The sequence below is a fragment of the Chenopodium album genome, chromosome 8 (assembly GCF_948465745.1).
Source record: "Chenopodium album chromosome 8, dcCheAlbu1.1, whole genome shotgun sequence".
Lineage (NCBI taxonomy): Eukaryota > Viridiplantae > Streptophyta > Magnoliopsida > Caryophyllales > Amaranthaceae > Chenopodium > Chenopodium album.
This window is the reverse complement of record NC_137841.1, coordinates 18,490,613-18,562,701: the sequence shown is the minus strand read 5'-3', so window position 1 is coordinate 18,562,701 and position 72,089 is coordinate 18,490,613. Positions and strand designations below refer to the sequence as shown.

At 35.3% G+C, this 72,089-nt stretch overlaps 2 protein-coding genes across 3 annotated transcripts in view; both read left to right on the top strand.

Annotated features, from left to right (window-relative positions):
• The window catches only part of LOC145642780 (uncharacterized), a 15,129-nt gene extending 3,034 nt beyond the window's left edge, over window positions 1–12,095 (top strand). The window contains exons 2-6 of the mRNA XM_081693954.1: window positions 65–192; window positions 10,080–10,672; window positions 10,988–11,259; window positions 11,311–11,618; window positions 11,776–12,095. Coding sequence (XP_081550080.1) covers window positions 65–192; window positions 10,080–10,672; window positions 10,988–11,259; window positions 11,311–11,618; window positions 11,776–12,095 — 1,621 coding nt within the window. The remainder of the gene's footprint in view (window positions 1–64; window positions 193–10,079; window positions 10,673–10,987; window positions 11,260–11,310; window positions 11,619–11,775) is intronic.
• A 21,483-nt stretch (window positions 12,096–33,578) lies between these two features.
• LOC145641742 (uncharacterized) lies at window positions 33,579–59,608 on the top strand. 2 transcript variants are annotated; one of them, XM_081692677.1, is made up of 8 exons: window positions 33,579–33,874; window positions 40,441–40,833; window positions 50,014–50,087; window positions 50,190–50,579; window positions 52,928–54,248; window positions 56,607–56,701; window positions 56,898–57,039; window positions 58,408–59,608. In XM_081692677.1, the coding sequence occupies exons 1-8, from the start codon at window positions 33,634–33,636 to the stop codon at window positions 59,055–59,057; spliced, it is 3,306 nt and encodes a 1,101-aa protein (XP_081548803.1). In that variant the 5' UTR covers window positions 33,579–33,633; the 3' UTR covers window positions 59,058–59,608. The 2 variants fall into 2 exon arrangements, with proteins under 2 accessions (XP_081548803.1, XP_081548804.1); XM_081692678.1 differs by lacking the exon at window positions 33,579–33,874 and having other exon boundaries at window positions 40,639–40,833; window positions 50,006–50,087.
• Window positions 59,609–72,089: the final 12,481 nt, after the last annotated feature.

Below are 72,089 nucleotides of genomic sequence, written 5' to 3'. Positions count from 1 at the left end.
AAAATGGGATAAATGAGCTTCTACTTTCCTATAAACTAATAACGTTTTATGTTTGTTATGATAGGTGTTTATATCTTATGGGGGACAATTATGACCTTTATTGTGTAGAGGATATGAAGGATGATGATGATAATGGCTATGAGGATGAGGACGAGGACGAGCCATATGATGTGAAGAAGGAGGTTGATTTGGGTGAGCTAGAGGATCAGGCTCAAGATGAGTTTGAGTGTAGGCTTGAAGAATTTGAAATTTCAGCTGAACGTGCGTCTCCTATTGAAAATACAGTTTGTGAGATTGTAGGTGAGAACCCGACTTTTGAAACTCAAAGCCAAGGATAGGGTCAAAAGAACACAGGTGGTGGAGGGGGGTAAAGGCACCAACTAAGAGAAAGAGTAGGGGTCCGACGTCAAGTTTTAAGAAACCTACCGGTCCCATGGTCTTGGAGTATGACAATAGAGGCCAACCTACGGGCAAATGGTGTCGACAATATGTTAACCAAGTTGGCATGTGTGCACGCAAAATCCCCATTACACTTAAATGGCGGCAAGTACCTCCAGGCTTGATTCAAACCTTTTGGGATGATACAAGAGTAAGTGTTTTGTTGGCACATTTACACAATTATAAATACATTCATCTTACGGTTGCTTGTAAATAGAAACTAATAATCGCTTTTATTTGTGCTTGCAGAAGCTGTTTAATATTCCTAATGATGCCTACAAGAGAAGGGTGTTTGAATCATTTGTAGCGGAAAGATTCAAAGGCTTCAAGACCACCTTAACTAATTGATGGATCTATAAGAAGAAGAAACCAAAGTAGAAGAAATCTTGCAAGGGAAAGGATAATGAAGGTGGAAATGACGAAGTCATTGAGGATGACCTTCTCTCGTTGAAAAAATTGCAGAGTGTGTCAAAATATTAATGGGAATCTTTCGTTATTCAAAAAAAGTCAAGCGAAAGTAATTGTAAGTTTGGGTAAATCTGATGCCAATTGAATAATATATTGACTCTTTTTAAAGTAATGATACTAACATTTGTATTTATGTAGGAACTCTGAGAGCAAAATATAAAAAATGCATTGCAGAGGCAGTACACCCATCGTATGGGGGCTAAGACATTTGGTGAATGGAGAGGAACAAGGATCGAAGAGGGTGTATACCCCACTTTGCTTCTAGGGTCATCGAAAGAACCCTCTAGTTCCACGATCACTACTTTGGTGAGTCGTACTGGCGATTTCATTTGTTCTCTCCATACGGTTGATAAGGAAACCGAAAATGGGTCATTAAGGGTCCGAAAACCAAAAATATGGCAGATAAACTTGTAAGTTACCTATGAACTGTTGAACTTTAAGAAGCTTTTGCAAAATTATCACTATACAAAACATTAACTATATTATTGACATCCTTTTTCCTTTTGCTACAACTTGAGTACACTGAAGAACTTGTAAAGGGCAAGTTGGTCCCAAGTGTAGAGAAAGACTCTTTCACCTTGGCTTTGGGAAATCCCTACCATCCAGGACGAGTAGTAGGTTCGGGAGGGTCATTTCTAGGATGGGAAAAGGTGATTAGTCAAGAATACACAAAATTAGGTCGATCTCAAGCAAGTGTTAACTCACCGGATGACTTGGATGCCAAGGTGGCATCAATTAAGGAACAAGTACGCAACGAGATAGTAGGTGAATTCAATGCTTGGGCGAAGCAGATGAACTTACCAAGCTTGTCGTTCCCCTTGACTACACCGGTCGACTCATGTAGTCATCCACAAGGACAAGGAGAAGATGAGAGACGTGAAGGAGATGAGATACATTGAGAATTTGTGTTATATGAGGTAGTTTCAAATCTATTACAAGTTTTAAAATATTAAGTTACGTGAGATCTAAGGTGGCATTATTTATGAACTATTACAGGTTGCTAATCCTACACATGCGGACTCGAGGGAGCTTGATAATCCAACACCGCATGAATTTCCACATTTACAGGTGATTTGTTAGGTTCTAACGTAATGAATTTCGTTATATTATCAATTGTTTAGGAAAAGAACTTTTTCTAACTTCTTTTTTTACAAGTGTAGGAAGACAACTGGTGTGCACTTCCAGGTTTGGGGCTATCAAATAGAGCAGAATTGCATTTGGTGGCATATGGTAGTGCACAAGAGACGACCTGTGATACGGTCAGGCCACAACATTACTCGGTTGGGATCAATTCGGTGATTACGGGGTTCGAAGACATCCCAATGCCGGTTCCCATAGAGGAGGTTAGGATAACTAAGCTTTGGCAAGCTCAAGGTAGCTTTGTGGATTGGCCACGTGCGTGGGTAAGGTTAATCAACGAGGTTTTTTTTTTTTGCCAAATAACCAATCTGCACTCTCTAACTTGTTCTCTTAAAAATAAACCCAAAAATAACACTCAATCACGACTCCCGAGCCCCCATCTCCAATGCTGAGGCTGCAACAGCCTCAGCAGCAGCTACCCTAGGCTGCGGCAGCCTCGGGAGCAGCAGCCCTAGGCTGCTGCGGCCTCGGCACGCAGCAGCTAACTAGGCTGCCACGGCCTCGGCAGCACCTGCCTGGGCTACTGTGACCTTGTAAGCTGCCCCTGATTTCAATCCTTAGACACTTATGAATAGATAATATTGACATGTTATGAGAAAGAAGTAGTTCATTTGATAAGAAATGTAGAAAATGGGCTAAATAGAAGTTATGTAGGCCATATTTGGGCTATTTTTAGTCAAATGCTCTTTTGATGTGATTTCAAGCCTTAGACGCCTAAAACTAGCTAATATTGACATGTTATGAGAAGGAAATAGATCATTTGATAAGAAATGTAAAAAAAAAAAATGGGCTAAATAGAAGTCATATAGGCCATATTTGGGTTTTTTTAATAAAAATGCATCTTAAAACTTAGTAAAATGCTCTTTTGATGTGATTTCAAGCCTTAGACACCTAAAACTAGGTAACATTGACATGTTATGAGAAAAAATTCATTTGATAAGAAATATAGAAAATGAGCTAAATAGAAGTCATGTAGGCCATATTTGGGCCATTTTTGATAAAATGCATCTTCAAATTTAGTAAAATGCTATTTTAATGTGATTTCAATCCTTAGACACTTAAAACTAGGTAATATTGACATGTTATGAGAAAGAAATAGTTAGTTTGATCATAAATGTAGAAAATGGGCTAAATAGAAGTCATATAGGCCATATTTGGGCCATTTTTGATAAAATGCGTCTTAAAACTTAGTAAAATGCTCTTTTGATATTATTTAAAGCCTTAGAAACCTAAACCTAGCTAATATTTAAATTTTATGAGAAAGAAATTGATCATTTGATAAGAAATGTAGAAAATGGGCTAAATAGAAGTCATATAGGCCATATTTGGGCCATTTTTTATAAAATGCATCTTTAAACTTAGTAAAATGCTTTTTTGATGTGATTTAAAGCCTGAGACACCTATTTACATGTTATGAGAAAGAAATAGTTCATTTGATAAGAAAGGTAGAAAACGGGCTAAATAGAAGTCATATAGGCCATATTTGGGCCATTTTTTGTTAAAATGCGTAGTAAAACTTAGTAAAAAGATCTTTTGATATGATTTCAAGCCTAAGACACCTAAAAATAGGTGATATTAACATGTTATGAGAAAGAAATAGATCATTTGTTAAGAAATGTAGAAAATGGGCTAAATAGAAGTCATATAGGCTATATTTGGGCCATTTTTGTGAAAATGCATCTTAAAACTTAGTAAAATGCTCTTTTGATGTTATTTCAAGCCTTTGAAACCTAAAACTAGCTAATATTTACATGTTATGAGAAAGAAATAGATCATTTGATAAGAAATGTGGAAAATAGGCTAAATAGAAGTCATATAGGCCATATTTGGGCCATTTTTGATAAAATGCATCTTTAAACTTAGTAAAATGCTCTTTTGATGTGATTTCAAGCCTTAGACACCTAAAACTAGGTAATATTAACATGTTATGAGAAATAAATAGTTCAATTCATTTGATAAGAAAGGTAGAAAATGGGCTAAATAGAAGTCATATAGGCCATATTTGGGCCATTTTTTGTTAAAATGCGTCTTAAAACTTAGTAAATGCTATTTTGTTGTGATTTCAAGCCTTAGACACCTAAACTAGCTAATATTGACATGTTATGAGAAAGAAATAGAAAATACATAATGTTTAACCTAATTAATTAATTCTAACATAATTTTTTTATGTATTTCAAGTTTTGCGAGGTACAAAAGGATAGTCCGTTGACAGGCAAGGAACTTAATGAAGTTCAAGACATGTTGACGTCCTTTATCACCTTTAACTTGTAAATGTCACTTATATTTGAATTTATGTTTTGTTAACTTTTTAACTACATTATTCATTAATTAATTAGTATTGTTTGTATATATATTTGACACTTTTTATTTTATTGTAATGCATTTGGGAATATTTTTATCTATATATGTATTGTTGTTTGTATTTCAATTTAGAAATTATTCATATTCTTATTCTTATTAATATAATATTATTATTGATAATTATTAATGATAATTATAGTAACTATTATAATTATAATTATAATAATAATTATAATTATAGTAATAATTATAATTATAATTATAGTAATAATTATAATTATAATTATAATTATTTTTGTTAAAATCAATTATAATGGCAAGAAAAATAGGTTATTATTGCAGGAAAAGCAGGTTTTTTTTAATATTATTGCAGGAAAACAAGGAAAAAAAATTTACATGAAATGGCACCGGTTAACCGGTGCCAATAATTAATAATACCAAAAAAAACACCGGGAATATTTTTGGCACCGGTTAACCGGTGCATAAATAATTAATGACACTGGTTAACCGGTGCCAAAAACAATTTTTTTTTCCACCGATTTTGAACCGGTGGCATTTGTTGGATGAATTGGCATCCCTCAAATACTCAACGGTTCAAAATCGGTGCGTTAGGGGGGTTTTGAAACGGTGAATTTTCGCTTTTTTCTACTAGTGTTGGTGTCTACAGTATCCAACATTAAACTTATTCTATAAAACACTGGAAGGAGAAGACAGAGATAGAACGAGGGAGAAACAGAATATTATAAGAAGAAGTAAGATAGATAAATGCAAGATAAAAGGCATTAGAATAGTAAGAGGCTTAAATAGCCGAGGTGAACCTTTCCCCAAGAAAAATAATTCTTACATTGATTAAAATTCCAAAAAATAAATAAAATTACTAGTATATCAAATCTTCTCAATATACCACATAGAAGGTTTAAGACCAAATTTTGAGTAAGCATTATTTTGAAAAACAAAAGACCCATTAAAATAAGGAAAAATTACTTCAAATAATCAAACCTTTGTCTAATTCTCCCAAAATATATAAACCAACCTTGGATTATTCAAGAATAATCCAACTTTTATACCCCTTCTTCCCAAAACGAACATGTGGGCGTCGTTCAAAATGCGCCTACATAAGCATGTTGTGCATATGCTTGGCACTCTTAGAAATTAGGATACATATAAAATTAGGGATAAGGCGAAGTAGGGAGTCGCCAACAAGTTTTAGGAGCTTCTAAACCGTTCACGGATCAATTTAAGGCAACCACGATTAAGGGACAATGATAAGCAACAACGATTAACCCGTGAAGGTTACACCCCATTCTTAATCCATGAGATTACTAACTCCATATGGTTTAAAACCACGAAAGGATCAGAAGATTGGAAATGATGATACGAACTGAGTCAGGGAGTCACATTGGCCCATATTGGCCTCTACTCGATTCTCATAGAGAAAAGTATTTCCTGCGATCTCAAAGGCATGCAAACAAATATTCAATTTGCTCCAAACTAATATTAGGCTAAATTGGTTGAATATTAATGCGACAAATAATTCTAAAATATTGTGATCACTTCGATTAAATAACAAGATTAAAAAGGATCGATCCTAAACCGGTTGTCCAAATCATCTTATTAGTCGTGATTTCAATTACATATTCCCTTTAACATGCAATATGGTGATCATAAATATAATAAAATAAACATCAACATTGGAATAACCATAATAACGTTAGTTAAAACAAATCATAATAATAACCCTGAGTTGCTTCTAAACTCGATTCTTATTGTGAAAAATATTTCCTGCGATCTCAAAGGCATAGAAACAAAGATTCAATTTGCTCCAAACTAGAATAGTCTAAATTAGATGAATATTAATGCAACATATAATTCTAAATATCATGATGATCACTTGATTAAGCAAAAAGATTAAAAAGGAATCTAAGCCGATTTTTCAAATTATCTTATTAGTCGTGATTTTCAAATACATATACATTCTCTTTAAACATGCAATATGGTGATCAATATATACAATAATAAAATCATCATTAACATTGGAAGCAACTTAACCATAATTGTAACACCCCCAAATCTTCCTCTACGGAAATACTAGTATAATAAGTATAATTATACCGTAGAGATAGACTTAGGAGTGTTATCGTCGCAAGATTACGCAAGGCTACTCAAATACTTAACTCAATAACATAACTTGCTGCGGAAAACTCAACTTTCTTTTATTAATACTTATAAAAATAGTAACATTGATATGAGTATTCAAAATAAAGATGAGACCAACATTCCTAAACTAGGTGAAGCAAATCCCGAGACTCCCATATGCTCATTCATGACTCCACCTGAATATATTCAACACTGCTTACCATTACGGTAAACAGGGCAAACCAAAACAAAAAGGAAATACGGATTAGCAAAATATGCTAAGTACGATTAGTGCAAGATAATGTAAACTCAATTTTATTTGCAAACATGTTATTAAAACCAATTCCAATAATGAATCCAAAATTCATGATTTGAAACCAATACCAATAATCCAATATTTCAATAGAATAATTAATAAAATCAACTACTCTTTTAAAACCAATTACTCATTTAAAACCAATTCCTCGCCCAAGTGTGCACACCCCCAAGTATATGTCCTTATATAGAAGGTTATCCTTGAGAAAAGACAAGATCATACAAAGTCCATAGTCTTATCAACCAAATTTGCATAGTGGGATTAATATAATCATGCTTGTAAAGCTTTAATAAATAATTCAATGATTCTCATGAAATTCTTTGAATAAAATCAAACTTTATAATAGAATAACTCAAAACTCCTTTATATTCAATTAAACATTCTTTTAAAATCAACCCTTTTAATATATAAATACATGAGAATTAAATCTCATATAAATAACTTTTTAAAATCAATAACTCTACCTTTGAAAAATCTTTTATTTAATTCAACAAACTTTTCAATTCAACTCTTTTATTTAAACATGATAAGTAATTCAAACCATTTGAAACATGATATGAAAGTCAATCCTTCAAAAATACATTTATTAAAAAAATATATTAAAAGCAATACCGCCAAACATAATTTATTTCATAAATCATAATTCAAATCAATTTAATTCAATCACCAATAAAATCTTAAAATGCATTTTATTCAAACCAATCACTTTCAAAGGTATCTAGCCACCTAAAGGTACCTTTATTCCGACTATCAATCAACACTTCGCACTTTCAAAGTTCAATCACGAATACACCTTGTAAATATCATAACCATAAGGTTATCACAGCATAAACTCAAATCTAATGTGCATGGACTATAAAACTCTTTTAAAAATTAATACTTTAATATAAAATTATAGCTTTGAAATAGGTATTTGCATTTTAGAAAACTAACCATGAAGAAGATGAAAGAAGAGGATTAAAGAGAATTGAATTTTCGTTGGGAAGAATAGGCAAAACTTGTAGAGGCCATAACTTTTTCGATATAACTCTGAATTAGGTGATTCATGATCTTGAGCCTAACCTCAAGGATGTTTCGTGAGGAACCATCTTTTGTGAAACATTAAAATCCCAAAAACCAACCAGAAGTGCCCAAAAATTGGCTTCTAATGTGTACAGGCTGATTATGTATGAAAAGAGTAGAAAGAAAAGTATGAAAAGGTTTAGGGAAAACAAGAATAAGAGAGAAGAAGAAAATTGGGTTTTAGTATGAAGAATATGAGAAGGTATTTATAGGCTCATGAATGAAAGAATTATGGAAGGAGAATTTAGGAAGAATTATGGTAAAAAAAAAATTAAGGAATTTCTTGAAGAAGAGAATAAAGAAATATGGAAAGTTTTAATATTAAAGTGATTAAGAATAAGAGGAAAGTGTGTTGTCATGAAAAATATATGGCAAAAGAGATTACTTGGGGAATAATCAAGGAAGATATAAGGTAGGAAAATAAGATGATCAAATATATAGGGGATGGAGAAATAAAAGTAAGGAAAATAATTGATTTAAGGGATATAATTAAAATGCAAAATTACCAAAATAATTTTGCTCAAAATATAATATGGTGGCCGAAAATTTGAGCTTTCCTAAGCTCATATTTTTGGACCTCCATTTAGATATTTAGAAAAATATTTTGCAAGTTTTTAAGGAATAAAAATGATTGTGTAAATAATATATTTTTTAGAAAATAATTAATTAAGCAAGAAAAATCAGATTTTCTACATTTAGAAAATTCGAAATTACTAGCTAATTAAATAGGATGTTCGGCCCTTTTTAAAAAGGAAAATATAATTTTTCTTAATTAAAATATCTGAAATATATATATAAATAATCAAGTTTTTAAAATAAAATAAATGGATAATAAATCTTATCCAAAATCCAATAATAATTGATTTTTAAAATACTTTTGACGCTACAATTCAACTATCATTTTAGATCCAAATTCAAATAGTAAAATAAATTACTAAAATACATTATTTAGAAAATACTAATTAATTAATTAATTAGAAAATACATTTCAAAAATACGGGGCGTTACAATAATATTGTTAGTCAAATCAAAGCGTAATAACACTAATTATGATACTAGTAATTAAAATAAAAATTAGAGTAATTAAGTGAATAAATTACTCACGTTCTGCGCTTCTGTAAATCACTACATCATGAATATAACTTCAATAAATAAATAGTAATGCTATAAATTGCTACGTCATGGAGTCACATTCGCCGTATTGGCCTCTACTCGATTCTTATTGTGAAAAGTATTTCCTGAGATCTCAAAGGCTTACAAACAAAGATTATTCAATTTGCTCCAAACTAGATTAGTCTAAATTGGTTGAATATTAATGCAACATATAATTCTAAATATTGTGATGATCACTTGATTAAGCAACAAGATTAAAAAGGAATCTAAACCAATTGTCCAAATTATCTTATTAGTCGTGATCTGATATCGATTACATATTCTCTTTAAACATGCAATATAGTGATCAATATATACAATAATAAAATCATCATTAACATTGGAAGCAACTTAACCATAATATTGTTAGTCAAAATCAAAGCTTAATAACCCTAATAATGATACTAGCAATAAAAATAGAAATTAAAGTAATAAATTGAATAAAAAAAAAACCTCACATTCCGCGCTTCTTTAAATCACTACATCATGAATAAATTGTTGGTAACTTCAATAAATAAATTGTTAGTAACTTCAATAAATATATGAATCAAATTGAAGTACAATTAACAAAAAGTATAGCTAATTTAGTCCAAACCTCAGTCAGTTTTACCTTTCACGCCTTAGTTTAAGTATAGAATTTCGGGTGGTGTATGGACTCTGGGGAGTGCTTAGGGAATATATGATGAAAGAATAAGGTAGGCAAGTATTTAAGCTAGAACATAAGAGGGAAAGAGAGAATGATTTGGGTCCTTGAAACTGAGAAATTTGCCTCGTATTTATAGTGGAAATGAGAGGGGAGAGGTCTAGAACCTTAGAAATGAAACGTCGCGGGGAAATTAAACCTAGAAATTGTCGTGTCATGGCAAAATTGCCATGATGTGGCAAAAATTGTCGTGGCACGGTAAAAAAGAAGGCATTTTCAGGTAAGAATATTATTTAGGTAATTGCATTTGGAATAATAAAGAACACGAAATAAACAGGAATACATTTATTATAAGCAAAATTGCGAGAAACAATCTTTTTAATACAAGTCTTTGCGATAAACTCCTTATGTATAATTCTACAGGTGATAAAAAGTATATATGCCAAGTTATTCTTTGGAAAACAAACCCTTTATTGGAAGGAAATTGCCTTTTATTACAAATATGCAATGAGTGTGGATTTAAAGTCCGTTCTAGTACTACTAAAGTACAAAAGAATAAGGATGATTCTAACAATAAAGGAGTTACCGTAATTAAATATTTATTATGTAGCAAAGTAAGGTATGTGACAAATAACAAGAAAGCTGGTAAACAAGTTGAATGTGCATGTTTAAGGAAAAAGACTGTGAATAGAGTTGGATGTCCTGCTAAGATTAAATTTAGGTTTGTAAATGGTGGCCAGTATATTATTTACTCTTTTTATGAGCCTCATTCTCACCCTTTTTCTACACCTATTGCTAGGCAGGTTACCAAATATGAAGTTGGTTTAAATTTTGCTCGTAAGAAGTTTATTTTTGACAATTCAAAGTTAAATATAGGGGTTGTTATGTCTAATAGGATCATGAAAGAACTTTGTGGTGGGTTTGAAAATGTTAGGGGCATTAAAAATGATTTCAAAAATTTTTCTAGGGACATAAAAGTGTATATCTCTAATGCTGATGGTGCAATAATGCTGATGGTGCAATGTTTGTTCAAAACCTTGAACAAAAAGCAAAAACTAGTAAAGGGGGTTATTATTTTGATTACTGTGTTGATAAAAGCAGGCACTTGACTTGTGTTTTTTAGGCTGATGCTATTAGTACGTAGAAGAGATTATCAATTGTTTGGGGACTATCTATCTTTTGATTTTACCTATGATACAAATAAATATTCATTGGTTTTCTGTCCTTTTACTGGAGTTGATAATCATAAGAGATGTGTTACATTTTGTGTTGCTTTATTATCTAAAGAAGATATAGAATATTTTGTGTAGCTATTTCAAACTTTTTTGAAGTGTATGGGAAGAGAACCCTCTTGTATGATCACCGATCAAGACCCTGCAATGGGTATTGCCATACAAAATGTTTTTACCAAGACTAAACACAGGTTATGTATGTGGCACATAATGAGGAAAGTACCTGAAAAGGCCGGAACTCAGTTTTGTAATGAAACTGACTTCTTGAAAAAGCTAAGTGCGGTAGTTTGGGATAGAGAAATTGATCCCCGTGTATTTGTTGATGGCTTGAACAATGTTATGGAGGAATTTGACCTTGTCAATCATGATTGGTTTGCATACATGTTCAAGATTAAACATCCTTAGATTCCTGCATATTTTAGGGACTTATTTATGTGTGGGTTACTGCGTTCTACTTCTATCTCTAAAGGCGAAAACAGTTTCTTTTGTAATTTTACAAACCCCCATGTGACCTGTGTTGAATTCTTTGTTCGTTATGAAACTGCTCTTGATGCTCAAAGGCCTGGACAAGATGAGTTGAACAGGCTAAATAAATCTGAGCCTCAATTGCTTACTCATTTACACTTGGAAAATCATGTTGTTGTTGTTTATACTCGTTCCATCTTTTATGATTTTCAAAAAGAATGCCAGCAGCCTGTTTCTCATGTGGTGTTGAAAGTTGTAGTTCTCTGTATGGAGATGGTGTGGAGTTTTCTATAATTGTTGATCATGAGAAAAGGAAAATTTTGATGTAAATTTTGACTTGGCTACATATGAGTCAAGTTGTACCTGTAAAATGTTTGAGAGTCAAGGCATCTTATGTAGACATATTCTTTTTGTTATGAAAGGCAAGTATATACGTGAAATTCCTGATTTCTATATCTTGAATCGTTGGAGAAAAGACGTTCTGAAGAAAACTTCAACCATAAATGTTGTTTTGGATGATGCTTCTAAGTATGATAAGAAGAAGCAATTGATGAGTGATGTGTGGTCCAAGATTTTCAGTTGTGTTAGTTTATCTGACCAATCCGAGGATGATTTATCTGAGCTTATTAGGACATTGTCGTCATTTGAGGAGCAGATGCTGACAAAGAATAATCTTGAAAATGCAACTAACTCAAAAGAGGTGAAAGATGTTGATATTCAGGTTTTAGGTCAAATGAAGTAGATGTAAACATCTTGCCTCCAAATCAGTGTCTTAATAAAGATTCTGCCAAAAGTTCAAAGTGTTTAAAGAGTGCAAAAGAAATAGCTTTTGAAGAAAAATCCAAAAAGGAGCTTGTGGGTAATCTGGTGTTTCACAGGATAGTAGAAATTGTCCAAACAAGTAGTTTTTTTAGGTATTTTACTTTTAAATATATTATATTTACTTTAATATGTTATTTATTTATTTTAACATTTAACTTGATTTACTTTTTATTTTTGGGTAGGTATTATTATACTTGGTACTTTTTTTTGTTATTTTACCTTTGTACTTTTGTCATTTACTTTAACTTGTAATTTATTTACTTTAATTTGTCACTAATTTTCTAATGTTTATTTTTGTGCAGTTTTTATAATACATGGAAATTTTAAGATGTTTTGGAAGATCAAGATCAAGATATACTGAACAAAATTTTTTTTATTTTTTTTTTTATCATTGAAATATTTTTACATTTACTCTAAGTATTTGTACTACTGAATTAAAATTCAGTTTATTTACTTTTACCTATTAGACATTTACTTTATGAAATCTTTCATTTACTGATAATATTTTATATCATATGAATTGTTTGATTTATGTAATGTCCTTATTTACAAAATTGTAGATAATATCGTGTATTACTCCCTTTGTCCCAAAATACTTGGCACAATTTCTATTCTTGTTCCAAAATACTTGACATATTTCTAAAAATAGTATGGAACCACATTTACCATGAGACTCCATGGTTCCATAGTATTAAAACTAACACTATCATAGAGTTATTCATATTATCAGGAGAATAATCAGCAGCAAGCTTTTTGGTAGGATTAACTTCTTCCTTGGTCCGGTACTCCTAGCATTTTCACAGTGAGGTCTTTCGTTTGCCAGAAATTCATTAGCATCAAACTTTTTGGTAGGATTAACTTGTTCCCTTGGTCCGGTACTCCCAACATTTTCACAGTGAGGGCTGCCATTTGCCAGAAATTCATCAGCACCCAAACCAGTCATCTTACCCACAAATCCACTAAGGGCTTTCCCAATTAAACCCTCAACAATGGGTTCCAGCCTTGTACTCAAATGACCTAATACCTGTACATAGCTAAAATCGAGCGTTAACTAAAAAATAAAAGGGCCAAAAAAATAACCAACCTTCACTTAAACAATAAATAAAATAAATATTTGGTTTACTTCTTAATTCTTATGCCTCATCATCATCCCATCATAATTCTTATGCCTCATCTTCATCCCATCTTCATAGGTTTACTTCAACTTGAACCATGATTAGAAACCCACTACGCTTTCACTTGTCCCACTAGGTGTTAGCCTTACGCATGTAAACTAACATCTTGGTCAATTTTCAAACAACTTATGTAAGGAATAACTAAACAAAAGTCAAGCTGATTTCATGTCGTAGATGATTTCATGTCTTAGATCGTTACATGTAGATGTTGAGAAAAATTAAAATCAAAATAAATTCATTATAACGTACAGTTACATTTATCTCAGAAGGTATTCTGTTTTGGTCACACAATATAGTAAAGATAATGAAACAATAAAAGTCAAACTAGATAAAAACATACTATGTATAAATCAGTAGATTACAGCAAAACTTCAAATTAGATTTAGACTAGGTTAGCTTCCGTGCAATGCACGGTAATCTACAGTTATATATAATTATAGATTATTGATTGATAAGTATTTTATTATAAATTAGTCGAGAAATAATAAAAGTATATATGTAATATGTCGTTTTTTTAATTGTAGCTTCTAATACACAACTAAAATAAAAGTAGGCAAAAAATCAAAGCTATATATTTTCTTGCTATAAAGTAAGTCACAAATTACTGCGAGTATGATTTTTGGTTTATATTTTAGAAAGATTTGTGAAATATTTTTATTGTAAATATTATGATTACTACTTATTAATATGGAATATGTATATAAAATAATGTTATTTTTGTAAATAATTTGATTTCCTTAATCAATAAATATTTTTTTTTAAAAAATAAAAAAAATAACTAAAGACACACCAGGAGATGACACGTGTCATTGCTGGTGTGTCTTTTAGAATATAGTTATTGATTGATTAAAATACCTTGGATAAGATGAAAGGAACAAAACCTAGTTCTAATTAAAATAATACCAAATAAGATTGGAATTTAAAAATTCATATCATACCACATTAAACTAGACAAAATTATACAGAGTAATTCCTAAAGATAAAAATTCATTTAGACTAAACCAAATGTCCAAACCTTAAATAATTTAGACCCTAACACCTTAAAGATGATGAAGAGCACATAACATTAGGGTAAACTACTTTGTATGTAGTTGGTTTACAATATAGAAAGTTGAAAGTTTAATTTTGCCTAAGATCGATTGAAAAGTTAGTGGAATAGTGTGTTATGAAAAAGCTTAAGTAGGTTCTACCATTAGTTTAGTATAGTTTAGAGTACATTAATTAATAAATAATGAAGATAATCGAGATGGGGGAATTTTAGATCAGTTTTTAGAGATTCTATACCATTTCCTTTGTCATTAGTTTCCTCAACCAGATTTATAAACATAATTTTTGGAGCTCAAGTGGTGTGTGTTGTCACACTACTTAACTTCTTTCCAAAGTCAACTCTTTTTCCAGTAACAATGTAATCATGTCTCTAATAACTTAATTAAACAATACATTAATTCTTCATCTTTGGATCTTCTTTGACTATAGCAGAAGCTGAAGGAGTTATGTCTTCGTCGTGTGCAATTACTAGATATATAAATGGATCAAATTATGGAGATAATTAAGTTCGTACATTTGGGTCGTCGTTTTGCCATAGCTAGAGGTACTAACGATCTTTGGACTAGTAAAATAGCCCAAAGCCTAATTGGACGGATCCTATAAGGTCACACAAAGGGGCTAGATCGAGCATTAGAGGACGAAGCCCAACATGGGCTTCATCACTCTAGGTGGCCGGCCATGTAGGGGAATTAAGAGGTTTTTGGGCTTCGTGCCCTAGTCTAATTATAATGAGATTATAAATAGACTAGGTGCCTAGGTTTGCAAGAAAGTAAGCAATTAACTGATCAGTGTGATCAAACCCTAATTAGCAAACACGAAACCCAACCCCTCTCATAGTCCTCTCTCTCACGGCTCTCTCTCCTCCTCCTAGGCACCGGTGGTGTGTCGCGGTGGTGGTGGTTCGTGCGGTGGTCGGTTGTCCGTAAAGGTGGTGATCGCGGTTCTCCTCAATCACTCGACCAATCTAGTATTGGTGGACGGCCCATTCGAATCTCGTGGACTAAGTAGAGGAGCAACGCTTGGGGCTCTATTCTCTCTCTGATTTGCCTGTCGAATAGCTACGTGGAATTCACGCGTCAAAGGTATGATTATGTGTCTTGTGTGTTATGCATGTGATTCTTGGGATTGGTACTGGTTTGAATATGATTCATATTTTTTCCGCTGCGTAGTACCTATAAACTCATACAGTGGTATCAGTTAGCCTCTTGCGTGAACGCGCTAGATCATAATAATACGATTATTTGATGTCCACGTTAATTTTATAATCAATTAAGAGGGAAAAATTAATTTAATTATGGTTCAATTATTATATTTAATGTGATTAAACTTTTGGAATCAATTAAATATGATTTAATTATGCTCAAAATAGCCATGAAGAGACCGAATTTTAGCCCTAATTGTTCGAAAATTTCGAATACCCTAACCCCAAAATTTGAATATTTCGAAAATCCTAGCCCTAAAACATGATTTTTGTGCTTGATTTTGATTTAATTCGATTTATTTTATGATTCATAATTTTAATCGGATTGATTTATGCATAAAAGTGTTTTGTGTATGATCATCAATTTAATTTTAAAAGTTAGAATTAAATTGGGATTAATTTTATGAAGAACCCTAATTTTAAAGTTAAATGTGATTTAATTTTATTCTTATGGACTGATTTAATTTAATTATGACAAATGTTATTTTAATTAAATTAAAACACAAAAAAAAAATTATTTTAGGTGGCCGACAACCGCGGCTGGGTGGCGCAGCCACGGCGGCTGCCGACCAGATGGTGGTCCAAGAGGGAGGGGAAAGGGAGGGCGGCGGTCTTGGTGCTGAGGCAGCAGCTGTGCAAGCGTTGCACGCTGCTGCCGTGGCTGCCTCTGCTGCTGCCTTGCGGCAGTGGCTGGTGCAAAGCAGCCAGCCATCGTGGCTAGCTCCGGCTAGCTAACCACGGTGGCCAGCAACCGTGCAGTCACGATTTTTCAAAAAAAAAAAAAATTATCCTATTTTAAAATTATTTCAAGATAATTATGAATTATTTTGGGATAAAATCAGTTTTATTTTGGATAAGTTAAAATATTTTGAAAATATGATCTTTTATTTTAAAAAGATAAAATTGGTTTTATTTGGATAAAATATTTTATTTTAGGATAAAATCAAATATTCAAAAGTTGTTATATTTGATATTATCCATATTTAAAGTTGTTAAATTGGTAATTATCCTAATTAAAGTAGTTAATTTTGGATAAGATTGACTAGGATATTCTGAGCATATTCCAAAAGGATAATAATTGATTTAAATAATGTGATTATCCCATAATTAGATTAGGATTTAATTGATTTTAAAATTATTTGATTGGCTAGTAATTAGGATAGAATCTCCTAAATTTGTTAGGATAATCATGAAAGATTAAATATGATTTATCTTTCTAGATTAAAATATGATTTGATTTTATCTCATGACTAAATTAAATATATGATATTTAATAAACGGTCATGAATAATATATGATATTATCTAATTATGATTAAAATATGAGATATTTTAGGAAATGTGTTGACTTTATTATGAACATTCGATGTTGTAGTTTAGACAAGCATGTTGAGTGATTTATTATATGGCACTTTTATAATATATGATATTATGTTGCTATATATAGACTAGTATGACCCATAGATTCTTAAATACGATCTGCGCATCGTGATGTATTTTTGTAATCTAAATACGGTCTACGTACCGTTAAGTATTTTTGTAACTTTTATTTAAAGTAAATAGAATAGTTATTTAAATAGTGTTAGTCCAAAGAAGCTCATGAAGTGAAGGCCCAAAGGAGCAAGGTGGATGAAGATCCATGACGATTCAAGTGGGAGCTTTTTCATTTCTAGTTTTCTTAGGACTAAGGGGCCATACTATGTCATGATTTATTGCATTAGTAGATTATGCATGTTAGATTTTATTTATGTTGATTGATGATGCGCTAGAGTTCACTAAATAATCACAACATAATAAATCTAGGTTCTAGTAATATTGAGATTGCTTTTCCAATTAAAAACCCAATGAAACCTTTGATATTTATGATGGGTCATGCCAAAGCTGGGTGTCATATTATATCTTAGGGGAGTGGGGGTAAAACAAATTTTACACTTTTAATTGGTTATGCTCAACAAGGTTACCTAAAGAGTTTAGAACCTTGAAGCAAAGGGAAATAATTAAACATGTGATGATTAGTTATTCAACCAAGAGTTACAAGAGTTGTAATCAGTAAAGAGTTTACTCACCTTGAAAATGTAATGGTTGATGGTAGGGCCAAAGTCCAGTCAATTATTGCACAAATAAAGGATCTTGGAATCACTTAAATTCAATTGGGATCAATTAATTATTGAATAAAGTGTTTTAAAGTTACCAAATGAATGCGTTTATGGTACTTTAATTTTAAATTAAACATAATTATTAAACTTTGCCTTATTTTGACATAGATGGGTAGCCGTAATCACAATGACAACAACGTTTACAACCTTCGACCATTCCTTGAGAAGGATAGGTTGACAGGAGATAACTTTTCCACTTGGGAAAGAATGCTAAGACTTGTTCTGAAATCTGAGGGTAAAGAGGATATCATTGACACCCCATTGCCAGGACCTTTGCCAGAAAATCCAACTGCGGCAAAGATCAAGAAGCACATGGAAGCTCATGATAGAGTTATACCTATCACTTGCTCAATGATTGCCACCATGGAACCTAGTCTTCAAAAGTGTTTTGAGGACCAGGATGCCTACTCAATCATGCAAGAACTCAAAACTTTGTTTAAGAAACAGGCTAGAGTTGAAAGGTATGAGCTCCATCGTGAGATTCTGGATTGTAGGATGGAGAAGGGAGCCACAGTTCATAATCATGTTTTCAAAATGATCGACCTAATTCAAAGTATGGAAAAACTGGGGCACCCATACAATGATGATTTGGCAACAGACATCATTCTCCATTCACTACCAAAAAGTTTCAACTAGTTTATCATGAATTTTAACATGACTGCCACTGCAAAGACTATGAATCAATTGCATGCAATGCTGGTTAGTGCTGAGAAACAAATCCCTAAGGAACGTAAGAAGGAAGTTCTTATGATTCAAAAGGGAAAGGGGTTCAAGAAGAAAGGGCAAAAGGCTAGTGCCAAGAGCAAGGGCAAGCAAGTTGCCAAGGCTCCTGAAAAGCCTAAGACAACTCCAAAGCCCAAGGCTGCAAGTGAAAGTGAATGCTTTTACTGCAAGAAGAAGGGGCATTGGAAGCGAAATTGCCAGAAATACCATGACTTCCTCAAGAAGAATGGAGCATCAACCTCAGGTATAATGTTATAAACATTTTAACATTCACTTAAATATGTGATACCAAGTTGCAGTGCTTAACGTAGTGATGTTGCGCAGGAACTGCAAACAAGTGAAGCTAGCATGGAAATGGAGCTTGAAGGTGCACTAGAAGTATTTGAGTGGCCAGAGATAGCTTCATAGTTTTAAATTTTGATTATTTTATCATGATTTTAGAACAATTTCCAGTTTTGATGAGACAATATTTCGGTTTTCTTGTTTTGAATACTGAATTTGGTTTACTTGGCTTGGACAAGTGTTGATCCATGACCAAGGTAATAAATTGTTTTCATTTTGCTAGATATGAGTTAATTTTGTTTTATGACATTGATATAAGTAGATCACAAAAAAAAAAATAAGATTTAGATGATTCAAAATACACTTACTTATAACAAGTAAGGTTAGGTCACACTAACCATTTGCACATCCTAAGTAATGGATGGACTCTTATTCTTATATGATTATGAATCACTTGAGAATTAGACGTCATGCTTGATAAAAGTTAAAATGACCAAGTTGCCTTTTAGTAAAAAGGGTAAAAGAAGCTAAAATGACCTTTTGGTACTCATACATATGATGTATGTGAACCAATAAGTTCAAAATTAGCAAAGAGATTTAACTATTTCATTGCTTTTACTAACGATTTAAGTAAATATATCAATAATTACTTAATGAAGTAAAGCTTGGAACAATTGAAAAGTTCAAAATTCCAAAAATGAAATGTAAAATCAGTTTGAGATAAACAATTTAACACCACAATATGATTGTTGTGATAAATATTTAACTCAAAAAGGAATGATCATCTAAAGGGAATTGTTGAATTAATTCACAATCCAGAAACATTACAATTAAATTGTATGTTTATGAAGAAGGAATCAAACTTTGCTTGCCATTGTTCGATCCAAGATTAATGATTTACAAATATCGCTTTGAGGATATACATTACAACAACAATTGCGAATATACTAAACAGGAAACTTAACCAAAGCAGTAGAAAAGATGTCATAAGAGTTATGATTTGGAAATGTTCCAAAAGTTATCTTTTCTAAACAGGATTAAGGGTTATGAAATCAATGTAAAATGTTTACAAAGATAACATAATACACCCTAAATCAGAAAAGTAGTTCTTCATGGGTTTTCTCATGGAAACTAAGAGGTATTATTCCTACAATCGCGTAGAAACAAAATGTTTGTTGATCGCGATAGTGTCTTTATAGAAAGAATATCTTCCTACAAAGCCAAGTGGGAGTAAAGTTAGATCTTGATGAAATTCAAGACGAGCAACAAATGGATGTGGATAACACTACATCAGAGACGAAGGCATATGAAATCAGCTAATTTGATAAACCATGTGTCGAAGCAAGCTAATTCCACTAGTGAGGCTTCTATCGTCCCACTATAATGAAAGGCTTTAAAGAGTTGAAGAGAATAATTCTATTGTTGCTCATACCTATCGTAGGTGACTTGGGATCAAAACAAACAGTTTGTTGAAATTCTGAGAAAAGATGGATTCTAAAATTTTCTTATTAGAACGGTTAGAATCCATGACCTACAATCAAGCTTTGGATAAGTGCCAACTCAGGAAATGGCTTAAAGCCATGAAATCCAGTATGGACTCCATGTTTGTAAAGATGTGTTAGTCCATAATAGTCTTACAAATAGGGTCAAACCTATTAGTTGGGTAAGCCTATTCGGATTATTCTAGTTATGGAGATCAAAAATCACCTTCATGAAATGTTCTTGATAGTGAGTATGTATATGATACATCCTAAGAGTTTTGAAATCCATAAATTCCTAGAAAGTTTTGCAAACTTCAGAAATTCATTTATGGATTGAAGTTAAGCATTAGGGAGTTGGAACATTCGTTTTGATTAGGCAATCAAACAGTTTGATTTCCTTAGTAGAACAAAAGAATTCTTGAAGAGACAAGAAGTTTAGTGGGAGCAATTGGTCTTTTAGTCTAGTATGTAGTTGACATACAGTTCATATGAAATGATATATCAATGCTTGAATAAGTCAAGCAGTGGTTAGAAAGATTGTTTCAATATGATAGACTTAGGAGATGTTGAGTACATATTGGGAATTAAGATCCATGAAGTGAATCTTGAAGAATGATTGGAATGAATCGAGAGACTTATGTTGATAAGGATCTTGACAAGTTCATGAAGAAAGACTCTAAGATAGGATATCTTCCCATGTTTCATGGTAATACACTCAGTAAGACTCAGTGCCTTCAAAAGCTAATAGAGTTAAGTTGTATGGATAATGTAACTTATGCTTCTGCAAAAGGATCCATTACATGTGACATGAAATGTACAATGCAAGATGTTGCATATGACTTGTGCATGTGTAGCAGAATTCAAGTAAATTCAGAATAAGCATACGGAGAATTACCAAGAACAGATCCTTGAGTACTTGAGAAGCACTAAAAGGAATTCTTCTAGCTATTGTGTTAAATGGTAATTTAAGCAAGTTGTCAAAAGGTTACATGAATGCAAGTTTTCCAAACAGGCAAGATGATTCTAGATGGTGATCTGAATGCATATTTGTGTCTGGATGGAAAAGGACAGTGAGCTTGAAGAGTTCAAAGCAGAGCACTGTTGCATGCTCAATGTCAGAATATGTGTATTAAACTATAGTCAGATAGTTAGTGTAACACCCCAATAATTCTCTCTTTAAACCTGTGAGGACCCTGAACAATATTCAAGAGAATTACTGGAGTGCTACCGCCACGTGTTCAAACGTTAAGGCTTTATCAGAAAATAGCAGCGTAAAAACTAACTCAGTTATAAATAAGTTTCAAAACCAACGAATGAAACCAAATTGAGTCATACAACTTGGAACCATTAAGGCCCTTATTCAAAACCCAATAAAAGTAGTAAGTGATTAAATTTAGTGTTCAAATAAATTCAAACCCAAAAGAAATAGTGTCGAATAAAATCGAATTAAAATAAATTCAAACTTGCAAAAGAAATAAAATGCAAACAACCAACTCTCTACTCAAGATCCCACAACCCTGATGAATGCTGCATGTGTAAGAACCTGTGGTAATTCTGCTCCCCAATATTACAAGTGTAAAAATTGGATCGTCACAGGGTCATTGAAAGGCGAAGGTCATGACCAAAGAAAGACACATAAAGCACGCAATCAGCAAAGCTGAGTACATACAAGCTGCAAAATAAATCAAGAACTCCATAACATGCTACTAATAATCAATCATCATGCATCATTAAATTATAGACTCAACACACGACTCAACTATTTATATTACTAAGACTCCATTAATTAATAATAGGTAAATCATTATTTTTATCCATTGGATTACGCAATAGATAAGGTTGTCCAACCCATGCTCCATTTGGAACATCAATAAAAGAAAAACCCCATGTCTCCTTTCGGAAACATCAATAAACATCCAACGACCACGGGCGCGACTCCGTGACCGTAGTTAGTATGAGATCTCACCTAACTCCTAGTTTTGAAAAATATTTGAAATAAGAGACTCGTAGATCAGACGGCCTCGAGAAAAGTACACGGCTAATACCCCATGTACCCCAACCCCTGATTGTCATTACTCCAGAAGTGCACCAATCCAGAGTTTTATTGCTCATCCATCTTGCACTTTACGTGATTTACAGGTTTAGACTTGGTGATGACTCATATGCATAACAATACAATCAATCCAATATCAATTCAATCAAGTAAAACAACTTTTCAATTTCAATTCTTGATTTATTAGTGGCAAGCAACATTTATTATTTATTCCTTTACTACCTCGGTGTATAAACACCTTGAGTGCATAAGGCACCCCAAAACCTTAATCTCGTCTTAGAAGACTTAAATTCTTCCTTTACTCATCCTGCTTGCATAATCATGAATGAGTAATAAATTAATCATTACACCAATCATATACCTTTGCCTCTAAGCGCACCTTGCATAATTAGAGCACAAATAATACTTGCAATATAAAATAGTGCACGTCATAGGAAATTCACAATGTATAACCAAACAATTTAACTCAGTCATCCCTATACATGATACTAAGTTCTCGATCCGTCGTCCTTAAACATGCACCTAAAAGAAAGGTTTCGTAACTTGTACGTACCTTGAGCAAACGAATTGGTATGCCACTTTACTAACTAGAAATCACCTTCAATAAATTCCTCTCCTAAGCCAAATAATAACATCTCAATCAATACCCAATCAATCAAATTTACAGCAATACTAACTTACTTTAAAACCTTCAAAATCCAAATCAAACAACACTTTAAAACCTTCCCTTTAGTTAAAATTAAAGGCTTATATATAGTTCTTTAAATTTTCTTCATAAAAACCTTAAAATACACTCTTATACATGAAATTACAACAAGTTCAAAGTCTAATAAAAATCTGAAAATTATATAAAAACTCCTAAAAATCTCCCTTTTTAATGGGTGATTAAACCCTCTTTATAAAACATCAAAAGTAGTACTTAAAAACTATTTCCAACACTTAAAACTTCAATAAAAACATATATTTATGCTTAATTAACTTTAAACATAATTAGTTTTATTAATCAAACTCAAGGGATAATATTTTAAGTATAAAAAAAACTTCGTTAAAATCAAAAACTGCCCGAAAATCATATTTAGAGGCTGAATTTGGCCACAAGAGGGTGGTACTCTCTACCTTTACCTAAGGTAGTGAGTCTTTTTTAAAACGTTGTTTCCACATGGAAAACACTACTTTTCATCAAAATCGGATGAGTTCAGAATCTGATCGGGATTAAAACGGGATTAATATTAACGAACGGAAATCTAAAAATTAAAACACGAATCTACGTGTTCAAAATAATCTGGAATTAAGTTAAACTAATCAGTATTATAATCACCAAAATTTCAAAACATCATTACTATAAAAGCCCTGAATCAATTGTTCATAAAAACCCTAAAATCATGCATGATTTTCAATAAATTGAAACCCTAGGTTTAAAATTCATAAAATATGAAATTTATAACATAAATATAATCTGAAATTTATAATCTTTATACCATTAAAATATAATTTGATACTAAAAATATAATCTTTATACTAAAATCAAAACCCAAAACAATTAAATTAACATTAAGCAAAATAATAAAACAAAGGAGGATGAAAATAAGACTAACCTTTTTGTGTGAGAAATTTTTGGAGATTCATGGGGTATTTATAGGAGAGAACTATTGTAGGGTAAAAAGAAAGATTGGACCTCATAAAAATAATGGGTCGATTAAGTAAACAAATGGGTTAGGCTTGTGTGATTGGACATAAATTGTAGAATAAAGGTGCATAAAATAATTTGTTCAAATAATTTTCGACCCAGATTAATAATTTGAAACTTTTGAAATTAAATTATGAAAAATAACACATAAATATTATAAATAAAATAAATTTACATTTATAAAATATTTAAAAATACGAGGGATTACAGTTAGAGAGAAAGTTCGGATTAAAATGTCATGTGACTAACAGGTCAACTTTGCCCAAAAACAAAGGAGCCAGAGTCACATCACAAATCCAAACAAAAGAATATGAGATATCACCTCAATTATGAGATCATTGACCAGCGGAAGGTCGTGTTCTGCAAAGTTTTATTATGAGTGAGAAATCACTAAACTCCTTCCATGGACTAAGATATTAGAGTCATATTAAAGTCTTAGGATTGAAGCAAGTTATGTAATTTAAGTTGTATATGTTTTGAGAAAACATATTACATGAGAAATGCATCAATTTGCAGAATTATGTTTAAAATAGAAATTATTATTTCTCTTATTTTATTATGGTTTTGGAAATTAAATAAAATGTCCAAAATAATTATGAATTGATGGGCTCATCAGGTTCATGACCTGGTGAATTGAAACCCCACAGGTGAACAAAATTCATATATTATTTAAAGTTCCTAGTTCGAGATCATTAAAGTGGACATAAATGATTTCAATAAATGAACTAGCATGTAAGATTGATTGGATAGCGCAGTTTCATGGGCTATAGGGGCATAGTGATGCTCGGTCAATCACTTGGATATGCATGAATGATGCATGATCGAACTATTGACCTACTTTGAAGTTCAAATATAGAGCTTCCGTATATATTAGTGGATTCCTTTAACATGAGTGGAACATTGATTTCATTCAATGGATGTTGTGACTGTGGTACACTCAAACGTCTAGCCGTAACTGGAGATTATAAAGGGTGTTTCCCGGTTATTTCAGAAGTTGAGTGGGAGTCATGTTACCACAAGATTGGATAGAGTCTACCTATTAAATTAGGAAATGTGTCATGGCCGCTTGAAGAGGGAGAATTCAGAAAATACGTGGCCGCGTTCAAATGCATTACACAGTAATCATTTGGTTTTGTAATTCTAACTCAGATTTCAAGAAACGATTTGTAGATTAATATGAGCTCGACATGTGATGCAATCATATTATCAAATCGACACATATATTGACTTAAGGAATTTGAATATTGCACCCTTGTCTCAGACAAGTGGGATATTGAAGGAGTTATGTCTTCATCGTGTGCAATTACTAGATATATAAATGGATCAAATTATGGAGATAATTAAGTTCGTACATTTGGGTCGTCGTTTTTCCATAGCTAGAGGTACTAACGATCTTTGGACTAGTAAAATAGCCCAAAGCCCAATTGGACGGATCCTATAAGGTCACACAAAGGGGCTAGATCGAGCATTAGAGGACGAGGCCCAACATGGGCCTCATCACTCTAGGTGGCCGGCCATGTAGGGGAATTAAGAGGTTTTTGGGCTTCGTGCCCTAGTCTAATTATAATGAGATTATAAATAGACTAGGTGCCTAGGTTTGCAAGAAAGTAAGCAATTAACTGATCAATGTGATCAAACCCTAATTAGCAAACACGAAACCCAACCCCTCTCATAGTCCTCTCTCTCACGTCTCTCTCCTCCTCCTAGGCACCGGTGGTGTGTCGCGGTGGTGGTGGTTCGTGCGGTGATCGGTTGTCCGTAAAGGTGGTGATCGCGGTTCTCCTCAATCACTCGACCAATCTAGTATTGGTGGACGGCTCGTTCGAATCTCGTGGACTAAGTAGAGGAGCAACGCTTGGGGCTCTATTCTCTCCCTGATTTGCCTGTCGAATAGCTACGTGGAATTCACGCGTCAAAGGTATGATTATGTGTCTTGTGTGTTATGCATGTGATTCTTGGGATTGGTACTTGTTTGAATATGATTCATATTATTTCCGCTGCGTAGTACCTATAAACTCCTACAGAAGCATCCATAAGACCTTCATTATATAGGATTATATAAAAGGCTAAAATTTTGATAATGAATAAAAATAGTTCAAGATTTAATAATTCACAAACCAGCCTACTACACCAAAAAATAGGATTGCATATCCAAAAACCAAACCACAAATAGTTCAAGATTCGAGTTTGAACACTCAGTCGCTCGACAACATCATCTACGGAAGCCTGATCCATATCCCCTGAAATTGAGGTTTGTTCTTAATAACACCATCACTCTTCTTAATAACACCATCACTCTCCCTTGGTACAAGGGGATCTTCCCTCTCCCTTAGTACAAGAGGATGTTCCTCCCCATAAGAAACAGCGACGACCTATCAATTGGGAAAAATATGTGACATACACAGTTATCGACCCACAAAACACATAAAAATAATGTTGATGTCTTACCAAAAGCTGGCCATACTCATTGGTCGACACCTTATCTTCAAGAAGAGCTACCTTCACCTCACCATAGTTCCAGACCTTCACCCTCGGGTAAACTCCCCACTTGACAAGAACTCGATGCAAGTGATCTAGATAATAAATTTACTAGAAAGAAAACCACAAAGTACCGGATCACAATTACAAAAGAGTGAAGCTATTTTAAAATATGTAACAGGTATTGAACACTATTTAAAAATATGTAAAGTGAATAATTCAAGATCATATAATACTTTAATGAACACAAAAATACATCCTATTACTGACAAAAAAATATAAATAGTTTGATTGAAGCTCACCATAATGAAAAGAAAACTGCCCCCACAGCCAGACCTAAAACCATATTTCTATAACTTCCTTAGCCACTCGAACTTTAACGAACACCAGTCATAGTTAATAGCCTTGGTAGCCACTGACAATGCTGGTATGAGTGACTTCGGAAAGTTTAAATTATTAGTGGTTGTACAAACCACTTTACCTAAGGCGACAAGTAAAAAGGCTACCATGAAATCCTGCTCATCAACTTCATCTGCAAGGGAAATTGCTTCACCCGATGCATCCAATGGACATAATACTTTTGAAGCATATTTCAACGAAATGGTTTCTTTTTTCGTACCGACACCATACAGATAAAAAATACTTCTCATCTTCTCCACCTTCTCCTCATCATTTTCACCAACATCAAAAGGGACTTTTTCAGCACCCATGGGAAACCCAAGAGACCTTAAAACCTAATTTGTGTCACTAATGTGCACCATCTTGGATCAAAATGTTTCACAACTTGGCTGAAAGATTCAACTCTACATATAATGTTGGGGTACTGCTATGCAGACAACAAGAGCGATTTTGCATAAGTAGGCAACAAACAAACTCATGTACAACAAAAATACTCATTTAAATGCACCAAATAAAAATTAGTAGCTAAAACATCATACCTTTCCGACGTTCTCATGATGGGTCTTCAACACTGCCATTTCGCTCAAAACTTTTTGCCCTTCAGTTATTTCACCCTGCACATATACAAATCATAAACCAAAGGTTATGTCCAATTCTTAGAATACTAATCTTGGTATAAATATATGTGTCTTGGTAATTACATATTCACTATAACTTTTCCCTTTTCCTCTTCCGACTGTTACTCTTACTCTTCATGAATCGCATCATCATCGTCATCAACTCAGAAGGAGAGCACGACTCCTCTTCACTATCTTCATCAGACTGCTCATTACCAGAACCATTATCTTCATCACTATCTTCAACAACCACATTTACAGACTTCATCGGTAGCTTTGCCTTCTTGTTAGTTTAATTCTTCCCCTTCACTTCAGACCCCCCTTTACTAGGGGCCTTAGAAGTTGATGGATCCTAGATGAAAGAATGACAGACAAAATGTCAGACTTCACCAACCACACTTAACTAACATATTAATATAAACATAGAACACTAGCTCACCAACAAGTGTTTCCAATTCTTTGATCGCACAATTGTCTTCGATCTCATAATTTTGCGGGGAATAATACGTACCTGACCTGCAAAATATTACAGTTGCACTTAGCATCATAAATAAAGGTTCTACCTCAACCAAGACAACCTAAATAAACTACCCAATACAAAGCTAAAACAAATCTTTGCACCAAAACACATAACACAATATATCTTAACACATACTAAAAAAAAAAAAAAACAAAACAAAAAAACTTAATCAATACAAAGGAAGAAACTGCCATATCAAGTAGGAAATGCAGAATTAAAGAGACCTAAAAATAGGAGGCCTAATAAAAGATAGTCATATAACATACCAATCCTAACCCACTATCCTACCCAATTGTCAAACTATAGAGGACTGTTAATTGGATATTACAAGTCCATCCCTAACAAAACTACTTTAAATACTTAATGTGATAGTTACAGATGCTGTTTGGAGGCAGTACTTGGGTAGCCCCTGGGTAGGGCAACCATATAGTCATATACCCTAGTGCAAAAAAATCAAAACACAAAAATCAAATATAAGAGAACACATACTCATAAAGGGAACACACTAGTTCATGTCACATACTCAAAACATAAAAATAATAAAAAATTCACAAAACACAAAAAGAAACCAAAGAAATTGGCCACAACTTATAAAAATAATCCCACATACTCATAAAGGGAACACACTAGTTCATGTCAAGTATCTTACTACCAATACATTACCCCTATGCTTCCAAAGTGTCCACAATTTCACTTTTTTTTTTTTTTTTTTTTGTGTGTTTGTATGTGTGGGGGGAGGGGGGAAGGGTGTTATTGTTGGGGGTGGTGGTGGGGTTGAATTGGTCTCAAAAGCAGCCTAATAATTAAGATGACAGAGATTTATCTACTTTCCAATTGACCCTATATCCAATATGAAAATCAAAGAATCCATGTAAACATTGACAACAATATTTCCTTATAACATGACCATCAAACTTAAGCATCCTACTTAGTAAAGTGACCAGAACAGAACACAGACACCAAACCATGATTTATCTTCTTGTCATTCATAAACTCATCGTTATCATCAAACAAAACTGACACTGTGCGCTCAACAATACTGCAAAACAGGTACAACAACAATGCTAAAAATAACTTATATCTTATTTTTATCAAAGGAGCATCAATTTCATCACCAAAACTTAACACTAATATAATAATAGTTAAAAAATAGATATTCTTGATTTGAGTCAAGGAGGAATAGACAGAAACATTTTTCTAGAGGAGGAAAAAAAAAAGAATGCAGCTAGATGTTGGTAATATACCTTCCTCAGGAGATCTATCTGCTCCTGAACTGAGCTAAAGTTGAGTTCTAACCTACAATCAGGAGGAGGTAAACTTGTAATTACTTGTAGCAGAAATGATCCATCATCATACCACTGAACACATTTGTATAGCATTAAACTCATTTGGATGATAGCAAGAGGCTGCAGATTAAAAGGGTCGTATTCAAGCAGAAAAAACAATTCTACATAGTGGAAAATGGTTATTCTAGTTAAAATGTATATACGCTACATGACACATATATGAATAACTAGCACCATGCAAACTAATTTGAGTAAAATTTGTTTCCAATTAGCCTATAAAGAACAGAAAACCAGCAAGATCCAAAAAGAACACGCAAGTATCCAAGTTGCGCTAGAAAACAAATACGACCTTTACTCCAGACCAGGCATATATAGCTTAAAACTAACAAATTGAATAAAAAACAAAGCTAAGCTTAGACACTAGTTCATGTCACATACTCAAAACCTCAATATAACCAAAATAAGAAGGATTTTTTAAACTGCTTCATCTCACACAGATTCAAATGATCAAATTACTTCATCTCACATACTCAACAACTCAATCAAATAAAAAAAAACGAAATGCACTACTTCTTGTCATATATACAAAAACTCAATTACATCTAAATAAGAGTAACCTAAACCACCTTCTCAAATAATTAACAGTTGCAGGGGACTTTAATAAAACGCCACAAACCCCGTAACTCTTTGCCAATTTCTAAACCCACAAATTGGGGAAAATTATAAATTGAACTAATGAATAAATTATACATAATTCCTACTTGTTTAACATAATAATACAACCCCTACACCATTTATACAAACCCTAACAACTAAAAATTTTGAAGGACAATTGTAATTGTGGTGTTAGGATCAACAAAATTTATGTAATTCTTAAACCCTATTAATGATTTCGAATATCAACAACACCACCCCCCCCCCCCCCCCCCGTTAAACCCTGAACATCCGCATTTTAAATACCCAAACTTTATGGTTAAACGATTACAATGAAATTAACTTTGACAAAGAACTAAAATTGTTTCAACAAACATTGTAAATTTAGGAAAAACTAATGAATTTATAACTAACTCGCTTACTTGGGTCAAATTGATCTCAAATCTGGCGTTAAATCCTTGAATTCTCCACGCGACAAGCCCAAAAAAATTCTTCAACTAACCCACCACCGAAAACCCGCAAACCACGATGGAGATGGAGGAAAAGGGGAATACGGAATACAAAGAGCTACAATGAAAAGACAAAGGGTTTGAATTTCGAATTTCTCTTTCTTACTGGAAGAGAAACTAAGGGTTTGAATTCCAGAGGGGAGAGAGAATGAGAAGACAAAAGGATAGGTAAAGGGAAGAGAGAGAAAAAATAATCTAATTGTAAATGCATGTGACCAAATACAAAATACAAAGTACAAATACAAGGTGTACAATTCTTCCCAAATACACTCAAGAAATACGAGATACCTATGCAAACGGGCTGACAAAAAGCATAACGAAAAGTGAGGTGGATTTCCACTCAAGCATGCAAATTTACCAGCTTGCCCTTGAATATGCATTTGCAAATGCATCTCAAAACTCCCTTTAGACAAGCCCGGAAAGTTAATTAGGGAGGAAAAAGAAGGTAAGTGAGAAAAGTGAAAATTAGGTTCAATAACGTCTTAATTGGACGGAAAAAGTTAATGGGTAGTGCTACCTTAACGTTTTGTAACTTCAGGTAGTTCTAAATTAAAAAAATAAAAATAAAAATGGATAGTTGCTCACAAATGCCCTACGTTATCTTTTAACGTAGATTTAGACAAAATTTCCCTTTATTAAAATATATGGAAAATTTGCAAATTACCACCCAAAAATAGTTCCATTTTCTAAATAACCACCCATTAAAATTTTTATTTTAAATTACCACCTACTAAAATAATTCATTACGCAGATTACCACCTTTTTTAAATTTCCGGTTGATTTCAGGCGTGTGGGGCCCACAGTCGTTATTTCCCTCCTAAATTATTTTATTTTTTTGTCGATTTCACTATTGTAAGCTACTCAAATACTTAAATCTGAGAATCACCTTATTCTCTTCCAATTCTGCCACAATAATTCCAACAACAAATAAACATAAAAGCTTAAAACATGATTCAACCAATACTAACAGTACTTAATTAAGTGCACAAATTGCAAACACAACTTACCCAGTACAAACAGCAATTCAATGACAAAAAACCTAAATTTGGAAAAGAACATGAACTCTAAATAACTAAACACTCAGTTTCCCCCAATTAAATAGGAAAAGAATCCTAATTTGCGAAGAAAGTAAACCCTAATCAACTAATCAGCAAGTTTTCCCCAATTTAAGCACAATAAGAACCCTAAATTTAAAGAATGTCATAGGTTACATGATGCGAATTCACCTCTGAGGTTTCTTCAAGATGCTACAGCAATTACAAGGGAGTGAAATTTGAGGAATTTGGGGAATTTTTGAAGTACAAATCGCAAATTAGGGTAGGAGAAATGTTATATAGGGGAAAATCGGGGGGAAATTCATTTGGGAAGGAGAAACTAGCCGTTAAGAGGGCCCCCACTCATCTGAATTCCACCGGATTTTGAAAAAAGGTGGTAATCTGCATAAAAAATCATTTTAGTGGGTGGTAATTTAAAATAAAACTAGAGTGTACCCGTGCAAAATGCACGGGATTTATATTTTATAGAAAGACATTACAAAAATCCAATAACAAAAATATATTTTAAATACGTGAAGTTGTTTGTGCTATAGCAACTGACTCTTTTATGTGTCTGGATACTCCGTGTAGCTAGATATTATAGAAGTTACTTTATCAATGTAATAGGGGTTACTCTTGTTATCCCGCCAATGTTATAAGGGTTATGTGTTTTGTATTATAGAGGGCTACTCCATCAATATTATAGGGGTAACTCCAGTCTGTTTGTCGCCAAAAAAAAAAAAAAAAAAAAAAAATTTTGTTGTCACATAAAAATAATTATGTATGTAAAAAAAAAAGGAAAAAAAAAAGGGGATTGAATGAGAATTGAGGGATTGGGTTTTGGAGTGATGTGGTGAGAAGTTGTTAAAATGACTCTTAAATTATATATTAGATTTTAAATGGGTGGTTATTTAGAAATTGATACTTTTTTTGGGATATTATCAATGGTACACCCGTGGTATTGACTTTTATCAATGATACACCTGTGTTTTTATTATTTATCAACTGTACACCTGTCGTTTGGACTTTTCTCACTAATACACCTATTCCGTTTGAAAAGTTAAAAAACCGTTAAAAATTTTAATTTTTTTTAAAATCTAAATTATTCTAAAATCTTTTAAAAAAAAAATAACCCAGCCTCCCTCCCCACCCCATTGCCACCCCCTCCTCCCCGTCACCATCGGTCCCCCTCCCCCCCAGCCAGCGGCCGACGCCTAGAGGGTCGCCCGGCGCCGGCCACCCCACCTACGCCCCCCTTTCCCCCATTAAGGCAGCCTACCACCCTCCATTTCCCCCTTTTCGTTTCCCGACCCCAATCCCAAAACCACCCCTAACCACCGTTCTCCCGTCGAAAACGCCCCCTTCCTTTCCCCCCTCCCCCGGAAACCTCCCCTCACCTTTCCCCCTCCCTTAATTGACCCCTATGGGTCCTAACCCTAAACCACCACCTTATTGAAACCCTAAAACCGCCGGCGAATTAAGGGAGGGTTAGGGCGTTAGAGTCCTTAAGGGGTCGATTAAGGGGGGGTTTCCGGGGGAGGGGCGGTTTCCGGGGGGAGGTGAAGAGGAGGGGGGCGGTTTTGAGGGGAGGACGGCGTTTAGGGGTGGTTTTGGGATGGGGTTCGGGAAACAAAAAGGGGGAAAAAGAGGGTGGTGGGTTGCCTTGGTGGGGGAAAGGGGGGTGTGGGTGGGGTCGTCGGCTCTGGGCGCTGGCCGCCGGCTGGGTGGGGGAGGAGGGACTGGTGGCGACGGGGAGCAGGGGTGGGGGACGGGTGGCAGTAGGGTGGGGAGAGGGTGGCTGGGTTTTTTTTTTTTTTTTTTAAAGTTTTTATAATAATTTTTTATTAATCTTAAATTATTATAAAAGCTTTTCCCTTAAAAAAAAATTTAACACTTTTTTAACGGAATTATCGGAAGAGGTGTATGAGTGAGACAAAGTCGAAACCACAGGCGCATCTCTGATAATTATTAAAAACACGAGTGTATCATTGATAAAAGTCAAAACTACGGGTGTACTATTGATAATTTCCATACTTTTTTTGAGTGGTAATTTGCAAATTTTCTTTAAAATATAGGCGCATAAAAACGGAGGGATCAGAGTACAAATTTTAGTGCGATAGTAATTTGGCAATCGCCAATCGGGACAAAAGAGTATAAATGCTGAGAAAACTCGAAGACTCCCATGTCGATTGTCGCAGACATCCATGTAAATTAGCAGCCTCAACAATGGCGGTGCTTAAATTATTCACTTTGCTTGCGTTAATTTCTTTGTTGTCTTCAACAATCAACGCCAAATCCAACAACACTGCTAATTTCCAATGGCAGATACTCTCTTCCAAGAATTTTTCCTCTCAGATTCGTCTTCATCCTCATATTCTCCTCTTCATCACTGTCCCTTGTATGTTATCTTTTTATCTCTTTAATCTCTTGAATTTGTCAATAGTTCGATTAATTGCAGCTGTTTTTGAACTGATTGAATTGTTGCTTGAATTCTATTCAATAAATTGGGCGAAATTTGAATGTTAAATGGTTGATTTAATTGGTTTATAGTGTGAATGGACAGTTAGGAAATTATTGTAGGTCAAAATAGAAGGAGAAAAGTTTATATTGTGAATTTTGAAACTAATTCGGAGTAATATTATAGGAGATTCATTTAATGCTTATAGTTAGCTTGTAGTGCCGTATATATCGAATGCGACAGTAGAATGATGAAAGCTATTGTCCAAATGAAAGCGAATGTGGAATCTGATAAGCTGGTACAGTAGTTTAGGACTTGTGATATTAAGTAAAACTATAACCAAATTGTTAAATTCTCTATTTTCGGACAATGCTTCTAACAATTAAAGCATCGCTTGATTATTTGTTTAGCCCTATCGTTTTGTATTCCTAAATTTCATCTTTCCTTTTAGTATCCCATAGATTGTCTCTAAGAAGTCAGAGAGGCTTTTAAAATCCTTTTTTCAGTTAATCATGGGAAAGTGAAGAGGGACAATCTAGTGGTTTCAATTCTAGTTTGTCGACTAGTAGTCCAAAATATGAACGAAAGTAGCTACTTGCCGACCTCTTTGGATTTTAATGTCTCGAAAAACTCCTTTCTGGTAAAGTGGTAGTGTTATGATAATTTCCTCTCAAATCTGAATCCTTATTTTGGAGTGTGGACTCTTATTTGTGGGAGGCACTTGCTTCGGATCAGGGCTTATACACCATTCCATATTTCCATGTACTATCCCACCATGGTAATTAAGTTATTATTCCCTCATCTCTACCACTTTTAAACATCAAATGATGCAAAAACTATAGAATTTCTAGTTAGAAATTGATGCTCTCATATATTCTCCTTCGAAGAAGTCAGGGCTCAAGAGTAGGAAATAGGTGACTAGGTGGGGATAGACAATACTTTCTCCGTTCTTTTTTACTCGACCAGTTTCATTTATCATGCTTGCCAATGTAGAACTTTAACCTTTAGTTCTCCTTAGGTAAAATTATTAAAGTTATGCTTCCTCCGAACCTATATACTTGACCCATAGCTTTGGGCACAATATTTAAGGAGAGGAGAGATAAATTGTAGTATTGTGGCCCTTTTTGCACATGACCTACCTTCTTACTCCAAAAGTTGCCCTTATGTGCACTTTTTGAGGGTAACTTAGAGAATTTACCCACCAAAAGTTTACCACATATAGTATGAGTCAAGTAATATGACATTTCCATTTTAAGAATGTTAGTCAAGTAAATATAAATAGAGGAAGTATATTATATACTTTTTGAGGCGAATCTAACAAGATCCTATATGAATATGTTTTTCTTTACATATACTACCTATTTTGTTTTGCCGAGTCTTACTCACTTTAGCTACGCAAACTAAGGATAATAAAAAATGGGAACCATACATATAGATGTAGGTACTTTTGATTAAAGAGTTGAGAGATCGAGAGTAAGAGATTTATTGAATAAAAGTTGGCTCTACAAAGTGAGGTTGTGTATAATTAAAAGTGAACAACAAATTATCATAAAATAATAAAGTAAAAGTGAGTAGAACTTAGAAAAGCGGATGAAAACGAAAAGTGAGTAAGTCTTAGGATAGCGGAGGTAATAATTCACAAAAGATAATCAAAGGAGGGGTGGGGAATAGTGTAGAAGTTAAGCAGATCAAGTAAAAAACAACGTAGGAAGTAACTTTGTTCTCTTTATTTTTTAAAATTCTTTTTATGGACTTTGGAAGCCTAATGTTATCCCTTTTGGCACTTTGAGGTTTATAGACATTCATATCTAGTTTGTCAATTCAATTGCCTAGGGTGGTTATTTTTGTATGATTTGAGTAGAAGGAAGAGTCTATGGAGATTTTCATAATTTGCTATGGTTTTATTTTTGTAGCTAAGAAAAACTACATAATTTTCTCCAATATGATTATTTCAATTAGGCTTTGTGAGATACAAATCTTATGGTATGGTCACACTCACTTTCACATGGAGAATTGGTGTTAGAGAAGAACTATATTTTTCTCGAATATAATTACTTCAAGGCTTTGTGAGATATAAATCTTATGGTATGTTCACATTCACTTTCACTTGGAGGATTGCTTTCACCATTACATCTTCGGATCTGATGTAGACGACACTATGAGTTACTATAGCCATTTAATAAATCTTTTAAAAAGTAATCAATAGTATTCAAGTGAAAGATTTGTAACCTATAGTATCCACCAAATGCTACTAGAATTTATAACATAAATCATACCCAAAATCTAATCTGTTGCCTAGGCTTTGTGAGATAAAATGTCAGTAACAATATATAGAATGATTAAAATTTCATTTCCTTGTACTTTTTTTTTTTCTTTCTTCTGGGAAATTGTTTTTACTTTGATGCTGGCTAATTATTGTAAAAATGAATCGCATGGAAAAATGGATCATGTCCTTTTTTATTGTCTAAGTGAAGCGAATTTGATGAAGCTCGACTAGACTCACTAAGGGAACCCAAAGTCGCCCAACTTTATTTATAAACCAAAGTTTTTACTTTGTATTGAGTATGTTTGATCGCGGGTAAAAGTAGGTCGTTGGGACTACTAACCCTAACCAAATTAAAAATTTATAATACCTAAACTTACACTAAACTAGTTAGTGGCAAGTAAAGGGTCGAACCCTAAAGGACTAAGTGTATCAATTTGTGCTAACTAGACTAGTAGGAAAGCTTGTGAGATAGAGAGAGGTTCAACTAAACATAACTAAGAACAAATAACTAAAACTAGGGAAAGTGGAATCCAATTACATCAATACATTCAATAACATCATACAATTAGATGAAAATGACCTTGATTAGGAACAATCAACACATTTAACTCACTCTCGCACAATTAAGCATGTTAATTATCCTACTAAACTAATTCACTCTCGTGCAACTAGCCTAGCAAAGGTATGGAAGAAATTAGGGCTCTCAACCAACTCACTCTCGCACAATCGATTGAAAGCACAATTAAGAACATAAAATCAATTAGCTAGAAAGATTCTAATCCATAAAAGCATCATCCATACACAATAATCGAGAAACAATTCCATACTAATCACAATCAATCATTCAATTTATTAACATAACCTTCATCCATTTCCCTAGAACAAAATCTAAGCTAACATAATGAAGAAAGACATGGAAAACAAGGTAAAATAAGAATAAAAACAAGATTAAACAAATAAACTAATTAATCTACTCAAATCAATAAACAAAAAGCATAAAACTAAGAATTAAGCAAGAAATAAAGATGAGAGAAAGTTAGAAAATGCTCATTGGATAGATGAGAAGAAGTTCCACAAAGTTGCTTCTTCAACCTCTCAAAAACTCCATGGAATTCCAAGCTTTCTCTCTCTACACTACTCCTAAACTAACCCTAAGAGAGAGAAAATAAAGGCTAAACTAATCTAAACTATCTAAAATAAAATGTTGATTGAAAAGTTAAGTGAGAAAATAACCCCAAAGGGGTATTTATAATACAAGTTAAATAAAAAATAAAATAAAAGAAAGAAACTAAAAAGAAATAAAACTAAATAAAACAAATAAATTAACTAAACTAAAAACCAATAAAAACAAAACTACAATCAAATAAAATAAAAGAAAATGAAAAGAAAAAAGAAAACAAACCCCAAAATCCCCAAAATTCCCACCCAAACCACAAAACATCAGACTCCCCTAATTCCCCTTCTCCCTTTCGAATTTTGGCTGCTTCCATTCACCATATCAACAGCAAACAATCATCCTCACCGTTCATCAACACTATCATCATCTAGCATCAAATCGTGGCCGTCCGATTTTCATTAAAATCACGTGAAAAGCTCGTGATTGACCCACAATTGCGCGCCCGCACAGAAGACGCGCACAGGTCGCGCAAAGCTTCTGCCTCGACTCTGATTTTGGACCCCAATTTGTGCGCTTTCTGACAGGGCTGCGCGAATTGGTTGCTCTGTGAGTTTGGGTGTTAGGCGAATTGCGTGGCTTAATTGGTGAGTAATTGGGTTGGAGTTTGGTGGTCGAATGTGGGTGAAGGGCTGGTGGTTGTTACGGGGGGTGATTGGTGGTTCAGGTGGTTTTGTGAGTGGAGATTGCTGCGGTTTTGCGTGGCTGATTGGAGGTGGTGCGAGTAGGGTGAGGTGGCGAATTGGTTGCGGTGGTTTGCGCGTGAGTGGTGTGACGGTGGAACATGGGGTGTGAAATGGTGGTTAATTGGTTGTTGATTTGATGTTGCGGGTCAGTGAGAAGAGGAGAGGGAAATCAGGGGAGTTGCGTGGTTCAGGTGGTGGTTCGCAAGTGGTTGCGTGAGGTGGTTGTTGTGGGCGTTGTTGTGGCTGTGATAGGTGGTGAGTGAAGGTGAGATTGGTGGTGGTTTGGTGAGTGTGTGACGGTGCTGTGTTGTGCTGAGATTGGTGGGAGTGCGTGGCAGGTGGTTGGAGGTGCGGAGATTAGTGGCGGCTGGTAGAAACAGGGGAGTTGCGTGGTGGTTGGAGGTGTTGGGGTTTGCGTGAGGAAGCAGGGGAAGGTGATTGGAGGTGGTGTGTTTGTTGCTGTTGCAGTTGGTGAATTGGGGGAAAGCAGTGGTGGTGCTGGTGGTTTGGTGGCTGAAGGTGGTGGTGTGCGGCTGGGTGTGGATTGGTGGTGGGTTTGGGTGGCTGCTGTGGCAGTTGGTGTTGGTGTTGTTGGGGGAAAGCAGTGGTGGAGCTTGGTTCAATTTTGTGCCTCGAACCTTGGACCCCGAACACGATTTGAACTTGAAACCCGGAACACCTACAACCAAAAACACGAGGGTATTACCACGAAATAAAATAAAATAAAGATAAAATAAAATAAAATAAAAATAACATAAAAAAAATAAAATCAAAAGAAATTAAATAAAATAAAGAGAACAAACATGAATATAAAATAAAATAAGAAAATGAGAGAAACTAGGAACTTATTAGAAAACAAGAACTAAAAACTTAAAATATAAACATAGAATATAAGATAAATTAAATAAATTAAGAAAATAAGCTAAAAACTATTAAAAACTACTAAAATACTCAAAATAAAGATAAAAGACGAGAATAAGCAAATAATAGAAGTAAAGGACAAAATGGGCTAAATTATTGGAAAATAAGCCGGAAAATGACTCAATAAACACCCTAAAAGTGACATAAAAGTCACTTATCAATGTCTTGTGATAGAAACTAACACCCAAAATGCTGTGAAAAAGAGGTTAAATTGAGGTGGTTTTGCATAGGACATGATGTAAAAAGATGAATCAGGTAATTAGGATGGATCACCCAAGTATTAAGGAGTAATGTATTCAATTTGGGTGTTTTACGATTTGGAGAAGCAATAAGCAAGTTTAGACACTTTTGAAAACAATATTCTGGTGGCCATTTCCTGCTCTCTCTTTCATCGAATGTCTAGCATTTTTCTTTAGGTGCAAACAAGATCATAGATGAAATGCTGCTGCCCATGTGAAATTTTGGATGCCTTTCTTTTGAAAACTAAGCTATCTTCACGTGCTTTTGTGGTTGATAGAATAATTGTATTGATGTGGAAAGGTTGGACTCCATAGGTTTTTCTCTTATCGCTTTTGCTTCTTTCAACTTTTCAAGTCCTTCCCATTATGTGTCATTGAAGGTAAGGTACTTTGAGTCCCAAGGTGCCTTAACGGTGAACCTCAATTTTGACTTAACTTTCACAACTCATTCATGGCAAAGTTAAAACTTGCGATTAGATCGTGCCGAAGCTTGGTGTGTAAGCAATCTAGCATTGTATCTTTGTGGGAATTGGTGTAAACTTTTTCCATTTTTATTTACTACTTCTTTCCCTAAATAAAAGTTCCCTTTCAACCAAAAATCTAGTCCCTAAATAAAAGACCAATAACATCTAAATCTATTTACTTATTTACTTTTCATCAGCCAAACCACACTATCTTCCTTTTTTTAGTCGTTTTTTAACAACCAAACTCCACTGTCTTGTTTTTTTATATTCACCTTTGATCAACCAAATCTATGTCTTGTTATTATTCACCTTCCTAAACTTGTGCAATAGATAAGTGTAAGCTTTATTTTGGGGCAGAAGGAGTAAAAGAAAAGAAAGGTTTTAGAAAAAATAGAGCAAAAATTTTTTAGCTGTGACTATAAAGGATGCTAGAAAGATATGAAATCGATGTGTTTGAACAATTGTCCATTTTTATTTTTGTGAAGAAAACAAGCCCATGTTTCATCCTAGGGCTTGATGGTAGGCTGTTAGCTGTAATAGAATATAGATTATCTAGTCAATGCATCATCATTCTTTAGGTCTGATAGTCACCCTTCTGATGTCTGTGTAAATAATGTGTGCATTTGGTTCTATGTTATTTTTGCATTTCTGTTATTTTTTGGGCTTGGAGATTATTTATTCTTTTACTTTCTGAAATCTTATGTAATTGAATAGATTTCTGTATACACTGTCAAATTATTCGTTTTTTTCATATAGGGTGTGGAGAGTCTCGTTCTTTGATGAATGAGGTATCTCAGAAATTGTCTAAAGAACAAGAGATGTATAGCTCCTTGAAGCTGATGCTTGTATACCGCAATCTTGAAAAAACACTGGCTGATTCTTTTGGTGCTGCAGAGGGAATTACAGTTCTCTGTTATCATCATGGCATGTCTTTTAAGTATCAGGGAATCAACAGAGAACGAGATATATTATCCTCTGTCTATTATATAATGTCACTTGCCACTGAAGACCTTCCTCTTAAGAGAATTGGCAATTCCAAGGACATGGAGATGTTTCTTGCATCAACCGATAAGGCTATTGTCCTCTTAGAATCTTGCGGATGGACCTCAAAGTTGCTTGTGGATCAGACTGGCTATCGAACTGCGCAAGGTATGTCAAACAATCATGATTTTTTGCTCCTTTTCTGTTTCTGTGCTTCTGTGCTTCTGTGCTCCATCATATATCATAGGCTAGTTGGTGGATTTTCCAAATAAAAGAGAGGCTGCGAGAATTTGTGTGAGCTTGATGCAAGTGTTTTTTCCTATTCTTTGCTGGTTAGATTTTTTTGCATTTGTGTTTTTATTTGCATGTATCAATGTCTTAAGTTGTGAGGCTTTGAGATCAAGCAATTCTAGTTGCCTCATACTATAAATGATCCTATATTTGTTATATTGTTGTAAGTTAAGTATTTTTGTAGAATCAATCAATTTGAATAGGTTTTTGATAAAAATAAGACTTAGGAAGGAGTATTACGCAACTTAGTTGGTGTTATTTCCTCACTGCAGAACTGATTAATCCTTTGTTGATGAAATCTAATTCTGGCACTGATAAAGTACATTATTCCTAGTTTTTTTTTTTATTTGGCTTCTTGTTACTAGTTTTTTTAATTTAATACCTCTGTTTTATATTATGTGCAACAAAGGCATTGACACGGACTCCTAACCTTTTTTTTTTTTTTTTTTTTTGTGAGTGTTAAATGGAGAGAGAAAGATAGAGACACATGTGATGAGGAGAGAGATACAGAGAAATGACAACTTAGAAAGGAAACATAACATTTGTTACACATAATGTGTAGTATCCATTTATAGTGAATGTTGCAAATAATATGAAACAAAGGTAGTATTTATTTAGTTACTCCTTCTATCCCAAATTAATTTTTACACCTTCCTTTTCTCAATTGTCCCAAATTATTGTTATACTTCTAATTTTTGAAAGACATTGCTATGGTACTATTATTTAATACATCTCATCTCCACTATCTAAAGTTACAGTCCCTTACTATTTCACGTTCAACAAAATATACTATCTCATATAATTTTTACTTTTTCAAAGATATAGTACCCCACCATCTCTTTTCAAATCTACTTTTTAAATAACAAAACGATTGATAATCAAACTACTTATCACTTAGAATAAATGCCATAATAATTGTCAAAACTAATGTGGGCCGGAGGGAGTACTTATTACAATAAACTGATTTTAATACCTTATCTTAGCTATCATAGCATGTTTGAGTTAAATGCTGAGATAGTGTAACTGAGAGAAGTCAATTTTTTTATTCGTTCTTCTTCCTCTGTTTTTTCATTCTTTGCTACACATATTTGAATTTTTCTATTCCTCTCTCTCTCTCTCTCTATTTATTATGCCAAATCTGAACACCATCATTCTGATGCAGAAGTTATGCATATGTAAATTGGAGGTATAATTTGTATTAACAATCATAAATTCTTTTGTAATAAAGGTTACTTGGCTAATCATATATTAAGTCAGTTTAATGAGGTGGGGAGGGGGGGGGGGGGGGGGCGGAAGCATATTGATTTGTTTAACCTTAGCGATTACCTTCCTTTCCTTTATCATAAAAAAGGAAAAAAAAAAAGAAAAAACCCAATGGAAGTTTAGGACGACTTATCCTTTCTTTGGATTTGTAGGAAATGGAGGGAAAGGAAGGGAAGGTAAATGGAGAGATGGAATATCTTTCATGTGGATAACAAATGAAGAAGGAAGGGAATTGGAGGAAAGACAAATGAAGGCTTTGTTTGGTTCAGTATTAGTAAAGGAAAGAAAAAGAAAAGATGGAAAGGGAAAAGAAAGGAAGAGAAGGGAAAGGAAATAAACTATATCATCTAATGTTTGGTTTAATATTAGTAAAGGAAAAAAGAGGAATCTATTATTTGGTATGACAGAAGGAAAGAGAAGGGAAAACTAATTTAAAGTTTGATAGATTTAATTTCTTTCTTTTCCTCTCAAATTCCTCCAATTTTGGGAGGAAAGGAAAGGGAAGACTTTGTGAAGGGAGCTTTCCTTCCATTTTCCGTCAGTTTCCTATGAAATTCTGTTTAACAGGAAGCCATAATTTTCCTTTCCTTTCTTTTCTTTTCCTCCCATTTCCTCCCAACTAAAAAGGGCTGAAGGGAATAAATTGTAAGAAATTGATTTCTCCAACAATGGAGAGATTTGGAAAGAAAACTCATCATTTTCCCCTCCCTTTTCCTTCCTCTCCCTCCCCTTCTTTTTCATTCTTCTATCTTTATTCAAACACACTATATTAAGCTGCTAAGTACTAAGGTGAACTCCTATTGAACCTGGAATGACCTTTTGTGCCCCCTTCCTTTTAGGGGTAGTAAAAATTGAAGTTGTGTGCCTCAAGGTGTGTCTCTTTAAATGTGTTTTCTAGCTCAAAAAATCATTAGTAACCCCATGCATAGTGCCTAACAATGTATAAAAAAGTGTCTAGGTGTTGAGGCACTAGGAGAATGGGCAAGAGCACTTTTATTGCTCAAGAAGAGGTGCATTCAAAGAGGCACACTTGTTGCGCATGATGCATTGATGCATAAGATTTGCACAAGGCACACATGAGGCATATCTGAACTGTGCTTCAAAGAGGCGTACCTTGGTACACCTAGGTACTGTGCTTTGAGATTTTTAATACATTGGCACCAAGGTAAACCTTAGGCATGCTATTCATACTTTGATTGGGATGGTTGGTGGTTTTTAGCTGATGGGTCTATTTTTGGGCTGAATCTTTACCCAGCAAGGTCTTGTCCACTTCCTCACATTGCTACCGCATTGTAAAAACCAATGTGACAGTGTTATTATGTTGCAATACCCACAAACAATCCACATTGGCCACAAAAGTGGTTCCATGACTGTCATTGTGATAGGCTGGAAGGTTTCGATCATGAAATTATAGCTAAAGTCTTACTTTAATAGGTTGCTATTTGCTTTTTTCCCTTCAGAATTGTTGAGGTTGAAACCATTGGTTTTTATTTTTTATTTTTTATTTTTTATTTTTTATTTTGTTCTTTTTTTCTTTTAAATTTTTTAATTTTGTTTTTTCTTTAGCAGACGACTTGTCTAGTTGTGTTTAATTCTAGTGTTTATTTTGTGACAAGTGAGTTGGTGTGTGGGAGACAGAGAAATCACAATTGTTATGGTATGCTATGGCAATACATCAATACAATATCCTTATGTTTTTGGGTGGGCATCAATAATGATTGAGGGTTATAAACTTGTTTAGTTGGTTTCATATTACATGATTTAGTAAGGAACATCCAGCATTATTCTATTGGTTTGATAGATGCTTTGAATGTGGGAGAGCATGCATAATATTCTATAGGTTTGATGGATGCTTTGAATGTGGGAGAGCATGCATAATTTTGCAAGGAGTCATGCAAAGGGAAGCAAAATTGATGGTGGCTAGGAAAATAGTTAATGTTGTGGAAGGAGATGAGGAATTCTTTATGGATGAAAATCTGGTGGGTAGATTTGTAGATAATGAGATCCTTATGTGTAAAGTGTAATGTACTAAACTTGTTCATATCTGGAAAATCAGATTAATATGCAGAATATGGGAAACAAGATTGATATTAGGCTATGAAAGGGACGGAATTATTGAAGATAGAGAGATTTTTATTTATATTAAAGTTTTTTTTTTTTTTTTTTTTTTTTTTTGAAAAATTTAAAAAAATTTATTAAACACCAAGAAACAGGCAGTAAAAACATCAAAGGGCCAAGAACCCTAAGCAAAAACAAAAACAATTACAACACAAATTCCTACAGCCAACAAAACAAAACAGCACACTACTCTTATCTACTAAACAGCTCCTTGAACCACATCTGATTTCTTCTGCTAGTCTTGACTGGCATGACATAAGAAATTCTATGAAAGAGATCACTCTACAGCTTCTGAATCACCTTCTCAGGCTGCATAATACATTTATCCCAGACCACTTTGTTTCTCTGACTCCAAATGACATACAGCAACCCAGCATAACAACTGAAAAGCACCTGTTTCTGGAATCTGCCTTTAATAGCTCTAATCTTGTTGTTGCAGTCTTCTATATTCATAGGATCCATGTTTATCATCAGCTTCTTTCTCAGAAAATAAGAGCATTTCCTGCTATACTCACATTCAAAGAATAAATGATCCACTGTCTCTTCTCCATCATCACAAAGAGGACAGGAAGGATTATTGATAACCCCAATTTTACAGAGCTGAGCTCTCACTCGAATCCTTCTCCACATTATCAACCAACACACAAATTTATGTCTAGGAATATTCAGTTTATTCCAAACCCAGTCACCCCACTCAACATTAGAATATTGCATTTCTAACCAATTATAGCCACTAGCAATAGTGTAACCATTTGAGTTTCCAGACCAACTATTACCAACATAGCCTTCCTTCAATTTATCCTTAACCCACCACAATTGCTTCCAGTTCCAGCTCGTGTTGTGAGCACACTGAAACCTCTTCCAAGTTCTGCCCTTCAAGTACATTTCATTGACCCATCTAAGCCAAAGACTATCTTTTTTCTGAGAGATATTCCAAATCAGCTTCCCAATAGCAGCTATATTCCAGTTATAACAATTCTGAACACCAAGGCCACCTTGTTTCTTACATCTACACACAATATCCCAGGCTATAGGGGGGGGCTTTAGAGTACACAACCTTCCCTTCCCACAGATAGTTTCTACAGATAGCAGCAACACCATCAAGAACAGCTTTTGGGATGACAAAAATAGAAGCCCAATAAATTTGAAGAGACATAAGCACTGAATTCACAAGCTGGGTTCTGCCAGTATAAGAGAGAGATCTGCAGCCCCAACATCTGATTCTAGCAGTAATTTTATCAATTAAACATTGACAATCATCCCTAGATAGCTTCTTAGTGCCAACATTCACCCCAAGATACTTGAAAGGAAGGGAACCTTCACAAAAACCAGAATTCTGCAGCAATCTAATCTTCTCTGTCTGCTCAACATTACAGCAGTACATATTAGACTTGCCTTCATTAGCCACCAACCCAGAAGCAGCAGCAAAGGTAGCCAGAGCCCTTAACATAAACTGAACAGAAGTAAAATCACCTTTACTAAACATAATCAGATCATCTGCAAAGACTAGATGATTAAGTTTCAATCTTCTACATCTAGAATGAAAATGAAATTTAGGGTCCTCAGCAACCTTCTTCAAGAGTCTGGACAAATATTCCATACAAATCACAAAAAGTAAGGGTGACATAGGATCCCCTTGCCTCAAACCTCTCTTCCCATGAAAGAAGCCTTCCAACTGACCATGAATAGCCAAGGAAAAAGAAGGAGTTCTAACACACACCATAACCAAGTCAATGAATTTTCTAGGAAAATTGAGAGCAACCAGCATTTCTTCAACAAAATCCCATTTGACAGAGTCATAAGCTTTCTTGATGTCAATCTTCAAAAGACAACCACTAGGAGAAGCCTTTCTACCATATCTAGCAACAATGTCTTGAATAATACTAATATTTTGAATAATTTGTCTCCCTTCAATAAAACCAGTCTGATTCTGAGCAATAATATCAGGCAATACTAATTTGAGTCTGCTACTCAACATCTTTGTAATACACTTGTATAAGACATTGCAACATGCAATTGGTCTAAATTCAGTGACAGATTCTGGATGCTCAACCTTAGGGATCAAAGTAAGAATAGTACAATTCAACTCTTTAAGTAACTGACCATTCTCAAAAAACTGCAACACAGCATCAGTCACTTGCTCACCAACAATATTCCAAGAAGACTTGAAAAAAGTGCTGTTATACCCACAGGTCCTGGAGCTTTAGCCCCAGGAATAGAGAAAATAGACTTTCTTACATCATCTCTTGAAAAAGGTCTACAGAGTAGCTGAACTTGATCATCATTCAACACATACCCTTCTTGCACCACCTGACTACATACACTGACTCTTTCTCCTGGATCATCACCAAGAAGACCTTTATAATACTCAATAAAAGCCTCAGACACTGTCTTAGTATTATCACACCAAACTCCAGAAGTATTCTTAACAGCTATCACTCTCTTCCTGTATTTTCTCATCTTAATGCTTCTATGAAAGAACTTGGTATTCTCATCCCCAACTTGAAGCTAGTTAATCTTGGCTTTCTGAGACAACCAAGAAAAATACTGATTTCTAATTTGAGAAAACTCCTTCAACATCTCAATCTCCTTGTTTCTTAAACTATCATCATCAATATGACTCTGAATATCTTTCTGCAGTTTCATTAAATTCATCTGAGCCACATTAAACTTACTCTCAATATCCACAAAATCAGACTTATGAAGTTTCTTTAATTCAAACTTCAAAGCTTTCAATCTTTTAACAATCTGATACATGTGAACCCCATACAGATCCAACTCCCAAGCCTTCCTCACTGTCTCATGATAAGCAGGATGAGAAACCCACATATCAAGAAACTTAAAACCTGACTTACCCACCATTATATCCTTATCAAGCTTAATCACTGCTGGACAATGATCAAAGTAAAGCTCAGGAAGGTAATGAACATGAGAATCAGGGAAAACACTAATCCAGGCCTCATTCACCATAGTTCTGTCAATTTTAGAATAAACTCTGCTGTCACCCCGCTGCTTATTATTCCAAGTGAATTTTCCACCAATACTCTTCATATCCTGAATTTCACAAACACCCACACATTCTCTAAAACTATCAATCTCAGAATGAGTAATAGGTCTCCCCACTCTGTCATCATAATTCAAAGGAGAATTGAAGTCCCCAGAAATGATCCAAGGCTCTTGAATTTTACCTCCCATCTCCTTCAACCAACTCCACAGCTCCTCTCTACCTAGATTATCATTTACACCATACACCACTGTGAGAAAATACTCATTAGAGATTGTCATATTCTTCACTCTCAAGTGAATAAACTGAGCATGAATCTGCAAGATCTGAATCTGGAAAAAATCTGGAAGCCAAGCAACAAGAATCCTACCCCCTTTAATCAAAGAAAAATTCGAAGTGATACCCCAGCCTTGAAACATATTATTATGCAAACTAGGGAAGTTCACACTCTTTATTTTTGTCTCAAGTAAACAGCATAAACCAACCTTCTGACTCAAAAGAAAGTGTTTCACTTCCTTCTGTTTTGAGGAGCCATTAATACCCCTCACATTCCAAACAAGCATTCTATCCATTCCCATCTAGCCCCAGAGTGGGGGCGCCACCCTTATCAACTCCAATATTACCAGCATTCACCACATTCTCAATACCATCATTCCCTTGCTCACTATCATCAGCATCCAATGAGAGTTGAGCAAATGAATTTCTAACCACAACAGGAGTGCTAGGACTTGGATTTCTAACCCCAGGCCTTTTCCTTAAAGTAATGAATCCCTGATCCACACCATCAACAGGTGGACCATTCTCAACAAGTTGTTCAACTTCATCACCAAGCTTATCCTGAACAACCTTAGGTCTCCAGACCTTCTTCACCTTCTTACACTCATTTGTATCATGACCCCATTGCAAACAGGATTCACACTTCCTAGGCTTCCATTCAAAGATCACTTTCTGCCGGACCAAAGTTCCATTCTCAGCTATGAATTCAATTTTCTCCATAAACTCACCATCCAAGTCAACCTCAACCAAGAATCTAGCAAATCTCACTCTCTCCTTTTTCTGGGTAGCAGAATCAGGTTTAATTGGAGTACCAATAATACCCACAATTTTTTCCAGACAATTCTTTCCCCAAAACTTCAAAGGAAGATCAGGCAATTGAACCCACACAGGGATTCTATTGAATTCATCACAATCAATCTCCATACCATCAACCCATTGTTTAAAGAACACAGGTCGATTATCAAACAAAATATGAGCAGAATTAAGAGCTTTTTCCTTAGTTTCAACATTCAAGAATCTAATCAGAAAAACCCCTTTCTTAATCGGAATTACTTTATCAATATTCTTCTCCCCCCAAATACGATTACAAAACCCAGTAAAAGAGGTCAAATACGGGTTTCCCCCAATCACAAAGGCCACAATACTCATATTCCAGTATGCAATTTCATCAGAGACATCATCAATTGACAATTGCAGTAAATTCGTAGAAGAAGAAGAAATAGAAATAGGTACCTCAGCAGAAGATACCCTGTTTTTCAGACCATCGAAATTCACTGTTTCATCCATTCTATCCTTCGATTGCAACACATTCATCCATTCTGACAATCTGGACTTCATCCTTGACCCTTGAATCAGCTCATGCATTGATTGTTCAGGGGAAAGCAGCACATCATCCAGATTCTCTAAATTCCCAAAATTAATCGACGAAGAACCCTCACCATTTCTCAAATGAGATCGCAAAGCATTTTCATCCCTAAATTCACCATTATCAACAACCCTCTGCGCGCTTCCCTCCCCTCCGATCGAATCCTTCTTCGCTTTTCTCCTCGCCATGGCAGAGGAAGAACGAGCTTAGAGAGAGAAAGTCTAAGCTAGGAATAAGAATAATGATTGATTGTCATTGTTGTTGTTGTTGTTGTTGTTGTGTTATTTATATTAAAGTTAACCCTAGAAAAATAACAACTTCTCTGCTTTTGAGTGGCCAGGTCACTCCCAAGACTATGAACTGTCACAAATTTTTTTATCATGTCTGTTATTTATATCCTAGCTTACTTTCTCTCTCATGTAACCAACACTTCCGACATTATTTGGTTCTTTTAAAAATTTTAAGGTGCCAAGGTAGTTTATCCATAGTACCCTTCCAAAATGACATGTGTACACTTGCTTAATTGGGGGTCGGGGTGGGTTTTTACAGATAAGTTTGGATGTTAATCAGCGATATGACTGTATTGTTTTAAAATTGAATCAGCCATAGATTGTTATGATGTGATTCTAGATCATTTGGCCTCCTAAAGTTGGAGGATGGCAATTAAATAAATTGGTGAAGCCTCATTTTGTGGCTTAAGGATCAAGGTTTAATAAACATTTTTTTTTTCTTAAAGTAAGTCGTGAACATGAGCGTTATGTTGGTGTCACCAAATGGCGTATGATAACTAAATTAAAAGGAAAGCATGGACATTTTAATAAACCTCTTCTTCCTTGTTTAGGAAAAAATGTGTTATCTTATTATCTTTGTATGAGTATATCTGAAGAAAGGCTTTATGAGTTCATCTAGAAAGCCGATCCTTACGCAACACCATCTATATAGAGTATAGGAGCATTTTGTGGTATTGATATGTGATGTGGAATATAATGTATGATTGCTCAGTGACACATTAGAAAACCTAGTTTTGCAGGTAGTCACTTTCCGGGGGAATTAAATAGAGAAACTGATCAAACTCTGGTATCTGGAAGTCAGAAAAACCTTCAGGTGACTTGTGGTTTTGTGATGACTTGTTATAATGACATTGATGTGAAACTTAATGTTTATCATAGCAATTAACCTTTAGTTTTTTTCTCCCTCTATTAACAGGATGGAGAAAATGATACGAACTGTGATGTTCAACATGTTTGTGGTGAAAGTCCTTGGGTTGGAGAATACAGTGCTGAAAATAGGACAGCTTCAACTAATGAGGATATGCAGCCTACATCTGGAACATCCTGCAGCTTCGAAGAATTCAGTAAATTTAAGTCGTTCTTCTCAAAGTTCATGGTATTGGCAAGAGATATGTATCTTCCTCCTCAAAGACAAAGATATGGCTTTGTATCAGATAGGTCATTGTTTTCGACTCTTGGTGCTGAAGATTTTGATCAATGGTCAGTGATCATATCCTATACTGGATGTCCTAGTTGCTTAAGGAAATTTAAAGATGAAATACATCTTCAAAAGGCTCTTGAGATGCATGATCTGCCAGTACTGGAGGTAATTCCATACATTGGATCATCAACTTATTGGAATGTTCATGCTGTACCCCTTCTCTCTATGCATGTGAACAGTTGATTTGCTGCTTGGATGTTTTCACAATTTTGAATGCTTATTATACCATATACAATTAGAAAAGAAGTATTGTTGATTTGTTATTTTCTATTCTTTGAACTATATTTGATTAATCTAGCAGAGCTTTAAGTGCAGTAGGGCTCCCTCTGTCCTCCATTAAATATCCCATTTCTCATAAAGTGCATGTCTTTCAATAAACTTCCTATATCACAACAATACCTTCCCACTTTTTCCAACCAGCACTCCTTTAAAACATGAAAATATACTAGTTACCTTATTTCTTTTTCACCTTAAATAATAATAATAAAAAACTTTATATTTGTATTCACCTTCTTTCAACAAAATCCTCCCCTATCAACTTGGTGCCCCCTTGATGCTTTTTACACATTGATTTAACAATAATCTGGTTATAAACAAAGAAATAGTGAAGAAGCAACAATTTGGATCTAGTTCATACTTTATACGCTTTGGTAGTTATGATGGATGTTGCACTCTCTAATAATCGATTAGGTTTGGAATATATGAGTAATTATTTTGGATCAAAGCTTTAACCAAATTGTAAGTTTTATTTATCTTTGTAGGGAGCTTTGCCACTTACCATATTGATGTGTAATAACCTTCTAGGTGCAATTTTATGGAAATTTTTAGCATTTCTTGGACCTGGATATGGGTAACATACTCTGGTATGGATCTGACCAGGAATTAAGTTTTTTTAATATGAAAACGCTTCGACATAGTTAATAACCATCTAATTTCTGATTAGGATATTGGGATACTGTCAATGTATATGTTTTCCATCATTTAATTTTGATTTAAAAGAAGTCTATTATATTGTTTATCTATATTACTCAGACTCTGCATTTCACCTCAAGGTTCCGTGTCAGACATGGGCAGGACCTTAGACAACTTCAATTTAGTTTTAAATCATGCTAAATGTTTCACAAAATAGCTGAGTGACACATACCTGTGTCAAGTCCGAGTAACATAATCATTTATCTAAAAAAAATGAAAGTTAAGGTATGAAGGAACGGAAGGATCAAGGGGCATTTGGTCGGGCAGTTGGGGATGTCAATTATAGAAAAAGATTTATATGTACGCAAAGTATATAACTATATAAGGATTGGTGTGCAATTTTTTAATTGAATATGCATGAAATTCTTTGTAGATGTGCATATTTTGAATTTTTAAGCTGATTTTTTATTACAATTTTCTGGAAACGGGAAAAAAATGCACACTGTGTATGAGTAAAAAAAATTGCAGTTGGTTTAAAAATTAGTACACCACCCTATAAGACCACTATTAATGCCACCAATACCATTGTTCCACTCACCAACTCGTACTTCTACACTCAGTTATCTCCATCATAGGCATGGCAACCCACCAAGTTCCGCTCACTGGTAATGGTTGAAGTAGATTTCCCAATTGGAAATTTAAAGGCCGAATTGAACCATGTACTACTGAATTGAATTGTGATGATAAAGAAAGTGTAAAGAGAAAATGATTCATAGTATCAAAGATGGTGATGGTTGCTGCCTTGAATGGGGGAAGCTATGTCTATAGAGTATAGGATATAAACAAACGGTTAGGGTGGTGGCTAATGATCTAGGAGGTGACTTGGGAAATGATTGATTTCATAGCTATAAGGAGGTTTTTATGGATTTTAATTTCTAGTTAACAAATACCATATAGGAACATCAAAATCCTATCCCAGCACAACCAAAAAAACATGATGACCAAAGGGTTTTGATTTTTTCATTCAGTTTTATCTTTCTCTTTTCCCTTACTTGAACCTTTCCTTATAATTGATGTTAGAGAGACTACATACCACCTCTGTTCTCTGATTGTCAAACATTAGTTGTCCTATGATAACAAGTAGAGGCTACAATCGATTGTTTAGCTTAGGTTCTGATCGAGTTCATTCAGGTTGGTAAAGAGTATATTGAGTTGGGTACGGATCGAATTGATTTTATGTCTGTTTCCAATTAGCTTCTTATGGGTAATTCAATTTAAGCCTCATATAATTTCGGGTCTAGCTGAGTCGGATCAAACTTAGGTCATTTAATTCCAATATTAAATCAGGTTCCATGTTTTTCTTCTATTGTCAAATTCTCTTCATATGCATGTCAAATTTGGTCCTGACAACTGGAAACCGCACTCCTTTTAAAGCGTTCGATGACTGCTACTGACCTGTTTTGTAGCTTATCAACTGACTAGTACATGAAGGTCATCTTTCTTGTTAAGTTTTGTTTGATTTGTTTTATTATAATATGCAGCTGCCAGATGATGGAAAAGGCCTTAGACCTGCCCTCGCTGTTGATAAACCATCAGTTGTACTTTTTGTAGATAGAACATCAGACTCTGTAAAAACTAGAGAAAGTAGTCAGAAAGCTCTTCGTTTGTTCAAAGAACTTGCATTACAGTATTGGAAATCACATCCGACTGATTGGCAAAGTATTGATCCAACAAAAGGATCACCTCACACTTATCAAGAGTCAACCAGCGTGTTTAAGAATCATAGGTTTCTGGTATCACCTTCTTCTCAGATAAAATTGGATGATAAAATGTCGATAATGATAATTGATGAAGGACAACAGGTTACCTTTGGTAATGAGGCCTCGCAAAGTGGCTCTTTACATGAGATCTTGACAAAATTGGTTGGGCAGAGAAAGCAAGCGAAATTAAACTCGCTTGCAAAAGAAGCAGGTTTTCAACTGCTTTCTGATGAAATAGACATAAATATAGCAAATGTGTTACCTTCTCTGAAAAGTCAGAATCAGGATTCATCCATCAAGTCAGTTGTTGCCTCTGAGGAAAGTATCAATGAAAAAATCAAGGATTCTACTGATGAAGTTGCACCCCTTGTAGATCAGGAGCAACTGTATAAGCCTATTAATGTTGAAGCTTCATCTGAGTACAGTAACAAGAAAGTATCCATTGATTTTGCTACTAAAGAGTCTGGAATTGGGGATTCCTATCAGTCTCCTAATGATCATAAACTTGGATCTGGCCAAGATGTAGATTTAGATATTCAACCAAATGCAGGAAAAACAGAATTTTCAGGTCTTAGGCGTCATTTAAGTTCCTTTACTGGTTCGTTTTTCTTTAGTGATGGTAACTACAAACTTCTCAGATCTCTTACTCAAGACTCACAAGTTCCAAGAATAGTGATCATTGATCCATTGTCCCAGCAACATTATGTCTTATCTGAAGAAGCAAATTATGATATTGTATCTCTATCAGCATTTATTAAAGAATTTCTAAATGGTAGCCTTATTCCATTTCAACGCAGTGGATCTTTGCGAAAATCTGTTGAAATGCCACAGCCTCCATTTGTCAATCTTGATTTTCGTGAAAAGGATTCCATCCCTGTTGTTACAGCTGATACTTTTTCTGAGTTAGTTCTTGGTTCTGGTGAGCCCAATGCTCAAGATGCACTCAATGCATGGCATAAAGATGTGATAGTGCTTTTCAGCAGTAGCTGGTGTGGAATTTGTCAGAGAATGGAATTAATTGTTCGTGAAGTTTACCGGGCCTTGAAAGGCTATGTAAACATGGTTGAGTCTGAAACAAAAAGCAAAAAGCTTTTTTCTCAAGGCAGGTATTTTTTTTTTTTTTTTTTTTCCATATATGTAAATGCTAAAGTCTCTTAATTTTTTGTTTTCCTCGAAATAATCTACAGAGTATTGCATTTTAAATATTGTCCAGATTTCGTTAAACACTTTCCAATCCCCAACTCGCTCCTTCATCCTATGCCTAAACAGAGTGAAAAGATGTAATCCTAACTAATGCATGGTCAGTTTTATTCAGAAGAACTAAAACTGGGTGGATAAATAAAATGTAAAAACAAATATGTGGAAGAAGCAAGGAATCATGTAACTCTATGTCTGATATTGCAGAATTTGAAATTGTTAGAATAAGAAGGTTTTTTACGGTGACAAAAGAATAAGAAGATATTCAAGGAAGTATACTGTGACCTACTAAAAGAGTAAAAGATAAAGTTTGTAAATAGGATTACCATTCCTCTCCAGCCAAATGCTCCTCGGGATTACCGTCCTGGATTTCTCCAAAGAATATTTATCTCCTTTGCCCCACCAAACCCTATGAACTGAATCTGTACAGTCTTGTATATTTGGACAGATCTAATGTTCTTTATTCTCCAGAAAGAGTCATGATTGCAGTTCTAGTTGATGGGCTCCTTCCACACTTGTCATGGTCAAAGTCTGTTCACTCTGCTGTATGTTTTAATTCACTGAGATCAAACCTTTGTGGCAGACCTAATCGGTTTCACCATGTACAATACATAATGTTTTTTGAAACTCACCATGTATCCTCAACAATGTAAGTAAATCTTTCATTTAAAATCTGATAGCATGTTGATTCTATTAAACCTGCCCTAAGTCTGTTCCTCAATTTCTCTCTATTAAGCTGGTGAAGGTTTTCTTCTCCCACTCTTCTTTAGTTCATGTGGTCAATGTTTTAAGACATATAAGTATTTTTTGTGATGTATATGTAAGAAAAAACTTTACCATGTGATATCTTGTTAGATTTCTCTCAATACGTAGTTTCAATCTATCAAATATTTATAATTGTAATTAGTACACAACTAAAGATATCAATGGTCAAAGACGTGCAGAATCAAATAAGTAGGGAGTAAAAAGAAAAATCTACCTCTAATAATCCCACTTTTGGATGGTCTTATTACACCAGTCCCAACTTGTAAAAGAGCTGTCTTCTTAAAATTGTCAATCACCTGTTGTTTGCCAGCATAACAAGTGTGACACTTGTTTCTTTCTAATTGTGTAGATTTTTATATGAATTTAATTAAAATTATTATCCCCCTGTCTCCTCTCCTGTCCACATCACCTTTCTCTCTCCTCCCCCCTACACAGCCCCATCTCCCTGCTCAAATGGGAGCTGTGTTCAGCCCCACTCTTCACCGTGCTCTACTGCTCCAGAGTCCAAGACCCCTGACAGCTAGACACCACAACCACCACATCCTTCTGCACAACCCACATATCACCACATCAACATCACCCCTGCCAAGGAATGACCAATCTTATTCCAAGAAGACAATGAGAAGGGCAGTGGGGAAAAATAAAAATCCCCTGATCTTCATGGCTATTGATTGTAGAAACAGGCAAGATTTACTAACAAATTGATAATTAGAGAGAATGATACAGTAATTTCTTTTATGACTCACAACTTCCCTCATGCTCCCTCTATGGTATAATTTGGGAAATCGTTCTTTTTTAGTTTAAAGATTTGGTTGAAATTGTTATTTTTCTGTACCAGTGATGCTTTCAATTATTGATCTATGGTCTCTTGGGTGTATAAATTTAATCTATGGCTTCTTGTTTTTTGTATAAATTTAGTTTGCTGCTGCTTTTGTTGTTGTTTGAGCTGATGCCTTTCAAAAAGGGAGATGAATGAGGGTATGGATATGGAAAGCAAGAAAAGAGAGGGAAAAAATGGAGTGTTAGTCCATAGGGTACTGAATGAGGGGAGAGAGATCGAAGAGGGAGGTGGGGAGGCCGGAGAAACTTTTGTAAATAAGCATAATGTTGACTGTTACATCTGGTAACCGGTGAAATAGCTCAATTTAAGAAGGTTTCACAAAAAGTTGGGATTACTTCTACTTTTATAAGAGTGGAGACCGTTTGAAGAAGATTTTATAAGGGTGGGATTATTTTTTCCCAAAAAAATAAAGGGGGTAATTAAACATCTTACTAAAGTGTTATTGTGCCAAACCCTCGGATATGCATGCAAAATTTTAAAAACTTGGTGAATTCATAAAACGTTTAGGGAACATGGTGAACTTCAATAAGCCTTGGTGGCACATGATGAAAATCTCCTATTACTCTCTGTTTGTAAAGACTTTTATGAATGTCTATATAACTTTTTCAGAACATCTTGTTGGAGAGAGAATGATATTATTATGTTAATGTGGCGCAGATAACTTGAAGCATGATGTCTCAAAGATGCCAGTTTTTTATTCGATTGATTGCATGGTGAATGAATGCAGTTGGATCCTGAAATCAATGGGTCAAGTAAGTCCCATCATCCATATAGTTATATTATGCACTAACAAAATGTAGCTTTTAAGAGCCTTTTACATTTCCAAATTCCTCTTTTCCTTGGTTGTCATGTAAAGAAATGTGAAAACTGCATTGGCCAAAAAGGAAAGAAAAGAAAAGAGAAAGGAACTTTATATTGGTATTGACATATTTTGTGTAAAACTTGCAGAAGGAAGTTTATCCTAGTTTGCTGCTATTTCCAGCAGAGAGGAAGACTGCTATTGTTTATGATGGAAATATGATGGTTACAGACATAATAAAATTTATAGCCAACCATGGGAGTAGTTCTGACCATCTTGCCAGACAGAAAGGTATACATAGATATTATCATATCTCACAATTTGTAATTGAATACCTCCAACACGCCCCTTCCCCCCCCCCCCCCCCCCCCCTACAACAAAAAAAATAAAATAAAATATGACTCCTGTGTACCAAACCCTGGTTTTCACTTATGTTTGGTTATTATGACTTGTGTATCGATCTTTTTTTTTTTTTGTGTATTTTTACTTTATCCTATTGACATCAATAAATATTATTACATGCTACCTTGGGATTCACACGTTTGGAATCTGTCTCTAACAGTAGTGTCTATGAAATTAATACGGAGTATGTTTTATATAACCTTAGTCCTTAGCTGAAGCACTGTTAAAAGTCCGAGTATAGTTAAGTAATTTCAGAATACTTGTTTGCAGCCGAAGTAAAAATTAATAGTTTTGACGCTAGTTCTACTTTACCATTATTACCAGTCACCTGCGGATATTTACTTCATTTTAGCTTTGCTCGCTTGAGTTTATTCCTTTGATTTCAGTATGTGGCTATTATGTGAGTATAATATTGAATAGGTGCTGTTTGGATATTAAATAAGCTGGAAAATTTTGATTGCAATCACTAAGCAGTATGTTAGTATTTGACTACAATTATTTGGAGATGTGTAAGATTTTTGTTAGGCTTTTATTTTATTTTATTCTTGACGGAAAGATTTCTGTTAGTGTTACATCTACAATCATAACACTAACCATGATCTTTGGAATTTCTATGCTCTTTTTCCTATTTGGATGGTTCCTTATGAGTTATGAGGATCATGTTAGCCGACCCCAAATCATCTTGGGACTAAGTCGTTGTTGTTGTTGTTGTTTACAACTACAATTATATGTTCATCATAGTATTTTGATATAACTATTAAAATCCACTATGAAGTATATAAGCTTCAAACCCAAAAAACGTGCCACAGCAACCATGACCTACCTGTGATCTGCCTATCTATCCATGACATTGTGACAGTTATCAGTACCATGCATTAATGCTACACGCCAATAACAAATGACATTGTGTTTATAACATCAAGTCATCAACGTTAATGCCTCTCAGAGGCTCGTTCCATTAGCAGAGTAGGGGAAATACACAGCACTTACGCTGTCTGAAGTGCTATTTTTAACTGACCCTTTATCCATTACACAGTTATTAAATTATTAGTTCCTACGAAGTACTTGAGTGAAAGAAGGTAGTTCAACTAGCCTTTTATTAAACGAAGATGTAATAATTTTACAGGTTAGACACTATTAATCTATGGCTTAATTGCACACTCACCTTGTTCTTGAATTATTATATTCACACTTAAGTAATTAGACCTGTTAGTGGGTTCAATTGTCATAATGCAATTTTTGTCTACTTATTTGTAGGAAACTTATGTGCTGATTTGGAAGAGAAAAAAAATCAAGATGATGAAGTCAGAGTTGCAATGAGTAGAGATACCAAAAAAACTTCTGATGTCACAAATGAATATTTTGGAACCAATTTGCAGAATGCAGAGTTACAAAATTCAGCGATAATACAAAAGCCAATCACACCAAATCCCGTTGTTGGATCATTTCTTGTTGCCACTGAGCACTTGGATGATTCAAACCTTTTCAACAAAGCCAAGATTCTCATTGTGGGTGCTGAACATGGTGTAGGATTTCAAGGTTTGATTGTTAACAAGCCTATCCCCAGCTGGGATTCTTTACCTCGATTTCAAGATGTAAAAGTACTTGAAGGGGCTCATGTTTCTTTTGGGGGCCCAGTAATTCAACCAGAAATGCCTCTTGTCTCCTTGGTGAGGATTTCTTTCAACAATCAATACCCTCAAGTTCTACCCGGTGTCTATCTCCTTGATCAATTGGAAACACTTGGCAAAATTAAGGATATTGAAGCAGGAAATCTGTCTGCTACTGACTTGTGGTTCTTCTGGGGCTACTCCGGCTGGAATTGGGACCAGCTTTTAAATGAGATAGCTGAAGGATCGTGGAAGCTTCAAGAGGGCAGTGTTGAAGATCTTCAGTGGCCCAAATGAGAGCTTAGCCTTACAAGATGGAGATGTGTCTTATCTGAAGTGCCTCACCCATGTTCTGGAAGACTTCTTTCAGTAAATATGAATTCCCTTTGATCGAAGCATTGAGGATGAAGTTGGGAAGGCTGCAGGGGGTGGGGGACTATTTTGCGTAACAAGGCTGCTGGCTGCTTGACATCTTATGTTTGGTAATGTATATGATGTCTCCCCAACTATATGAAAGAATAGAATGTTCGAAGGTTTTGAAGGAATGAAAGAGATGTGTCCTGCTCCACACTCCCTATTCCAATATCTGTAACATTTACCAGTATTTCCTGTTCAATATGTTCTCAGTTTGTTCTATTTATTATCGCCTTTAGGTTAGAGTATTGCTTACCTGAATAGAAATAGGGAAGGAAACAGAATTCAGATTTGTGGGGCATTCGAAAGAACATCTGCAGCAGAATTCTCATTTTGGTATAGTGATATTATACAGCTACTAATAGGCTCCTATATTGTATTGTATCACTGATGTTTATGAATGAAGTTCACAAAAGTAACCATTTTTCTTCTTATGTGTTTCTCCAAACCTTAAGACGGTTGATGACTTGATGAGTCGGGTCATTGGGTGCTTGGAATGTCGTTGATTGATTTTATTTTATTTATTTATTTTTTGAGGGAATGTTGTTTATTGATTGCTTACCCTTGATTCTTAATTTATTTATTTTTATATCTTTATTTTATTTCTATTATATTTATGCTTATCCCTTTTTGTATAAAAAGACTCAGATTTTCAATAACAATCTTGGGCCAATTTAGGATGAACTTGGCTCTCCTTTTTTTTTTTTTTTTTTTTTTTGGTAGTTTTTAAATTTTATTATACGGTGTCGTTTTTGCTTTGAAATCATTCAATGAAATTTTCATTATTTATCACTGAGAGATCTTGGAAGAACTTGTTATTTCTTCATCGCCGATCATGTTCAAATATCATGGCTCCTCAAATATATGAACTTTTTATATAAGACTCTAATTTGAGCAACTTATATTCAGATTTCTTTGAAAAATTTTGTTACATATGCACCCTAATTCTAGGTTTGGATGAATTTGATGTTTTGTGGGATTGTAGTGGGTGTTTAACAATTACGTTACCTTAGTCTCATATTCAATAGGCTAAAGTGTTGCCACAATCAATCGACAAGCTTTGGAATCTTAACATTGTGCTTGAAAGGTTGTTGCAAATTGAATTGAGAAGGGTCCATATATTGCATTTCTTGAAAAACTTTACCACATGTACATTTATAAATTCTTTTAATGGAGACGCCACTTGGAATTGGGAAATGAAAAACCTGGAAACTTCAACCAATGTCATGTTAGTAGTTATAGATGGGTGTCGGGCAAGGGAGTTGGGGAAGTTGAACGTTTTTGTGGAGGATTACTCAATTCAGGGGCAGAAAATGTAAAAGTTAAAAAAAAAACCCAATTGAACATTATATATATATATGCTTGAGTTTCTACTCTTTTTTTTTAGCTTTTTCTTTTGCTTTAGCATTTATCTTATTTTTATAAGTGTGGGCAATCTCGATCACGCGGTCTATCACTCACTTGGCATTCATGTTTCTCAGGCACGGTACCGAGCACTCGATAAGAGACACAATCTGAGACGTGTTCTTATCAAAGACATTTTCATGTCAAAGACATTGGAACACTTGCTCCTTTGCACAAATCTTTTGAAATCACTCAAGCTTTTGAGATTGCATAAGTTACACACCATCCCATCCCAAGGTTATATAAGTTGTCTCGATCATGGGCTCACCTACAGGTGTGATAAGAAGTGATGGATCGAAGGAAGTTTGATCTTCTTCAATGGCTAGAATCTCGGAAGTTTCATTGTTGTCGATCAAATCTTGAATAGCTTCTTTGAGTTTCCAACACTCCTCAGTATCGTGACCCTTTCCTTGGTGATATTTTCAGTGCTTATTAGGGTCCCACTTGGGTGTCCTGGCTTCTGGAACTGGATCTTTGATGGGCCGTATGGGCATGACTAGTCCTTTGTGGTGTAGCTTCTCGAAAGTTGTTTCATAACTCATACCAAGTGGAGTGAACACCCTTTTGGACCTTTGGATTCGTGATTTAGAGGCGTTCGTGGCATGTACCTCATTAATGGGAGAGGAAGAAGAAGGATGGTCGTTCTTCTTTCCTCTCGCACTATTATCTTTCAGAAGGTCATCTTCAATGTCAATGCCTATGTTATACACAGCCTTGAAAGTATTCAAGTTGTGTAGGTACTTTAAGTTCCTTGAATACTTCCCTTGGAGATTCTTGATAAACATCCTCACAGATTCTTTTTCGATAGGAGCCTTGACCATATTAGCGGAAGTTTCCCTCCATTTGTTGAAGAAAGAAGTTTATCCTTCGTTTTCCTTTTGTTTCCCTTGGAGATTCTTGATAAACATCTCAAGTTGTCTGTGGTCTGTTTTGTCTTGGATGTTGCACTTATATATATCTATGAAAGCATTTGTTATCGACTCCCAAGAAGAGGTTTTCTCTTTCTTGAGAGAAAAGAACCATTGCTGGCAAACGGTCTCGAGAGATAGTGAGAACAGAGAGGGGAAAACCTTCTTATCGATACCCTTAATGCTCATTATAGTTTCAAAATCTCTTAGATGAAAGTAAGGGTTATCTGTCGCCTTGAATTTAGGGATGTCAGTGGTGTTGAACTTATGCGGAAGAAGTTCCTTGTCCAGTGAGACCCCTTGTGAACTAATGCCCTGAAATTTATAGTCACTAGATAGCTTGCTCAAGCTCTCTTGCATGAGGTTTATTTGTTGTTGCTTCACAGGGTCATCGATTTTGAGGGTTAAAGCCTTTAACACCTCAGTCACGTCATTCGATTGATTCTTAAGTTCATTGACCTCTTCTTAACTTGCCATTATCTTTTTAGCCTTCCTCTTTTGACGAATTGGTTTATCAAAAAGTGAGACTTGAATAAAGAGGTTGTCCTTGATTAATCGCCCTTCTCTCCTCGACCAAGTACTGTGGAAAAGGAATTTGGGGATATTCATTGTTAATTATTTGACTCAAACTTTATTCAACATGCAATGGATGGAGGAAGTGAAGAAATATTGGAATAGAATGTGAAGAAAAATGATGTAGATGGAGGGATATGGGAAATTAGGAATAGAATGTACCCCCAACTCAAATGACGGAAAAAACCGACTCATGCATGAACCTAAGACATGGTCATGGTGATATATACTCAAAGTGTGTGCTAGGACTAGTGAGTGTAGGTGGCATGTTAAGACTCGTGTCATGACCCTGTGGCTAAACTATGTGACTAGACTCAATTAATGACTTGACAAAGTTTTATTGATAGCGAAATTTCATCGAATTAATTAGCAAACTGGTTAATTAGACACTAGGTGATGACTCGATCAATAATCCGAACTGTCTTCAAAACGACAGGACTGGCGCCTCTCTTTGTAGTGCAGCGCCAGACGACAGAGTTGTCGCAGGCGCCACACTCCACAGAGTGGCGCTACAGTTTAGATTTTGGCGTCATTGCTGGAGCTTCAATCTGGAACTGTTTTCAGTGTTATTAATCAACAGGGGTATGCCTAAAGTCGTACTAGGTCAATTCTGGTTAAAATATTAGACTTTATTTACTCAAATCAATTAATTAATTAATTAATTAGGCAAAGTTCTTTAAGTCATTAATTTATTTAATCTCAACACAAGTCAAATAAACGGTTAAGAAAAACATAGTATATGAACAACAAATAATGCATTATTAGTCAAGTAGGCACAATATGATGCAATGAGTTTGCAACCTAACCATGGCTCTAGTTCTCTAAAGTTCGGGATATGGTTTAGTCAATAGAGGGTCCATGGTTAATTGTCCGGATGCACCGCGCGGAAGCCTAACCGTGAAGGGTTGGCGCGAGTGGATGGGACACCGCGAGTTAAGAAAAACTTGCTTCCATGGTTTGGTGAATTCAACAATCTCGGATGTACCCTTTGTTGCTCAGAGCGTTCAATCAGGTAGATGGAGCATGAATTCCCAGAGGGTTATGTCCATATGTAGAACACATATGGGTTTTAGAAAAGTGAGGAAAACTCAATCAGGAAGTAGGATCGAGCAAACAATACGAAAAACTGGTCGAAATTAGAACGCATATTTCTGGCTCGGTATTGGAAGAATTTGGCGCCAGCAAACAGAGATTGGCGCCAGGTTTTAGCTGTAGCGCCTGGCGACAGAACTGTCGTTTGGCGCTACAGTTAAAATTCTGGCGCTAATACTCTGGTCGCTGACGCTACTTCCTACATGCCTCAGCAGCTTTCTGTGCTCGATAAAATTGTCCAGTTTCGCGCAGTGTTATTTCGGTCCTAGTTATGAAAGATAATTCTCAAATTTCCTACGTGTAAGAATCCTATGTTTTAACTCATTACGGATGGTCTTTCCAATGAGATATTTTTTATGCATATGACAATAATGTTAATCAAAATTACGCACATGAAATACTTAGAATGTTTCGAGTCTAATCCACTCATTCTAAATCATTGCCGAAACAAATTCAGGAATTAAAATAGAAATCCTCCCCAGTGGAGTCGCCAAAAACTGTAGGGAATATTTCAAGCGTTAACCCCTAGCTTGAACCCCACTGTGATCATACACTAAAGTACGGTGGCGTCCAAAGGGAAAGAAGATAGAGCAAAAGAGTCGCCAACAAGTTTTAGGAACTTGTAAACCGTTCACGAGGTGAAGGTTACACCCCTTAACGATCCAAGAGATCGTCAACTCCATAAGGTCTTGAACCAAATAGGGTTCGGGGATGAAGGTACAAATCCAACCTAAAAGAGATTGAACCTTCCCTAATAATAGGCCTGTACTTTATTCTGATCGTATTCATGTGCGCTTTCTGACTAACATGTAATTAATAGGTTTACCTGTAGACACCTAAAAATGTCTCCCCAAAACCAAAACCGATGATGAGCAACCTTTCACCGCCACTATTGGTCGGGTTCAGTATTAAATCCCGAGAGTGCTTAAAAAATCATATTTGATAAAATTCATATTTTTGAACAGTCCATGGATTAGTCTTGATGTTTGGTAAAAGCATAGTTTTAATTTCAGCCCTAACTTATTATTTAATTTTAGCCCAAACCTTTTTTATTTTATTGTTTTATTATTTATTATTGGCCCAAACCTTTTATTTATTTTATTTTAGCCCAAATAATAATAAATCAGAAAAAGGCCCGAAATTATCAATCGGCACTTAAAATGCTGAACGGAATTAGGGTTAAAAATGTATTTAGACGGAAAAGCGGGCTGGGAATTCCCGCGCCACGGCAGGTACCCACCGTGTCACGGGAATCATTCCCGTCTGACGGTGGGATTTCCCGTGACACGGGAAATCTGCTGTGAAACGGGAATTTCCGTGTCCTTTCCGTGTAAACCCTTAACGCGTTTTCTTCCCCGTTTACTAAAAATTTCCCGCGTCACTCAAAAATTGCACCGTGTCACGGGAACGTTTCCCGTCTGATAGTGGGACTTCCCGTGTCACGGTACAGTTTGCCGTGTCGCGGGATACTTTTTTAAGGTTTTTTTTTTTTATCATTTTAGGGTTCCGTGTGTTCCCTCAGCACATTTTCTCTATAAATACCCCCTCATTTCTGATGTACGGGGCATTAATTAATTCTCTAGTTTTTCTCTCTTCTTTGCTTTAGCCTAAACACTAGCCTACCCTTCCTATTTCAAAATTCCTTCTTCAAGTACTCCAAGGAGTCCATACTTTATTCGTGGTTCTGTCCTTAAGCCAAGGCGTGAAAGGTAGAACTGTTTGAGGGTTTGGCCCCAAATCAACTCTACTTTATTTAATTTAATTTAATTTAGTTGTTTTATTATTATTTCCTTGAAGTTACTAACTCGTTTATTATTTTGTAGTTGCAAACAAACATAATCAAAGTAAGAATTATGTTCCTTTTTTTTCTATTATTTTTTCTAACGATTTTTGTGTTGTTGGAATTATTGCTAAATTGCTTCCAATATTAATGTCTATTTTATTATATTTATTGATCACCATATTGCATGTTGAAGGGAATATGTAATTGAAAATCACACCTAATAAGATAATTTGGACAACCGGTTTAGGATCCTTTTTAATCTTATTGTTTAATCAAGTGGTCACAAATGTTTTAGAATTATGTGTTGCATTAATATTAAACCAATTTAGCTTAATAATAGTTTGGAGCAAATTAAATATTTTGTTTGTATGCCTTTGAGATCGCAGGAATTAATTTTCACTATAAGAATCGAGTAGAGGCCAATACGGGCGAATGTGACTCCATGACTCACTTCGTACCATCATCCCCGATCCTCCTTTCGTGGTTCCGAACCATATGGAGTTAGTAATCTCATGGATTATGAATGGGGTGTAACCTTCACGGGTCAATCGTTGTTGCCTATCGTTGTCCCTTATTCGTGGTTGCCTTTTATGATCCGTGAATGGTTTACAAGTTCCTTAAAAACTTGTTGGCGGCTCCCTACTTTATTTGTCCCTAATCGTTGTCCCTAATTGTAATTGACAGGGTAAAGTCGTATCTCCTAATAAAAAATAATTACCTAAATCACTAGCTAAGGTAGATAGGGAAGTAGGGTCGATCTCCACAGGGAAACAAGTCTTTTTACTCCTAATTAATTATTATAATCTAAATTATTTGAGTAACCAATATTTATAATTAAGTATGAAACTAAACTACAAAGAATAAGAGTAGGGAGAAAACGATATATAAAGGGATCTAGGGCATAGGTTCACCAATAAATAATACTGCAGGGTAAAACATAGTAATCAATCATTGACATTGCATAAATAACATGATTAACAGGCTCTCGCAATTTATTAATCAACATAGATCTAACAGGCTCTCGCAATTTACTAGATCTAAGTTCTTATTGAAAATAGCCTTTAATATCAGATTAACATCTGCTCGATTCATCAATTTAATATTGCTATACTTTCACAAGCCGCAATTGTAAAACATTAAAACAATCCAATAAGAAATTATCATGCAATACCAATAATCAATAATAGTCAATCATCAATGCATCAATTAATCGGATTGTAAAGGGCTCTCGCTACTTATTACAATCACACAATTAATCTATCGGTATTAAATCTCATCTCTCGAATCTTGACTTAACCATTTATAAATTAACTCGCCTATTGAAACTAGACCTAAACATTAATTCTCATCTCTCGATTCTTGAATCAATATTGTCAAACTCATGCATAAAAGATAGGTCTAATCTAGTCACAGAGCATTAATCTAATCAATAGGAAATTAATCTAGCATTGATAATCAACAACAATAAATTACCCCTTCATATTATTTATTAGATCCCCATAAACACTAGAAATTAAACTACTTACACATATTGAAAACTAAACTAATCAAAACAATAAAATAAATCATGGTGAAAGGAATAAAATAAATAACTAAGATTAAGGGAAGAGAAATCGTTACCAAAATAAATCTGGAATTAATGAAAAAATTAAGAACAAAAGTTTAGAGAGAGATTAAGAGAGAGAAAACTAAGTAGAGAGAGAAAGTCTAAGAGAGAAGATTAAGAGAAGAAGAAGTAGTAGAAGAGAGAAGAAGAGGAAGAAGAGGTTAGAGGATCCTCTCAATTAATCGTCCTAAAAACGTACTTAAACTAAAACAAAAACAACTCCTAATTAGAAACTAATTGCTCGACAAAAGTGCTTCTCCAGAAACACGCGCCCGATCGGGCGCGCCTTTTTTTCCTCGCATGCTCTTCTCACTGCACCGCCCGATCGTGCTAAGCCTCGCACGATCGGGCGCGCCTCGGCTTGCTGCGCATCCTGCCCTTGCACGCATCCGCCCGATCGGGTTCGGTCTTCTTCTTCGAGGCTTGGACTTCGATTGGGCTAGATTTCTCGGCCCAATCCATATTTCCTCTCGGGTCTCGAATACATGGTCCAATTACCTCGTGATCCAAATAACCGAGCCCTTAATCACCGGCTCGATGACTCTAGCCGGCCTTGGGCTCCAAAAGTGGTCGTGTTCCTCCAATGCTCGTAGTCGCTTCATAAAAATACCGGGAAAATGCTCCAAAGGTGCAATTCCCTGCAAAACTTAACCAAAACTACGAAAACACTAGAAAACACATATTAGTAATAAAAGTGGCCCGAAAGAGCCAAAAACACTACTAATAATGACCACGGGACGGGGGTAAAACACTATATAAAATAGACACATCAAACTCCCCCAAGCCAAACCTTTGCTTGCCCCTAAGCAAAGAGCTCATCAATGAACATATAAAACATACTTCACCCCAATAAACAAATCAAAAGCCAACGATTCAAGGTAAAATTAAATGAACATGCTTCAACGTCAATCAATCTTATTCATCTAATCACCCTTCCTCCCAACAATTGTCAAGTAGAGCAAACCACAAGAGCATATAGAATTCAAGACTAGTGCTCACACACTCGACTCTCATTTATGTGGCGAGTAAAGAATGTACTCGATCGCTCTCCAAACACCCCTTTAATGTGAACAATGCCCTCCCAACTCACACTCTCGTGTGTATAAAACAATGAACGCTCAATCCTACTAGTCGACTCGAAATATGCCAAATCATAACTTGCATTGATAAACAACACTTTCTCATTCATACAATTCTATGCACAAAGGTCGGAAAGTCTTTAAAGCTTGTAATGTAAGGCTAGGGTAAAGGGTAGGAATCTTTTGGGAACAAGTGAGAGTAAAGCTATGCTTAAGGGAGCAAATCCTAATAAAGCCCATGATCAAAATAAATAATGATCAACATCTCCTACATAACCAACTCTAACATCAACCAAATAAACTCCAATCATAGTAAATAATCCCAACACTTACAATTTCACTCATAAGATATAATAATGAAGAAGTAGAGTGAATAAACAAACTTTATTTTCCAAACTTGAATATTTCATTGAGGCTCAAAATTATTTTTCTTTTGATCACCCACCAACTAGAACATTTGAACATTTTTTTTCTCTTGAAGTTCACTTATTTTTTCACAATTTTTTATTTCTTTGAACTTCTATTTTTTCATAACATCATGCTTTATTTTTTTCAAGAAAATTTAACTCTCATACTCATCAAAAATAAACATGAATAACAACAAAACAACTTCTCAAAGTCCCACCCAAGTTGTGAAAATAATAAGCACACTACAAACTCCCTCACCTCACTCACTAATAGCTCCCCCAAGCCAAGCTTGGGACTAGTAACCAATGGGGCAAAATAGGCTTGTAATATGGCTAATAAACAACAAAAAGTCAAGGCAACAACATGGGTAGCAAGAAGGGAACAAATGTATCTACAATGTCTGGAGGCTACCTAAAAGAACAAATACCTTCGTCCTCCACAATGTGCATAATAATGAATCATATAAACATTACTTATAGTTGCAAACCAATACTCAAATTCATTGTCATACCAGGAATTATGGAACTATCACACATTCCTTACCAAATCAACTAGTCAAGCACTATATTCACAAGTAGTTGGACAAAATTGACGCATGTAAAGGTATCCAAACAGTTAGACTTCAAATCATGACCAACAAATCCACAATATTCATCATCAAATACCAAGGATCAAAACAATTTTCTCAAGTATGGGGCACAGGGAAGCATGATTTACAATTCATTGGAACGTATTTTTGAATTTTTTTTTTTTATTTTTTTTTGAATTTTTTTGTAATTTTATATATAAAGAAAGCAATAAAAACTACACTAGGAAAGCAAGAAATCTAACCTAGAAAGCAAAAAAAAAAGGGAGAGAAGGAAGAAAATTTCCAAGTGAAAGAACACCCCCCCAAGCCAAATCAAGCAATGCCCTCATTGACTTGGGAGAGTAGCCTACTCCTCATCCTCATCCATCCTAGAATAACCCCCTCCATGGCTAGAACCGGCTCCTCCATGGCTAGAACCACCACCATACCCCGAACCACTAGTATAGTAGTTAGGGTCTACATTCCCCCCAAACCCACCAAAAGGAACATCGGTCCCATATCCATGGACCGATGAATAGTCCACATAGGTACTGAAGGCACTTGGGTCCGTGTAACCCCCTTGGGGGTATTGGAACCAATCAGGGGCAAGTGAATCGGGGGGAATAGCCCCTCGACGGGCATAATCATCATACATGGGGTATAAACCCCTAACTAGGTTCCTCTCCACAACCCCAACCCTAGCATCTAGGGCTCCTACCCTAGAGTCCAAATTCCTAACCATACCCTCCATCCTCCCTTGCCCACTCTCTATCCGATCCAATTGGCTTCTAAAAGCCGAAAAGTCATATGGGGCGTTAGGGTTGATGTTGTAGTTGGTTGAGGAAGTGGGAATGTTATGTGTGTAGTGTTGGGGTGATGGTTGGTGGAAATGTTGTTGTGGTGAAGGAGGTGCTTGGTGGTGTGCTTGGGCCTCCCTTTGGTCTCCTAAATCAAAGGTAGAGGAGGGAAGACCCTTCTCGAATTTGGTCAAGGCCGGGTTAGGCAAGGTGAAGGCGTTATCTTTCCTACCCGACTCCCTATGAATTACCCACCAAGTCTCACCCCCTATCACATTTATCCAGTTAAGGCCTCCTAAGTAGGGTGCGTCCATTAGGGTTACCCCGGCTACCTTACCATCATCATTAGGGGTCCAACTAAGGTATTTGACCGCAATGTGGGTTACTAACCCACCAAAGTAAATTGTGACCCTAGACCTACCCGATTCGGCCGTATTGGCCACCCTCTGAAAGTGTTGGGCCATCCTATGAACTATGTTAAGCTTGTCACTCTTAGGAATCATGTATGATCCCAATAGTTCTAGTTCATCTCTCCTCACATTAGCCGGTTCATGCCTCCCAAAGATGGTGAGGCCAACAAACCGTTGCTAAAGTTTTGGCACGGGATGTTGAATCCAAGTGCCCTTGGCATGTTGGAGGTTTAAGTTAGGATTCCCTGTTAGAGCACGGTAGACAAAAGTGATATTGTCTTGGGGTGGTTCAATTGGTCTATTGGCTTTCAATTCAAACAATTTTCCAAAATCCTTCAAGGACAATCTAATATCTTTATTAAACAAACGAAACTGAACATGAGAGATTAGAGCATTTGATTTTATGACGTTAAAACTAGAAATGAATTCTAAAGTCAAATAATCATATGTATCATAATGTAATTGGAACAAGCCACTCATGCCAATTCCCTTGAACAATTTCTCAACATATTTATCAATTCCTAGTCTAGAAAGCGTAGGATGATGAATAAAACGGGTAGGAATTACCTGCCGCGTGACGAGGTTGAGCATCCTTTGCCTTTGCTCTTGGGTGGTGATGACCACCCTCTCCCACCCCGGAATTTGCAGCTCCGGGTCAATGGTAGGTGCTTGTTGCCTCGATCCTTCACCCCGAACAGTCCTAGACCTCTTGAAAGCCATTTTAGAGTGAAAATAGTAGGAATTGAAGCTTTCTCTCTCTAAGGGTTTGAGAAGAAATTGAGAGAAAGTGTTGAAAATTTAATGTAGATTGTAGAAGAAGATGAGAGGAGTGGAAAATGTAAGAATTTTCAAGTTTGGATGGAAGAATTGGAAGAGATCTTGGATTGAAATGTGAGTTGAAGGTTTGAAAATGGAGGTTTTAGAGAGAGAAAGTGAATGAAGGAGATGAAATAAAGAGAAAATGAGGAAAGAAAGAAGAGAAAAGAAAATAAAGGGGGGGACGGCCTAAAGGCGCGCCCGATCGGGCGAGCCTCGCCCAATCGGGCGAAGGTTTGAAATTCCAGATTACCAGTTGCGCGCCCGATCGGGCGAGCTTGCCCGAACGGGCGCGAACGCGAACGAATTTCCGCCCTTTTGCTCGCCCGATCGGGCGAGCCTCGCCCGACATTTCTTTTCTTCTCACTCGATGAGCGCCCGATCGGGCGAAAGTTGGGCTCGTTTCCAGCTCTCCTCTCGCGCCCGATCGGGCAGACGCGCCCGATCGGGCGAAATTAGCCAAGAGATCAGCTATGCGTGCGCGCCCGATCGGGCAGACTCGCCCGATCGGGCGAATTTTTCCCCGATTTTTGCCTCACTTGCGCGCCCGATCGGGCGAGCCTAGCCCGATTGGGCCCGTACCAAGCCCTGCTTTCCGATTTCGTTTCTTCTTCAAAATTTTTCTAAGCCTTTATACCTGTCAAATTCATACCTGTACAACAACACTTAAAACTGGTGAAATATCACTCTCCTCACCTCTCTAAAATAAATATAAAATAAGAGAAAAGGAAAACTAATCTAGAAAGCATAGAATACGGGTTGCCTCCCGCAAAGCGCTGGTTTATATAGGTCCCGCACGACCTTTTGACCAAGTATAATTCCTAGGATCCTTTGCCGAACGCTTGATCGGGTGGTTTCTCACCCGGTCTAGCGATGTTTAGGCTGCGACACGGCTTCCTGACATAACCTGTGGGACGCCAAGTCGCCTTATGTAGTGGATCCTCCTTGACTTGGATTGGGGGATTTTCAATGCTACGCACTCAAAACCCTTCTTCGATCGAATGTTGCTTCAAATTGTCATTGCGTTCAACACTTGCAACTCGATCTGGCGGAACACTTACTGTAGGCTCGATTCGCACAACTTGCTCGATCGGTTCCACTTGTTCATCCTCGAAACCAAGACCAACATTGTAGAGTGCTCTTTCTATTGCATCGACTTCCTTCTGCCATTTGTCTATCTCATCTGAAAGGGATGCAACACAAGATACCGCCTCCAAGGGATCTTTTTCAATAGCTTGGGGCTTGTTAGAATAATTTTCAACCACATTGACACTGAAACATTTCTCCTCAGTCATGGAGCTTTTGGGGGCATTATTCAGATTAAAAACAACTTTATCGTCCCATACTGATAGTGTTAACTTACCACTTCTAACATCTATGACTGCTCCTGCAGTGTTAAGGAATGGTCTACCCAAAATAATTGGGGTTCGGATATCTTCAGCCATATCAAGAACAACAAAATCCACAGGTA

Bases quoted from the DNA above. Each gene is read 5' to 3' on its own strand.
- LOC145641742 (XM_081692677.1), top strand. From the start codon at position 33,634: ATGCTGAGAAAACTCGAAGACTCCCATGTCGATTGTCGCAGACATCCA. The intron at 40,834-50,013 runs GTATGTCAAACA...CTAGTTTTGCAG, and splicing joins TGGCTATCGAACTGCGCAAG to GTAGTCACTTTCCGGGGGAA. The intron at 54,249-56,606 runs GCAGGTATTTTT...AATGTGGCGCAG, and splicing joins CAAAAAGCTTTTTTCTCAAG to ATAACTTGAAGCATGATGTC.